At 47.7% G+C, this 70,589-nt stretch overlaps 4 protein-coding genes and 3 non-coding genes across 7 annotated transcripts; all 7 read right to left on the reverse strand.

The window, feature by feature from the left end:
• Window positions 1-1,669: 1,669 nt before the first annotated feature.
• On the reverse strand, window positions 1,670-2,641 carry LOC128075444 (olfactory receptor 6B1-like). Its single transcript, XM_052672219.1, has one exon. It carries the CDS (start codon window positions 2,639-2,641, stop codon window positions 1,670-1,672), a length of 972 nt encoding a protein of 323 aa, XP_052528179.1.
• An 11,481-nt stretch (window positions 2,642-14,122) lies between these two features.
• On the reverse strand, window positions 14,123-15,094 carry LOC128075535 (olfactory receptor 6B1-like). The gene has a single exon (XM_052672372.1). It carries the CDS (start codon window positions 15,092-15,094, stop codon window positions 14,123-14,125), a length of 972 nt encoding a protein of 323 aa, XP_052528332.1.
• Window positions 15,095-22,268: 7,174 nt separating this feature from the next.
• On the reverse strand, window positions 22,269-23,240 carry LOC128075536 (olfactory receptor 6B1-like). Its single transcript, XM_052672373.1, has one exon. The coding sequence runs from the start codon at window positions 23,238-23,240 to the stop codon at window positions 22,269-22,271; it is 972 nt and encodes a 323-aa protein (XP_052528333.1).
• A 7,174-nt stretch (window positions 23,241-30,414) lies between these two features.
• LOC128075537 (olfactory receptor 6B1-like) lies at window positions 30,415-31,386 on the reverse strand. Its single transcript, XM_052672374.1, has one exon. The coding sequence runs from the start codon at window positions 31,384-31,386 to the stop codon at window positions 30,415-30,417; it is 972 nt and encodes a 323-aa protein (XP_052528334.1).
• Window positions 31,387-49,056: 17,670 nt separating this feature from the next.
• TRNAG-UCC (transfer RNA glycine (anticodon UCC)) lies at window positions 49,057-49,128 on the reverse strand. Its single transcript has one exon. It is a non-coding gene; the product is annotated as a tRNA-Gly (tRNA).
• A 6,457-nt stretch (window positions 49,129-55,585) lies between these two features.
• TRNAQ-CUG (transfer RNA glutamine (anticodon CUG)) lies at window positions 55,586-55,657 on the reverse strand. The gene has a single exon. It is a non-coding gene; the product is annotated as a tRNA-Gln (tRNA).
• A 9,089-nt stretch (window positions 55,658-64,746) lies between these two features.
• On the reverse strand, window positions 64,747-64,818 carry TRNAG-UCC (transfer RNA glycine (anticodon UCC)). The gene has a single exon. It is a non-coding gene; the product is annotated as a tRNA-Gly (tRNA).
• Window positions 64,819-70,589: the final 5,771 nt, after the last annotated feature.

Below are 70,589 nucleotides of genomic sequence, written 5' to 3' on the forward strand. Positions count from 1 at the left end.
TGTCATCCAGCATCTGTGTCCTGTGTCCCTGAGTGTAACATGAAGAAATGAAGAGCATTTGAGAATTCATTAGAAAAAAAAAAAATAAAAATAAAAATAGTAAGATTCTTATTGAGTATCTAAGAATTTGGTGGGCTGTGGTAGGAATGGAGTGGATAAGAGTAGAGATAGAAAAAGTAAGTTTGAAATGACCTAGTTTTTTGTGGAACACTTTCCACTTTTCTGAAATTCACATTCAGTTTTCTTTTTGCTGATGCTATGTCATGTGTACACTAAAATGTTTGGAAAAAGTGTCTTTCAAGTCCTACTTAGAGCCAAATTATCTAAGCTTATGTCACCAAACAGAGATTGTGATTATTGCAATGCAGATGGGAGTAGAAATAGTGTTTCCAAACAATTACAATGTGGAACGGAGGAACAATGAATTACAAAAGAAATGTTGAAATTAAAAACAACCCACATAGAACACATGTGGAATCATGTGCTACAGTCATGGAAAAATAGATTAGTACTTGAACTAAAGACAACCTTGTAGCACTGTAAAGAGTATATTTATCTGTTGTATTTGACATAGCCAATTTCAACCTTGTTGAATTTCAAGAGATTCTGAGAGCTGTGGTCCAGTGTGTGTTCTAAGTACTCATTCCAGTGCACTAAAAGAGCAAGGCAATTCCTGCAGTCCTGGGCAGGTGAGTGGAATGATTGCTGTTTATCCCCATCTCATTTCCTTGCTAGTGGTGAACATGATCATGAATTCCCAATGGGTGCCTGCATACACACGCACGCACACACACACACACACACACAGAGAGCCACAAACGGATCAGCATGGACAGAAGGACACTCTATTTACAAGTCTCCACACAACACAGACAGCGTGAATGCCTATCTTTACTAAGAGAAAATACCCTTTGTGAGCTTATCAGTCTAGACCCTGGGTCTCTACAGTTATGGCCTCCCAGGCTGCTGATCTTTTCAACATCTGTCTTCTACACAGAGTCCCTTCTGTGTATTTAGTAGCTGGACATTGGACTCACGGTGTCTCCAGTGACTTGTTTTTCCACTCTGGTTGCTCCAGTTTTTGTCCAATACAGGTCTCTCACTCCAGAATCTGGTGTTTCAGGTCTCTTGTCATAATCAACGGCCTTATGTTCACTACCATACCACTTACACATATGCATACGCACAGATCAGAGGGAAAAACTTATGCCCGGAAATAGACAACCTATCTCAAGGCAGCACATTGTGCAAAGTAGTTGGAACCAGACTTTTTCTAGCAATGCCCAGAGACAGGAAAGTAGACAACAAGCATCAACTGAAACAAAGAGTCTGTCAGGAAACAATTACTGTGTGTGTGACAGAGCAACGGTGGATTGCTGAAGAGCTACCCTGAGAGTCACCCTCTGCAGTGTAATTCAAAAGCCCTCTGGTCATGATCCTGGAAAATCGATACTAGATGATCCTTCATGAGAAAGTGGATGTTGGACCAGTCAAACTCCAGAGACCCCTTATGACCTCAAGGATTCTGTGATTCTCTGGAGGGAAAATAATTAAACAGAAAGGTAGGACAGGAAGTAATAATCAGGTGCAGTGGTTGACCAGACTCGCCAGGGGTCAGGCATCTGTACAGTGTGCTGCTTATATGATCTTGTCCTTGTAGAGTTTGTCCTTACATTTGGAGAGAAGAAACGGTTCTGGAAAATTTGGATATAGTGATTTTTACAGAGAGAGTTTTTTTAAATGCTTTCTTCAGTTCCTGATTCCTCAGGCAGTAAATGAAGGGGTTTAACATGGGTGTGACAATAGCATACACAACTGACACAAGTTTATTCATGTCATAAGAAGAGATTTTCTTGGGCCGGGCATACATGAAGAGAGTGGCTGAGAAGAAAATAATGACCACAGTGAGGTGGGAAGCACATGTGGAGAAGGCTTTCTTCTTACTTTGTGTGGTGGGGATGTGCAGGATTGTTGTGATAATTAATAGGTAGGAGACAACAGTGATGGAGAGGGGAACAAGCAGGATGAACAAAGCCAACACAAAGTCCACCATCTCTGCCACTGACACATCAGTGCAGGCAAGGTTTAGCACTGGGCTGATATCACAGAAGAAATGGTTAATAACATGGGAACCACAAAACTCCAACTGAGAGATGAAGGAGATCTTGATCAAGGACACAGTGAACCCAGTGAACCAGGAGAGAGCTATCAGGCATACACACATCTGGTATGTCATGATGAGGAGATAGCGCAGTGGTTGACAGATGGCCACATAGCGATCGTACGCCATGGCAGAGAGGAGGACACATTCAGTGCACATGAAAGAACTGAAGAAAAAGAGTTGGGTCATGCATCCCGCAAAGGAAATGCTCCTGTCTTCTGCAATGAAGTTTGCCAAGAGTTTGGGGACAGTGACGGAGATGTACCAGACCTCAATGAAACACAGCTGACCAAGAAAGAAATACATGGGTTTGCAGAGTTCATGGTTTGCTTTGATCAGGGAAATGATGAGCACGTTCTCCACCACCGTTACAACGTACGTCAGCAGCAATACTGTGAAGAGTAGAACCTTGAAGTCCACCAGGCCTGGGAATCCTAACAAGAGAAACATGTTGATTTGGGTGGAATTCTTCTTCTCCATTCTGAGAAGTTTGTATCTAAACACTAGAGATTGAACAGAGACCCGGTAAGTCAAGGAAAACAGAAAAAAGGGGAATATAGGATAGAGGTATGAACATTAAAGGCTTTTTTTCCCCGTGGGAACTGAATAACAATTCACAAGGCAGACCAGAAGTTTTGTGATTAAGCTTTAGATGCCTGCCGTGTCGTTTTTCTCTCTTAGTGGAAACAACAACACCTACCAACTTTCAGATGAGATGTAAAGCATCCAAAGTGAAGGTTCAAAAATAATAAGAATGCAGGTGACTAGCATAACTGTAGGCATCCACATAGAACACCTTGAAGTACATTCTGATTAATCCCACCCCTGATTCCCTAGCTCATCTTCATTCCAGTTGTTTGCTACATTGTTTTCAGCAAAAAAGGAAGCAACCACATGAATATGACTGTAAGAACAGAAATTAATATCTCTCTCCAGATTACAGTCGCTGGTCACAAAGATCTGCTGGACACCATCCTGCAAACCCAATGCTGGCATCTGTATACATCCAGGGGCCGGGTAACATTTCAGCCAGGGATAAACTTCTACCAAATTGTTGGTGCATTAAATTAACATTTACATATGATTTTTCTCCCCATTAACCAAATAGTACAATTCCTAGACTTTCAGTTAAAATAAAGACAATTTCCCTTTTCAGATGAAGTGAATTGCTTTTAAAAGGACCCAATAACAAGTAGGGCATTAGCATCTCCAGGGATTGCATTGCCATCATTTTATTTGCAGAAAGGTAGGAGCAGCCTCAGCACAGTGCAGAGCCCAACATTTCTAGAGGAAAATTTCTGACACTAAAATTTGCTTTACAGTAATTTGTTTTAACCTATAAAGTCCGTTTGAAAGCACTGCCTCATTAATATTGACATCAAAACGTGGATAATATTCCTGTTTTCACGTCACAGTTTTGCTTGAATATCAATGCAGTGTAAGCTTCTACATCAAACTCTAACTCAGACGTGTACCTGTGAAGCATGGCAATTACAAATTACAGGATTTAGCATCCTTCTGTAATGGCATTCAGCAAACCAACCCGTCTCCTCATTTATGCCAGGGAGGAGTGTGCGTAGACAATTTCTCCAAAATGAAGCCTTGGTAACTGCGTGCAATAACTTACGAGACTTAGTCTTTGTGAAGTTCACAACCGGGGTGGAAGCAAAGCCAAGCTTGAGACTTTTCATCAGAGGATCAATCAGCTGCTCATTGGAGCCATCTTTTGATTCATCTCCAAGCCTCTGTGTTCTTCAGTTATTCTTGAAATCATACATGGAAGAGAAATTGGAAATGTCTTATTGTAGTCATGGTTCTAGAACCTCTGTTGAATCTCTGGCAGTCCAGACCAGGCTGTGAATGCTTTTTGAATACAGGAGCGTAGTTCTACACGGAGGCTTTTGAGAGCCTGTCAGCAAGATTTCAGACCGTTTCCTGGGGGGTTTGGTCTCTGGAGAGATGGCAGCAAGAGTGACTCTTTTTTTCCTCCCCTGCCGTGTTAATCACCGCATTTGTGTTTGTCGGCAGGTCTCAGCTAGCAGTGGCCCAGTAGGTGTTTCATGAGCTGGAAAGCAAAATCCTTGAATCACTGACAGCTCCTTGCTGAATATACGCTGGCATTGTCTGAGCTGCACACACTGCCTGCCCAAAGCTGTCCGTTCTGTGTATCTCTCCCACTCTCAAATGCCTTTCCAGATCTGCACCAAGGATCTGCTTGGCAAATGTAGGCTTCTATCAAAGGTTAACCCCACCGTACATTCCTAAGAGTCTGGAGGTGATAGCTGGATGTCACCGTCTCCCTGTCAAGACAGTCCCCACCCCACCGCTCACAGCAGATTATGAATCTCTTCATATATACTTAGGGGAAAGCATTTGGAGACTCACAATGTCTCTGTTGAGCATTACCAACACAAAACTGCCTTTGATTCTTCCCCGGAAGCAACAGAGAGGGGTGGTGATTGAAATCCTCACCTGTGGCCAAATATGCCAGGTGGCATATGATATACAAATTGCATGGTGTTTAACCTCAACAGTGCTTCTCTGCATGAGGATGTTCCTTTGTTACAGCTACTTCTGTCATTCTATGATTTTAAGTGGATCAAAGCTTTTCTAGTCATCTTAATCACGCCTTTTTGATCTTGCTTCTCCCCCACTTCTGGGATGGGTTCCATGTCCTTGCTTCTGATAACCTGTAGGTAACCGATGGAAAATGCTTGAATAAGTTCTTGTCTATCATTTCTGCATATTTGTCTTATTTATCATACTGCTCTTCTACTGCTGATACTCGTCGCAGCCCTCCTGCTCACCTTCTCAACTGTGATTGCCTCTTAGCTCTGCTCTTCATATGCACAGCCAGTACCAGGATTTACCACCTCCTCCACACTGACAGCTCAACACCGCCATCCGAATATTGTTGCACCGCAGCCAGTAGAAAACAGGACCCGTTCTCATGCAGTGATGGATATGAGTGCTTTTGCACATCACCTGGCTTTTTGGACCCTCCTCAGGCCTTGGGCATCCCTCACAGTGGTGGTAAAAACCCCTGGACAAACCCATTCCACCAACACAAACGCTTTCTGGTCTCGTCCTGGTCCCTGTATGCGGCTTTTGTGGCAAGGTTTTGATAGTAGGGGTGGATTCTGTGAGAGGCGTTCACAAAGGCTATCAATAATTGATAAGAGCCAGTTCTGAAAAATAGACCTGTCCCTCTCTAAAGCTCAGCCAGTGAGGCGTGTCAGTTGTGTCTCCATTTTGCGCTTTCATAGACTTCTCTCACTTCTGCAACAGTCACAGCAAGAGCTGGCATGGTAGTAGTGGGGAAGAAGCAAAGTGGGGACTAAAATTCCAGCTGCCAAATACCACCCTCAGCTTTTGTCTCCACAGAGCCGCCCTTGCCCTTGTTTCCTTGGAAGCAGCAGAGAGGCAATCTTTGGAGTTGTCACAGAGTTCTCTCTAGATCTGTCTTTGTCTGTGGCAGGGGAACAGCAGGCCCACAGGCTCTCTGTCCTGAAAAAGGGGTGTGGGGTGGTTGTTGATGGTTTACGGGTTGGTTTGGCCTGGCTCTGTGACCAATGGTGCAGGGGACCCCCAGAGCCACGCCCCGGGTAAGGGGAAGGGGGAAAGTGGGGAAGGATAGGGAGATGGGCCTGAAAACAAAAGAGCAGCAACGATACGAGGAGTAAAGTTAATTTACTAAATATGATATCGGAATGCAAGACAACACAGTGTAATACACTACAGTTGTAATTGAGGCTTATTAAATAACATAACATGTGAGCGAGTGTGTCCAAAACTGAGCTCCTTAATCTAAAGCTAAAGGCGAGATGGCTGGGGAGCATGCACGGATGAGACGAGAATCAGAAGTGAGGGCTGTCTCATGACTTGCAAGCAGTTTTATCTTTTCCTCTGAACGGAAAATGGAAACACAAAGTCCTCTGGGGTATGTAGTTCTTCTTCTCTTCCGAGAACCAGGTACCCATAAAATTGGCAGTCCGTGGAACTGGAGCGTTAGCTCTTTACCTCCCAGTGCTCTACATGATGTTATGATGTGGAATACCGATAACAAAAATCGTAAAAGCATAAAGGCAGTGAAACCAAGGTGAGGCCAAGATGCTGAGAGGTGCAGGTGCAGCCTTGCTGTTCCATCTCTCAGTGCCTATGTGAGCCTGCAGTTTGGTGTCTGATGTGGTCAGTGCATGCAGTGTCTGAAGGCACGGACTCAGATGCATGAATGACTAATATTGTTTATTGCAGGCTCTAACATCCCTTATATACATTTCCAAGTTCCCTCCCGTAAATTTCTATCCCCACCAACATGTCAACAGAGCACTTAACAAGTCTCCTACATAACTAGACGCTAACTGACTGAGCAAGTGCTCATCCTATCAGAGCGACAAGTTGCCTTCACACACTTCTTCTCCAGTCCGGGTCATCACCACAGGGAGATTTCACACCCCTTGTCTTCTGCTTTTGTCTCCTGGAGACAGCCTCTGTTCTCAGCGTCCTCCGCCTCACCCTGTCAGATTTGTTTTTCAGTCTCTATTCTGAATGTCCTCTTGAACCCCCTTAAATGCCATCTTGAATGTTCTCTTGAACGCCCTTATGAGTCCCATCCACTGGGCTTTAAGTGCCACCTGTTCCTGGGAGTCCCAGGGAGCCATTGCCCAGGGCATGTGATGATCCCAGCATAACTGGCTGAAGCATGTATTGGAGGCTGAGTGGTGAAGGCCATGAAAAAAAAATCCTTTGGGATTTCCCTATAGGGGTCCAAATATTATCACAAATCATCGAGGAGTTTGTGTCGGAAGGTACCATAAAGACCACCCAGTTCTAACAGTGCTGCTATGGGCAGGTTTGCCTCCCACCAGATCAGACTGCCCAGGGCCCCATCCTGCCTGGCCTGGATAAGCTGCAGGGATGGGGCACTCACTAATTTTCTGTGTGGTAACAAAGCATTACTTGGTTTATTGATGTGTCAGCTCCCAAAGGTAGGGTAAGAAATCTCAGGAATGGGACAGAATGTGTTTTCCTGCTGTGTTTCCGTTGTGTAGAGATAGGTCACTTGAATGCCGTCGTAGGCACCACTGCATGTTGTGGGATCATGAGAAGGTATGTTCTGCCTTCCTGCCAACTCTTCCTGCTGTTGATCCCTCTTGTCTGTTTGTTCTGGTGCTCATTGAGCGTAGAGCTGGTGTGCTGCTGGTCCTGTGGGGTAAAGCTGAGCACTCTGGACTCTGAATCCAGCACTTGGTGTTGAAATCTCACTGAGACCTCTACTTCTGGGCTCCCATTCAATTTTCCACAGTAGATGTTTGCTTTTGCCCTCTTGTGGTCTGCATTTCCTTATGCACTGCAATCTTCTTCATTGCCATTCTTCCTTCTCTGTGCTTTTAGCCATGCCATGGCCTTCCCCTGGCATGGTCCCTCCACACCTGCCTAGCTTAGTGAGCACAGGTCCTTGACACTTTCTTGTTCCCTTCTGATTGATGACTGCTGCCTTGTGAGGGAAACCAGCAGAAGGTCACTGTATCCCACAGCAGCCGAGGCTCAGACCCTGAAGTCCAAGGCCTGCTCACGGCAGGATGGAGAAGAGGAGGCTGTTCAGAGCCATGTCTGCGGGTATGTTGCTTACTCCAATGAGACAGACCCTACCACCTCCCTGGGAAGCCGACTGGCATCTTGTCTGCCTTCATTGAATACAGTGAATTCTTTGTGTGGCGTTCTGCACATTCCCACTGATGTGCATGGCTTTTTGTCCTCTCACAGGGGTACCACTGAGAAGAGGCTGACTCTCTCGTGCTTCTTCTGCTTGCCCACCCTCCCTCTGCAGGTATTAAACACATGGATGGGATGCCTCCTGAGCCTTTTGTCCTCCACAGAATCCACCATTCCGTGCACTTCCAGACTCTGCTGTTGCAACACATCACAGAAACACAGAGTGGTTAAGCTTGGGAGGGACCGCTGTCTTTCTCTTGCCTGGGGACAGGCCTGCTGCTATGGGAGAGGGCAGGTTCTCCCTCCTCTGTTTCCAAGGATATGCGGTAAGCTTAGGGCAGAGGGCACTGCTTTTCTTATCAGAGCAGGTGACCAATGGCAGCAGGAGTAAAACAAATCACCGATTCCTAGCTATGTTGAACAAAGTCTTAAATTGACGGAGACCAGCTCAAGACGCCTGGGACAGACGGGCTTAGGCTCTGGTGGCGCAAGAAGCAAAGTTTATTGTTGTTACAGGGTTTTTATATCTTTTAGCTACAGGAGTATACAATACTTAAATCAGATAACATTCATGCAGCTGACAGCAATACATCATTACTTAATTAGCTCTTTGTGGATTATGGTCAGTACAGTGATCAAAAGGTGTTCTCTCCACAGAACACGTTCTGCTCTTGGTCATGGAACGAAGAAGCTGTAGCTTATGCTTGCCAGTTTCACATGGCAGTCCTTCCCTTTCAGGAGGGGCCATGTGTTCCCTGTTTGACCCTTTCAGGCCAGCCAGGTCTGTTTTGCCTAACAGTCTTCCTCATTCCACCCTTTTTTATTTTATTAGACCAGAGGTGGTGGTGGTTTATTTTTTGTGTTTTCCATCTCCAATTTTTCAAGATTTATACGCAAATTTTGGAATCTATTTGTTATCATTTTCATCAAGCACGGACAAGCAAGAATTCCTATGATTATTATTATTGCAATGACTGTCAGCCCATAAATTCCTTTTCTAAATGATTTGAAGGACGGAAATGCAGATTTTAGAGCGCTTATAAATGTAGTAGTTTGAGTTGCTACTGAAAGATCTATATGGTGTGATTGTATCATATCGTGAATGTGCTGTCTCAATTCCCTAAGATCTAATGACGTGTTGGCATTATTCCATATGCCTTGAAGATGATCTTGTATTTTGTTCCAAGAGAATTTGGTATTATTGTATTCAACAGGAGTCACACAGATAGCTCGGTATTCTGCATGACATAAGAGAGATTCATGAGTAGCTATAATTTGTAACTGTCTTCCCAGGATGTCTACTGTATCCTTTAAGGAATTGAGACGCAGTTCAATCTTTTCATCCCATGTAGCTTGATTTTGTAATGCTTTAGATACATAATTGATAATTCATTAACATAAGCTGCTGTCTGAATACTAGTTGTTAAAGAAATAGAAGCTACTGTAGTTACTGCTATGGCAGCAATGAGCGCAGCTATTCCGGCTATTATTAATCCGACCATTCGCTTAGATCTCTCTATTAATTGCAAAGAAGTTTCTTGGAGAATTTCCATTCCCTTATCAGCATACCAATAATGTGTCAAATTTACAGGAAGATAGACGTAATCGGGTTGCTTTACTAACAAGAAGGAACTACTGCTACTATTAAGACAATTAGAGATTATACAATCGGTACAACTCACTATGTTATTCACAATATTTAGTGGTCCGCTTAAAAAGGCATAAGGTTCTGGAACACAAGCTCGCATATAAAATTCAGTTGTATAACTCTCTGCAGTCATTGCTCATTTATTATTTATTTGAATCCAAGTCAAGTTTAATCGTTTTGCTTTGATTTTTTCCATAGCTGCGACTGCTTTCCATAAATTAGAATAGAACGTATGATTGTTTTTTGTCCAAATTCCTGAGACCAAATTAATTGGTCGCCCTTGATTTCCTATCATATTCCAATCACAGATAGTGGAATTAATGCACACCGTTTCGTTAGCTCGACATGCTCTCCATAAAGGTGCAAATTCTGTTTTTGGAGTGATTGTGCTTTGACATAAAGGAGAATTTAAGGGAGGCATTCCAGAACCTCTTGTCCCATTAGCTAAATCTATATAGAGAAAATTCAGAGCCCAATGAATTCCTGTTGAAACATTGGTATCCCAATCATTTTGCACTACCACTTTCTCACACAGGGATTGTGTTTGATTCATCTGAAAGCATATAGGCATACCATCAACTTTTCCAGAATAATTAAAACGCGCAGAGAACTCTATTATGTGTCCATCTGAATATTGCCCCATAAACATTGTTTGATTGTTGTAAACCGGAATGTCCACGGGTTCATCCCATGTTACTGGATGAATGATAGGAGGATTGGGTACAAATGCCCAATATGTTTCTGCTTTACAGCCATGATGTAGGATCCAAAAGGTACTAAGGATTAGGGCCACGAGTCGTATTCTCACTTGCATCTTTCTTTCCCACGTCTGGGTTAGTATCGGTCTCTGCATCTTCCTCCGCAGTTTTCCCATCTTTGTTTTCGGCATGTCGGACATATCTCTCCTGTATCCACCATGGTGAGGTTTCATCTGTAGGGAAAACACAAACATATCCTCTGCCCCAAATTAGTACAGGATCAGGACTACAAATTTTACCGTCCATTGGATTTCTCCAATATTGTATTGGTTTATCTCTTGTTTTATTACTCCAATATCTATTCGCAGCCAATTTTCCGTTATCATCCAGTGTCAAAAAATTTAAAACAAATAATGCATGTGATAACATAGAGGATGGAGTATCTTTATTTCCTCATGTCCCCCCTTTTATTTTCTTTAGTTGAGTTTTCAATAAATGATTAAATTTTTCTACTATGCCTTGGCCTTCTGGATTATATGGAATTCCAGTTTTATGGTAAATTTTAAAATGTCGACAAAAGGTTGCAAAACCGTTACTTACATAAGCTGGCAGGTTATTGGTTTTTAATGACTTCAGTGTTCCCATAACGCTAAAACAATGCAAAAGATGGTTGCATACATGAGAGAGTTTTTCACCAGACAAGGCTGAGGGCTACTGCAAAGTGAGAGAAAGTGTCAATTGTTATATGGACATAAGATTTTCCGAAAGAAGGTACATGTGTGATATCCATCTGCCATAAATCATTAGGCATTAATCCTCAGGGGTTCACTCCAAAATGAGGAACTGGTAATAAAGGGGCACAAGAAGAACCGTTCCGCATATTCGGAAGTCCAAAGCAAATATTCACCTTCACTTAACACAGCCTTTGCCAAGCTTTTCCAGTCAGAAGGGGGAAGAATATTAGCAGCTTTAAGCTCTTTCAGTTGTTTAAAAGGAATAGGCTCATAATCATTCAGAATGCCACCGTTTGCAAGTTGATGCTGTATGACAGGGAAAACTTGAGACGGAAAAAGTTGCCCAGAAAATTCATCAATTGTTTCCTCAGCTTTCCTAGCTTCTTTCAAAGCCAACTGCATAGGAGATTGTTGCATAAGCAAAGCATCTACTCCAGGCGGGGGAGGCATTCGCCCTGCTCGAAAGGCAGGCACAGCAAGGGGATGTGATCGAGCCTGATCGACTATCTGTTGTGTCTGCACAGCGGCATTAGCAACCTGTAATGCTGGGAATACAGCTGCTAAGTCCTTATGGTGATATTCAGCAGCCTCTTTTTCTAATTCTCCCCAATCATCAGGGGGTAAAATATCCTTTGTCATGTTAGTGCCAGGAGGTTTACAAGGTGGCAAGTCGTTTGCTAATTTACAAATCAAAGGTTGCTCATATTGGGGAGGGGAGGGTGGGGGTGCCGATGGCATAGGCGAAGGGATGTGATGGAGAGATTTTGATGGCGGCAAGGCAGGATATAACTTTTCTGTTGAGCGAGTGGTCCGCTGCCACTTCTCATCCCCAGTGTCTCCTCTGAGACATTCTTTTATTAGAGTCCAAAGTGTAAAGGTATCAATAGGTATCTTCTCAGGACCATGCACAGCATAACAGCCCTGGAGTCTTTCACCTACTTTGTTCCAAGTTTCAATATTCATAGTTCCATCCCTGGGAAACCAGGGGCATACTTCCTCTATAAAATCTAAAAAACGACTAATCTGACCCCGAGTCACTTTTACTCCTCGGGCAACTAATAATGATTTCAGCATTGCAGAAAAAATGCCTCGTTCAGTACTTGCAGCTTGTCCCATTTTATTTAACAATCTGTCCAATTCCCCAGTCCTTACCTTCCTATTTCAACTTACCAACCACGGCTCGTGGGAGGAAGCGACGCCTTTGTCATTGGAGTCCGAGTATCCCGGGTTTCGGCACCAGATGACGGAGAGCAGCTCAAGACGCCTGGGACAGACGGGCTTAAGGCTCTGGTGGCGCAAAAGCAATCTTTATTGTTGTTGCAGGCTTTTTATATCTTTTAGCTACAGGAGTATGCAATACTTAAATCAGATAACATTCATGCAGCTGACAGCAATACATCATTACTTAATTAGCTCTTTGTGGATTATGGTCAGTACAGTGATCAAAAGGTGTTCTCTCCACAGAACACGTTCTGCTCTTGGTCATGGAACGAAGAAGCTGTAGCTTATGCTTGCCAGTTTCACATGGCAGTCCTTCCCTTTCAGGAGGGGCAGCATGTTTCACGTGGCAGTCCTTCCCTTTCAGGAGGGGCCGCGTGTTCCCTGTTTGACCCTTTCAGGCCAGCCAGGTCTGTTTTGCTTAACAGTCTTCCTCATTAAATGAGAAGGAAAATGTAGGGGTTTGGTACAGACAGGAAGTAAAACATTTGCTTGACCTAGTGATACAGAGAGAATGATCCATCCGTATGTGGGATGTGTTCCCCAAAGGTGATGATTCTTTATTTCTATGATTTTTACCCAGCAAAGAGTATACCTGCCTAAATCATGAGCTGTCGTCTTCTCTAGGAGAATGAGGTGGGAGACAGAGTGAAAGGTCTTTCTGAAGGCTAGGCAGATTACTACCACAATTTTTCCTTGCACAGCTGTTCCCTCATGAATGAAGGTGACAAAGAAGTCACAAGTCCCCAGCTATGCTGCACAAAGTCTTTAATGAGAAGAAAAAAATGCAGTGACACATACAGAGAGGAAGTAAAACATTGGCAGGACTTAGTGAGGCTGAGAGAATGATCCATCCCTTTGGGTTATCAGAGACATTTGAGACACGATGGCTTAAGTTTGAGCGTAGTATCAACACTCAGCAATCCCTAAAAATAGAGAGCACCCACGTCCCCATGGATGGTTCCAAGCTCAACAGTAATGACAGATTGACATGAGCTAGGGGAAAGTCCTTTGCAGACAGGGCTTAGAGCCATGAAGCCATTTCCTGTGTGCATCACGATTGTGTGTGCTTTTGCTCAGTGTTAAGGCAACAGAAAGAGATTAATTACAAGGAGAAGCAAAGTGGATAGTCAGGCATTTGTCTCTCAGGTTGAACCTAAAAGGCACGTCCATAGCCATGTTCCTTGGTGACTTGTCCATGCAGTCGGTTGTCTTCCAACCAGGGAAGAGGGAAGAGAGTTCAGGCACGGCAGCACCTCAGAATGTAGGGTTGTGATCAAGTAGACGCCAGTATGCTTTCCTGTAGGTGATCCACACTGAAACACATCTGTTTTGTTGGTTCTCTTTCTAATGCCATGCCACCAGTATCTGACTCTGATGTCGTGGGCCAATGTAATAAAACAGCAAGCACTACTTTCATAGCAGCCCTCACAGCTAGAATCTTGGGGAATGAAGTGTTGGTAGCCACGTGACATGCTGCAGTTCTGGTTTCAGCTGGGACAGAGTTTATTTTCTTCCCAGTAGCCAGCAAGATGCTATATTTTGAATATAGGATGAGAAAAATGTTGATAACATATCAGTGCTTTAGTTGTTGCAGAGCAGTGCTTAAATCAAGACAAGGGCTTTCCAACTTCTCATACTGCCTTGCCTGGAGGAGGCTGGGAGTGCAGAGGAAGCTGTGAAGGGAAAGAACCAGGACTGCTAACTGAAAGCGTCCGTGGCACATTCCATACCGTGCGGTCTTGCTGAACAGTAAAACTGAGGGGAGAATGCTGGGGAGGATGGGGGCACTCAGCAGGTAGTGAGCAAATGCATTGCATCACTTGTTTTTTATACACTTGCTTGTTACCCTTACATTTCCTACAGAATAGCAACCGGGGGGTGCCTACACATACACATGAGAGCCATTAATAGATCAGAATGTACAGGACACCCTATCAACAAGCTTTCATGTTTGCAGACAAGGAATGGTTCTGGTGACCTCTGAGATAGTGATTTTTACAGAGAGAGTTTTTTTAAATGCTTTCTTCAGTTCCTGATTCCTCAGGCAGTAAATGAAGGGGTTTAACATGGGTGTGACAATAGTATACACAGCTGACACAAATTTATTCATGTCATAAGAAGAGATTTTCTTGGGCCGGGCATACATGAAGAGAGTGGCTGAGAAGAAAATAATGACCACAGTGAGGTGGGAAGCACATGTGGAGAAGGCTTTCTTCTTACTTTGTGTGGTGGGGATGTGCAGGATTGTTGTGATAATTAATAGGTAGGAGACAACAGTGATGGAGAGGGGAACAAGCAGGATGAACAAAGCCAACACAAAGTCCACCATCTCTGCCACTGACACATCAGTGCAGGCAAGGTTTAGCACTGGGCTGATATCACAGAAGAAATGGTTAATAACATGGGAACCACAAAACTCCAACTGAGAGATGAAGGAGATCTTGATCAAGGACACAGTGAACCCAGTGAACCAGGAGAGAGCTATCAGGCATACACACATCTGGTACGTCATGATGAGGAGATAGCGCAGTGGTTGACAAATGGCCACATAGCGATCGTACGCCATGGCACAGAGGAGGACACATTCAGTGCATATGAAAGAACTGAAGAAAAAGAGTTGGGTCATGCATCCCGCAAAGGAAATGCTCCTGTCTTCTGCAATGAAGTTTGCCAAGAGTTTGGGGACAGTGACGGAGATGTACCAGACCTCAATGAAACACAGCTGACCAAGAAAGAAATACATGGGTTTGCAGAGTTCACGGTTTGCTTTGATCAGGGAAATGATGAGCACGTTCTCCACCACCGTTACAACGTACGTCAGCAGCAATACTGTGAAGAGTAGAACCTTGAAGTCCACCAGGCCTGGGAATCCTAACAAGAGAAACATGTTGATTTGGGTGGAATTCTTCTTCTCCATTCTGAGAAGTTTGTATCTAAACACTGGAGATTGAACAGAGACCCGGTAAGTCAAGGAAAACAGAAAAAAGGGGAATATAGGATAGAGGTATGAACATTAAAGGCTTTTTTTCCCCGTGGGAACTGAATAACAATTCACAAGGCAGACCAGAAGTTTTGTGATTAAGCTTTAGATGCCTGCCGTGTCGTTTTTCTCTCTTAGTGGAAACAACAACACCTACCAACTTTCAGATGAGATGTAAAGCATCCAAAGTGAAGGTTCAAAAATAATAAGAATGCAGGTGACTAGCATAACTGTAGGCATCCACATAGAACACCTTGAAGTACATTCTGATTAATCCCACCCCTGATTCCCTAGCTCATCTTCATTCTAGTTGTTTGCTACATTGTTTTCAGCAAAAAAGGAAGCAACCACATGAATATGACTGTAAGAACAGAAATTAATATCTCTCTCCAGATTACAGTCGCTGGTCACAAAGATCTGCTGGACACCATCCTGCAAACCCAATGCTGGCATCTGTATACATCCAGGGGCCGGCTAACATTTCAGCCGGGGATAAACTTCTACCAAATTGTTGGTGCATTAAATTAACATTTACATATGATTTTTCTCCCCATTAACCAAATAGTACAATTCCTAGACTTTCAGTTAAAATATAGACAATTTCCCTTTTCAGATGAAGTGAATTGCTTTTAAAAGGACCCAATAACAAGTAGGGCATTAGCATCTCCAGGGATTGCATTGCCATCATTTTATTTGCAGAAAGGTAGGAGCAGCCTCAGCACAGTGCAGAGCCCAACATTTCTAGAGGAAAATTTCTGACACTAAAATTTGCTTTACAGTAATTTGTTTTAACCTATAAAGTCCGTTTGAAAGCACTGCCTCATTAATATTGACATCAAAACGTGGATAATATTCCTGTTTTCACGTCACAGTTTTGCTTGAATATCAATGCAGTGTAAGCTTCTACATCAAACTCTAACTCAGACGTGTACCTGTGAAGCATGGCAATTACAAATGACAGGATTTAGCATCCTTCTGTAATGGCATTCAGCAAACCAACCCGTCTCCTCATTTATGCCAGGGAGGAGTGTGCGTAGACAATTTCTCCAAAATGAAGCCTTGGTAACTGCGTGCAATAACTTACGAGACTTAGTCTTTGTGAAGTTCACAACCGGGGTGGAAGCAAAGCCAAGCTTGAGACTTTTCATCAGAGGATCAATCAGCTGCTCATTGGAGCCATCTTTTGATTCATCTCCAAGCCTCTGTGTTCTTCAGTTATTCTTGAAATCATACATGGAAGAGAAATTGGAAATGTCTTATTGTAGTCATGGTTCTAGAACCTCTGTTGAATCTCTGGCAGTCCAGACCAGGCTGTGAATGCTTTTTGAATACAGGAGCGTAGTTCTACACGGAGGCTTTTGAGAGCCTGTCAGCAAGATTTCAGACCGTTTCCTGGGGGGTTTGGTCTCTGGAGAGATGGCAGCAAGAGTGACTCTTTTTTTCCTCCCCTGCCGTGTTAATCACCGCATTTGTGTTTGTCGGCAGGTCTCAGCTAGCAGTGGCCCAGTAGCTGTTTCATGAGCTGGAAAGCAAAATCCTTGAATCACTGACAGCTCCTTGCTGAATATACGCTGGCATTGTCTGAGCTGCACACACTGCCTGCCCAAAGCTGTCTGTTCTGTGTATCTCTCCCACTCTCAAATGCCTTTCCAGATCTGCACCAAGGATCTGCTTGGCAAATGTAGGCTTCTATCAAAGGTTAACCCCACCGTACATTCCTAAGAGTCTGGAGGTGATAGCTGGATGTCACCGTCTCCCTGTCAAGACAGTCCCCACCCCACCGCTCACAGCAGATTATGAATCTCTTCATATATATATAGGGGAAAGCATTTGGAGACTCACAATGTCTCTGTTGAGCATTACCAACACAAAACTGCCTTTGATTCTTCCCCGGAAGCAACAGAGAGGGGTGGTGATTGAAATCCTCACCTGTGGCCAAATATGCCAGGTGGCATATGATATACAAATTGCATGGTGTTTAACCTCAACAGTGCTTCTCTGCATGAGGATGTTCCTTTGTTACAGCTACTTCTGTCATTCTATGATTTTAAGTGGATCAAAGCTTTTCTAGTCATCTTAATCACGCCTTTTTGATCTTGCTTCTCCCCCACTTCTGGGATGGGTTCCATGTCCTTGCTTCTGATAACCTGTAGGTAACCGATGGAAAATGCTTGAATAAGTTCTTGTCTATCATTTCTGCATATTTGTCTTATTTATCATACTGCTCTTCTACTGCTGATACTCGTCGCAGCCCTCCTGCTCACCTTCTCAACTGTGATTGCCTCTTAGCTCTGCTCTTCATATGCACAGCCAGTACCAGGATTTACCACCTCCTCCACACTGACAGCTCAACACCGCCATCCGAATATTGTTGCACCGCAGCCAGTAGAAAACAGGACCCGTTCTCATGCAGTGATGGATATGAGTGCTTTTGCACATCACCTGGCTTTTTGGACCCTCCTCAGGCCTTGGGCATCCCTCACAGTGGTGGTAAAAACCCCTGGACAAACCCATTCCACCAACACAAACACTTTCTGGTCTCGTCCTGGTCCCTGTATGCGGCTTTTGTGGCAAGGTTTTGATAGTAGGGGTGGATTCTGTGAGAGGCGTTCACAAAGGCTATCAATAATTGATAAGAGCCAGTTCTGAAAAATAGACCTGTCCCTCTCTAAAGCTCAGCCAGTGAGGCGTGTCAGTTGTGTCTCCATTTTGCGCTTTCATAGACTTCTCTCACTTCTGCAACAGTCACAGCAAGAGCTGGCATGGTAGTAGTAGGGAAGAAGCAAAGTGGGGACTAAAATTCCAGCTGCCAAATACCACCCTCAGCTTTTGTCTCCACAGAGCCGCCCTTGCCCTTGTTTCCTTGGAAGCAGCAGAGAGGCAATCTTTGGAGTTGTCACAGAGTTCTCTCTAGATCTGTCTTTGTCTGTGGCAGGGGAACAGCAGGCCCACAGGCTCTCTGTCCTGAAAAAGGGGTGTGGGGTGGTTGTTGATGGTTTACGGGTTGGTTTGGCCTGGCTCTGTGACCAATGGTGCAGGGGACCCCCAGAGCCACGCCCCGGGTAAGGGGAAGGGGGAAAGTGGGGAAGGATAGGGAGATGGGCCTAAAAACAAAAGAGCAGCAACGATACGAGGAGTAAAGTTAATTTACTAAATATGATATCGGAATGCAAGACAACACAGTGTAATACACTACAGTTGTAATTGAGGCTTATTAAATAACATAACATGTGAGCGAGTGTGTCCAAAACTGAGCTCCTTAATCTAAAGCTAAAGGCGAGATGGCTGGGGAGCATGCACGGATGAGACGAGAATCAGAAGTGAGGGCTGTCTCATGACTTGCAAGCAGTTTTATCTTTTCCTCTGAACGGAAAATGGAAACACAAAGTCCTCTGGGGTATGTAGTTCTTCTTCTCTTCCGAGAACCAGGTACCCATAAAATTGGCAGTCCGTGGAACTGGAGCGTTAGCTCTTTACCTCCCAGTGCTCTACATGATGTTATGATGTGGAATACCGATAACAAAAATCGTAAAAGCATAAAGGCAGTGAAACCAAGGTGAGGCCAAGATGCTGAGAGGTGCAGGTGCAGCCTTGCTGTTCCATCTCTCAGTGCCTATGTGAGCCTGCAGTTTGGTGTCTGATGTGGTCAGTGCATGCAGTGTCTGAAGGCACGGACTCAGATGCATGAATGACTAATATTGTTTATTGCAGGCTCTAACATCCCTTATATACATTTCCAAGTTCCCTCCCGTAAATTTCTATCCCCACCAACATGTCAACAGAGCACTTAACAAGTCTCCTACATAACTAGATGCTAACTGACTGAGCAAGTGCTCATCCTATCAGAGCGACAAGTTGCCTTCACACACTTCTTCTCCAGTCTGGGTCATCACCACAGGGAGATTTCACACCCCTTGTCTTCTGCTTTTGTCTCCTGGAGACAGCCTCTGTTCTCAGCGTCCTCCGCCTCACCCTGTCAGATTTGTTTTTCAGTCTCTATTCTGAATGTCCTCTTGAACCCCCTTAAATGCCATCTTGAATGTTCTCTTGAACGCCCTTATGAGTCCCATCCACTGGGCTTTAAGTGCCACCTGTTCCTGGGAGTCCCAGGGAGCCATTGCCCAGGGCATGTGATGATCCCAGCATAACTGGCTGAAGCATGTATTGGAGGCTGAGTGGTGAAGGCCATGAAAAAAAAATCCTTTGGGATTTCCCTATAGGGGTCCAAATATTATCACAAATCATCGAGGAGTTTGTGTCGGAAGGTACCATAAAGACCACCCAGTTCTAACAGTGCTGCTATGGGCAGGTTTGCCTCCCACCAGATCAGACTGCCCAGGGCCCCATCCTGCCTGGCCTGGATAAGCTGCAGGGATGGGGCACTCACTAATTTTCTGTGTGGTAACAAAGCATTACTTGGTTTATTGATGTGTCAGCTCCCAAAGGTAGGGTAAGAAATCTCAGGAATGGGACAGAATGTGTTTTCCTGCTGTGTTTCCGTTGTGTAGAGATAGGTCACTTGAATGCCGTCGTAGGCACCACTGCATGTTGTGGGATCATGAGAAGGTATGTTCTGCCTTCCTGCCAACTCTTCCTGCTGTTGATCCCTCTTGTCTGTTTGTTCTGGTGCTCATTGAGCGTAGAGCAGGTGTGCTGCTGGTCCTGTGGGGTAAAGCTGAGCACTCTGGACTCTGAATCCAGCACTTGGTGTTGAAATCTCACTGAGACCTCTACTTCTGGGCTCCCATTCAATTTTCCACAGTAGATGTTTGCTTTTGCCCTCCTGTGGTCTGCATTTCCTTATGCACTGCAATCTTCTTCATTGCCATTCTTCCTTCTCTGTGCTTTTAGCCATGCAATGGCCTTCCCCTGGCATGGTCCCTCCACACCTGCCTAGCTTAGTGAGCACAGGTCCTTGACACTTTCTTGTTCCCTTCTGATTGATGGCTGCTGCCTTGTGAGGGAAACCAGCAGAAGGTCACTGTATCCCACAGCAGCCGAGGCTCAGACCCTGAAGTCCAAGGCCTGCTCACGGCAGGATGGAGAAGAGGAGGCTGTTCAGAGCCATGTCTGCGGGTATGTTGCTTACTCCAATGAGACAGACCCTACCACCTCCCTGGGAAGCCGACTGGCATCTTGTCTGCCTTCATTGAATACAGTGAATTCTTTGTGTGGCGTTCTGCACATTCCCACTGATGTGCATGGCTTTTTGTCCTCTCACAGGGGTACCACTGAGAAGAGGCTGACTCTCTCGTGCTTCTTCCGCTTGCCCACCCTCCCTCTGCAGGTATTAAACACATGGATGGGATGCCTCCTGAGCCTTTTGTCCTCCACAGAATCCACCATTCCGTGCACTTCCAGACTCTGCTGTTGCAACACATCACAGAAACACAGAGTGGTTAAGCTTGGGAGGGACCGCTGTCTTTCTCTTGCCTGGGGACAGGCCTGCTGCTATGGGAGAGGGCAGGTTCTCCCTCCTCTGTTTCCAAGGATATGCGGTAAGCTTAGGGCAGAGGGCACTGCTTTTCTTATCAGAGCAGGTGACCAATGGCAGCAGGAGTAAAACAAATCACCGATTCCTAGCTATGTTGAACAAAGTCTTAAATGAGAAGGAAAATGTAGGGGTTTGGTACAGACAGGAAGTAAAACATTTGCTTGACCTAGTGATACCGAGAGAATGATCCATCCGTATGTGGGAGGTGTTCCCCAAAGGTGATGATTCTTTATTTCTATGATTTTTACCCAGCAAAGAGTATACCTGCCTAAATCATGAGCTGTCGTCTTCTCTAGGAGAATGAGGTGGGAGACAGAGTGAAAGGTCTTTCTGAAGGCTAGGCAGATTACTACCACAATTTTTCCTTGCACAGCTGGTCCCTCATGAATGAAGGTGACAAAGAAGTCACAAGTCCCCAGCTATGCTGCACAAAGTCTTTAATGAGAAGAAAAAAATGCAGTGACACATACAGAGAGGAAGTAAAACATTGGCAGGACTTAGTGAGGCTGAGAGAATGATCCATCCCTTTGGGTTATCAGAGACATTTGAGACACGATGGCTTAAGTTTGAGCGTAGTATCAACACTCAGCAATCCCTAAAAATAGAGAGCACCCACGACCCCATGGATGGTTCCAAGCTCAACAGTAATGACAGATTGACATGAGCTAGGGGAAAGTCCTTTGCAGACAGGGCTTAGAGCCATGAAGCCATTTCCTGTGTGCATCACGATTGTGTGTGCTTTTGCTCAGTGTTAAGGCAACAGAAAGAGATTAATTACAAGGAGAAGCAAAGTGGATAGTCAGGCATTTGTCTCTCAGGTTGAACCTAAAAGGCACGTCCATAGCCATGTTCCTTGGTGACTTGTCCATGCAGTCGGTTGTCTTCCAACCAGGGAAGAGGGAAGAGAGTTCAGGCACGGCAGCGCCTCAGAATGTAGGGTTGTGATCAAGTAGACGCCAGTATGCTTTCCTGTAGGTGATCCACACTGAAACACATCTGTTTTGTTGGTTCTCTTTCTAATGCCATGCCACCAGTATCTGACTCTGATGTCGTGGGCCAATGTAATAAAACAGCAAGCACTACTTTCATAGCAGCCCTCACAGCTAGAATCTTGGGGAATGAAGTGTTGGTAGCCACGTGACATGCTGCAGTTCTGGTTTCAGCTGGGACAGAGTTTATTTTCTTCCCAGTAGCCAGCAAGATGCTATATTTTGAATATAGGATGAGAAAAATGTTGATAACATATCAGTGCTTTAGTTGTTGCAGAGCAGTGCTTAAATCAAGACAAGGGCTTTCCAACTTCTCATACTGCCTTGCCTGGAGGAGGCTGGGAGTGCAGAGGAAGCTGTGAAGGGAAAGAACCAGGACTGCTAACTGAAAGCGTCCGTGGCACATTCCATACCGTGCGGTCTTGCTGAACAGTAAAACTGAGGGGAGAATGCTGGGGAGGATGGGGGCACTCAGCAGGTAGTGAGCAAATGCATTGCATCACTTGTTTTTTATACACTTGCTTGTTACCCTTACATTTCCTACAGAATAGCAACCGGGGGGTGCCTACACATACACATGAGAGCCATTAATAGATCAGAATGTACAGGACACCCAATCAACAAGCTTTCATGTTTGCAGACAAGGAATGGTTCTGGTGACCTCTGAGATAGTGATTTTTACAGAGAGAGTTTTTTTAAATGCTTTCTTCAGTTCCTGATTCCTCAGGCAGTAAATGAAGGGGTTTAACATGGGTGTGACAATAGTATACACAGCTGACACAAATTTATTCATGTCATAAGAAGAGATTTTCTTGGGCCGGGCATACATGAAGAGAGTGGCTGAGAAGAAAATAATGACCACAGTGAGGTGGGAAGCACATGTGGAGAAGGCTTTCTTCTTACTTTGTGTGGTGGGGATGTGCAGGATTGTTGTGATAATTAATAGGTAGGAGACAACAGTGATGGAGAGGGGAACAAGCAGGATGAACAAAGCCAACACAAAGTCCACCATCTCTGCCACTGACATATCAGTGCAGGCAAGGTTTAGCACTGGGCTGATATCACAGAAGAAATGGTTAATAACATGGGAACCACAAAACTCCAACTGAGAGATGAAGGAGATCTTGATCAAGGACACAGTGAACCCAGTGAACCAGGAGAGAGCTATCAGGCATACACACATCTGGTACGTCATGATGAGGAGATAGCGCAGTGGTTGACAGATGGCCACATAGCGATCGTACGCCATGGCAGAGAGGAGGACACATTCAGTGCATATGAAAGAACTGAAGAAAAAGAGTTGGGTCATGCATCCCGCAAAGGAAATGCTCCTGTCTTCTGCAATGAAGTTTGCCAAGAGTTTGGGGACAGTGACGGAGATGTACCAGACCTCAATGAAACACAGCTGACCAAGAAAGAAATACATGGGTTTGCAGAGTTCACGGTTTGCTTTGATCAGGGAAATGATGAGCACGTTCTCCACCACCGTTACAACGTACGTCAGCAGCAATACTGTGAAGAGTAGAACCTTGAAGTCCACCAGGCCTGGGAATCCTAACAAGAGAAACATGTTGATTTGGGTGGAATTCTTCTTCTCCATTCTGAGAAGTTTGTATCTAAACACTGGAGATTGAACAGAGACCCGGTAAGTCAAGGAAAACAGAAAAAAGGGGAATATAGGATAGAGGTATGAACATTAAAGGCTTTTTTTCCCCGTGGGAACTGAATAACAATTCACAAGGCAGACCAGAAGTTTTGTGATTAAGCTTTAGATGCCTGCCGTGTCGTTTTTCTCTCTTAGTGGAAACAACAACACCTACCAACTTTCAGATGAGATGTAAAGCATCCAAAGTGAAGGTTCAAAAATAATAAGAATGCAGGTGACTAGCATAACTGTAGGCATCCACATAGAACACCTTGAAGTACATTCTGATTAATCCCACCCCTGATTCCCTAGCTCATCTTCATTCTAGTTGTTTGCTACATTGTTTTCAGCAAAAAAGGAAGCAACCACATGAATATGACTGTAAGAACAGAAATTAATATCTCTCTCCAGATTACAGTCGCTGGTCACAAAGATCTGCTGGACACCATCCTGCAAACCCAATGCTGGCATCTGTATACATCCAGGGGCCGGGTAACATTTCAGCCGGGGATAAACTTCTACCAAATTGTTGGTGCATTAAATTAATATTTACATATGATTTTTCTCCCCATTAACCAAATAGTACAATTCCTAGACTTTCAGTTAAAATATAGACAATTTCCCTTTTCGGATGAAGTGAATTGCTTTTAAAAGGACCCAATAACAAGTAGGGCATTAGCATCTCCAGGGATTGCATTGCCATCATTTTATTTGCAGAAAGGTAGGAGCAGCCTCAGCACAGTGCAGAGCCCAACATTTCTAGAGGAAAATTTCTGACACTAAAATTTGCTTTACAGTAATTTGTTTTAACCTATAAAGTCCGTTTGAAAGCACTGCCTCATTAATATTGACATCAAAACGTGGATAATATTCCTGTTTTCACGTCACAGTTTTGCTTGAATATCAATGCAGTGTAAGCTTCTACATCAAACTCTAACTCAGACGTGTACCTGTGAAGCATGGCAATTACAAATTACAGGATTTAGCATCCTTCTGTAATGGCATTCAGCAAACCAACCCGTCTCCTCATTTATGCCAGGGAGGAGTGTGCGTAGACAATTTCTCCAAAATGAAGCCTTGGTAACTGCGTGCAATAACTTACGAGACTTAGTCTTTGTGAAGTTCACAACCGGGGTGGAAGCAAAGCCAAGCTTGAGACTTTTCATCAGAGGATCAATCAGCTGCTCATTGGAGCCATCTTTTGATTCATCTCCAAGCCTCTGTGTTCTTCAGTTATTCTTGAAATCATACATGGAAGAGAAATTGGAAATGTCTTATTGTAGTCATGGTTCTAGAACCTCTGTTGAATCTCTGGCAGTCCAGACCAGGCTGTGAATGCTTTTTGAATACAGGAGCGTAGTTCTACACGGAGGCTTTTGAGACCCTGTCAGCAAGATTTCAGACCGTTTCCTGGGGGGTTTGGTCTCTGGAGAGATGGCAGCAAGAGTGACTCTTTTTTTCCTCCCCTGCCGTGTTAATCACCGCATTTGTGTTTGTCGGCAGGTCTCAGCTAGCAGTGGCCCAGTAGCTGTTTCATGAGCTGGAAAGCAAAATCCTTGAATCACTGACAGCTCCTTGTTGAATATACGCTGGCATTGTCTGAGCTGCACACACTGCCTGTCCAAAGATGTCCGTTCTGTGTATCTCTCCCACTCTCAAATGCCTTTCCAGATCTGCACCAAGGATCTGCTTGGCAAATGTAGGCTTCTATCAAAGGTTAACCCCACCGTACATTCCTAAGAGTCTGGAGGTGATAGCTGGATGTCTCTGTCTCCCTGTCAAGACAGTCCCCACCCCACCGCTCACAGCAGATTATGAATCTCTTCATATATATATAGGGGAAAGCATTTGGAGACTCACAATGTCTCTGTTGAGCATTACCAACACAAAACTGCCTTTGATTCTTCCCCGGAAGCAACAGAGAGGGGTGGTGATTGAAATCCTCACCTGTGGCCAAATATGCCAGGTGGCATATGATATACAAATTGCATGGTGTTTAACCTCAACAGTGCTTCTCTGCATGAGGATGTTCCTTTGTTACAGCTACTTCTGTCATTCTATGATTTTAAGTGGATCAAAGCTTTTCTAGTCATCTTAATCACGCCTTTTTGATCTTGCTTCTCCCCCACTTCTGGGATGGGTTCCATGTCCTTGCTTCTGATAACCTGTAGGTAACCGATGGAAAATGCTTGAATAAGTTCTTGTCTATCATTTCTGCATATTTGTCTTATTTATCATACTGCTCTTCTACTGCTGATACTCCTCGCAGCCCTCCTGCTCACCTTCTCAACTGTGATTGCCTCTTAGCTCTGCTCTTCATATGCACAGCCAGTACCAGGATTTACCACCTCCTCCACACTGACAGCTCAACACCGCCATCCGAATATTGTTGCACCGCAGCCAGTAGAAAACAGGACCCGTTCTCATGCAGTGATGGATATGAGTGCTTTTGCACATCACCTGGCTTTTTGGACCCTCCTCAGGCCTTGGGCATCCCTCACAGTGGTGGTAAAAACCCCTGGACAAACCCATTCCACCAACACAAACACTTTCTGGTCTCGTCCTGGTCCCTGTATGCGGCTTTTGTGGCAAGGTTTTGATAGTAGGGGTGGATTCTGTGAGAGGCGTTCACAAAGGCTATCAATAATTGATAAGAGCCAGTTCTGAAAAATAGACCTGTCCCTCTCTAAAGCTCAGCCAGTGAGGCGTGTCAGTTGTGTCTCCATTTTGCGCTTTCATAGACTTCTCTCACTTCTGCAACAGTCACAGCAAGAGCTGGCATGGTAGTAGTAGGGAAGAAGCAAAGTGGGGACTAAAATTCCAGCTGCCAAATACCACCCTCAGCTTTTGTCTCCACAGAGCCGCCCTTGCCCTTGTTTCCTTGGAAGCAGCAGAGAGGCAATCTTTGGAGTTGTCACAGAGTTCTCTCTAGATCTGTCTTTGTCTGTGGCAGGGGAACAGCAGGCCCACAGGCTCTCTGTCCTGAAAAAGGGGTGTGGGGTGGTTGTTGATGGTTTACGGGTTGGTTTGGCCTGGCTCTGTGACCAATGGTGCAGGGGACCCCCAGAGCCACGCCCCGGGTAAGGGGAAGGGGGAAAGTGGGGAAGGATAGGGAGATGGGCCTAAAAACAAAAGAGCAGCAACGATACGAGGAGTAAAGTTAATTTACTAAATATGATATCGGAATGCAAGACAACACAGTGTAATACACTACAGTTGTAATTGAGGCTTATTAAATAACATAACATGTGAGCGAGTGTGTCCAAAACTGAGCTCCTTAATCTAAAGCTAAAGGCGAGATGGCTGGGGATCATGCACGGATGAGACGAGAATCAGAAGTGAGGGCTGTCTCATGACTTGCAAGCAGTTTTATCTTTTCCTCTGAACGGAAAATGGAAACACAAAGTCCTCTGGGGTATGTAGTTCTTCTTCTCTTCTGAGAACCAGGTACCCATAAAATTGGCAGTCCGTGGAACTGGAGCGTTAGCTCTTTACCTCCCAGTGCTCTACATGATGTTATGATGTGGAATACCGATAACAAAAATCGTAAAAGCATAAAGGCAGTGAAACCAAGGTGAGGCCAAGATGCTGAGAGGTGCAGGTGCAGCCTTGCTGTTCCATCTCTCAGTGCCTATGTGAGCCTGCAGTTTGGTGTCTGATGTGGTCAGTGCATGCAGTGTCTGAAGGCACGGACTCAGATGCATGAATGACTAATATTGTTTATTGCAGGCTCTAACATCCCTTATATACATTTCCAAGTTCCCTCCCGTAAATTTCTATCCCCACCAACATGTCAACAGAGCACTTAACAAGTCTCCTACATAACTAGACGCTAACTGACTGAGCAAGTGCTCATCCTATCAGAGCGACAAGTTGCCTTCACACACTTCTTCTCCAGTCTGGGTCATCACCACAGGGAGATTTCACACCCCTTGTCTTCTGCTTTTGTCTCCTGGAGACAGCCTCTGTTCTCAGCGTCCTCCGCCTCAGCCTGTCAGATTTGTTTTTCAGTCTCTATTCTGAATGTCCTCTTGAACCCCCTTAAATGCCATCTTGAATGTTCTCTTGAACGCCCTTATGAGTCCCATCCACTGGGCTTTAAGTGCCACCTGTTCCTGGGAGTCCCAGGGAGCCATTGCCCAGGGCATGTGATGATCCCAGCATAACTGGCTGAAGCATGTATTGGAGGCTGAGTGGTGAAGGCCATGAAAAAAAAATCCTTTGGGATTTCCCTATAGGGGTCCAAATATTATCACAAATCATCGAGGAGTTTGTGTCGGAAGGTACCATAAAGACCACCCAGTTCTAACAGTGCTGCTATGGGCAGGTTTGCCTCCCACCAGATCAGACTGCCCAGGGCCCCATCCTGCCTGGCCTGGATAAGCTGCAGGGATGGGGCACTCACTAATTTTCTGTGTGGTAACAAAGCATTACTTGGTTTATTGATGTGTCAGCTCCCAAAGGTAGGGTAAGAAATCTCAGGAATGGGACAGAATGTGTTTTCCTGCTGTGTTTCCGTTGTGTAGAGATAGGTCACTTGAATGCCGTCGTAGGCACCACTGCATGTTGTGGGATCATGAGAAGGTATGTTCTGCCTTCCTGCCAACTCTTCCTGCTGTTGATCCCTCTTGTCTGTTTGTTCTGGTGCTCATTGAGCGTAGAGCAGGTGTGCTGCTGGTCCTGTGGGGTAAAGCTGAGCACTCTGGACTCTGAATCCAGCACTTGGTGTTGAAATCTCACTGAGACCTCTACTTCTGGGCTCCCATTCAATTTTCCACAGTAGATGTTTGCTTTTGCCCTCCTGTGGTCTGCATTTCCTTATGCACTGCAATCTTCTTCATTGCCATTCTTCCTTCTCTGTGCTTTTAGCCATGCAATGGCCTTCCCCTGGCATGGTCCCTCCACACCTGCCTAGCTTAGTGAGCACAGGTCCTTGACACTTTCTTGTTCCCTTCTGATTGATGACTGCTGCCTTGTGAGGGAAACCAGCAGAAGGTCACTGTATCCCACAGCAGCCGAGGCTCAGACCCTGAAGTCCAAGGCCTGCTCACGGCAGGATGGAGAAGAGGAGGCTGTTCAGAGCCATGTCTGCGGGTATGTTGCTTACTCCAATGAGACAGACCCTACCACCTCCCTGGGAAGCCGACTGGCATCTTGTCTGCCTTCATTGAATACAGTGAATTCTTTGTGTGGCGTTCTGCACATTCCCACTGATGTGCATGGCTTTTTGTCCTCTCACAGGGGTACCACTGAGAAGAGGCTGACTCTCTCGTGCTTCTTCCGCTTGCCCACCCTCCCTCTGCAGGTATTAAACACATGGATGGGATGCCTCCTGAGCCTTTTGTCCTCCACAGAATCCACCATTCCGTGCACTTCCAGACTCTGCTGTTGCAACACATCACAGAAACACAGAGTGGTTAAGCTTGGGAGGGACCGCTGTCTTTCTCTTGCCTGGGGACAGGCCTGCTGCTATGGGAGAGGGCAGGTTCTCCCTCCTCTGTTTCCAAGGATATGCGGTAAGCTTAGGGCAGAGGGCACTGCTTTTCTTATCAGAGCAGGTGACCAATGGCAGCAGGAGTAAAACAAATCACCGATTCCTAGCTATGTTGAACAAAGTCTTAAATGAGAAGGAAAATGTAGGGGTTTGGTACAGACAGGAAGTAAAACATTTGCTTGACCTAGTGATACCGAGAGAATGATCCATCCGTATGTGGGAGGTGTTCCCCAAAGGTGATGATTCTTTATTTCTATGATTTTTACCCAGCAAAGAGTATACCTGCCTAAATCATGAGCTGTCGTCTTCTCTAGGAGAATGAGGTGGGAGACAGAGTGAAAGGTCTTTCTGAAGGCTAGGCAGATTACTACCACAATTTTTCCTTGCACAGCTGGTCCCTCATGAATGAAGGTGACAAAGAAGTCACAAGTCCCCAGCTATGCTGCACAAAGTCTTTAATGAGAAGAAAAAAATGCAGTGACACATACAGAGAGGAAGTAAAACATTGGCAGGACTTAGTGAGGCTGAGAGAATGATCCATCCCTTTGGGTTATCAGAGACATTTGAGACACGATGGCTTAAGTTTGAGCGTAGTATCAACACTCAGCAATCCCTAAAAATAGAGAGCACCCACGACCCCATGGATGGTTCCAAGCTCAACAGTAATGACAGATTGACATGAGCTAGGGGAAAGTCCTTTGCAGACAGGGCTTAGAGCCATGAAGCCATTTCCTGTGTGCATCACGATTGTGTGTGCTTTTGCTCAGTGTTAAGGCAACAGAAAGAGATTAATTACAAGGAGAAGCAAAGTGGATAGTCAGGCATTTGTCTCTCAGGTTGAACCTAAAAGGCACGTCCATAGCCATGTTCCTTGGTGACTTGTCCATGCAGTCGGTTGTCTTCCAACCAGGGAAGAGGGAAGAGAGTTCAGGCACGGCAGCGCCTCAGAATGTAGGGTTGTGATCAAGTAGACGCCAGTATGCTTTCCTGTAGGTGATCCACACTGAAACACATCTGTTTTGTTGGTTCTCTTTCTAATGCCATGCCACCAGTATCTGACTCTGATGTCGTGGGCCAATGTAATAAAACAGCAAGCACTACTTTCATAGCAGCCCTCACAGCTAGAATCTTGGGGAATGAAGTGTTGGTAGCCACGTGACATGCTGCAGTTCTGGTTTCAGCTGGGACAGAGTTTATTTTCTTCCCAGTAGCCAGCAAGATGCTATATTTTGAATATAGGATGAGAAAAATGTTGATAACATATCAGTGCTTTAGTTGTTGCAGAGCAGTGCTTAAATCAAGACAAGGGCTTTCCAACTTCTCATACTGCCTTGCCTGGAGGAGGCTGGGAGTGCAGAGGAAGCTGTGAAGGGAAAGAACCAGGACTGCTAACTGAAAGCGTCCGTGGCACATTCCATACCGTGCGGTCTTGCTGAACAGTAAAACTGAGGGGAGAATGCTGGGGAGGATGGGGGCACTCAGCAGGTAGTGAGCAAATGCATTGCATCACTTGTTTTTTATACACTTGCTTGTTACCCTTACATTTCCTACAGAATAGCAACCGGGGGGTGCCTACACATACACATGAGAGCCATTAATAGATCAGAATGTACAGGACACCCAATCAACAAGCTTTCATGTTTGCAGACAAGGAATGGTTCTGGTGACCTCTGAGATAGTGATTTTTACAGAGAGAGTTTTTTTAAATGCTTTCTTCAGTTCCTGATTCCTCAGGCAGTAAATGAAGGGGTTTAACATGGGTGTGACAATAGTATACACAGCTGACACAAATTTATTCATGTCATAAGAAGAGATTTTCTTGGGCCGGGCATACATGAAGAGAGTGGCTGAGAAGAAAATAATGACCACAGTGAGGTGGGAAGCACATGTGGAGAAGGCTTTCTTCTTACTTTGTGTGGTGGGGATGTGCAGGATTGTTGTGATAATTAATAGGTAGGAGACAACAGTGATGGAGAGGGGAACAAGCAGGATGAACAAAGCCAACACAAAGTCCACCATCTCTGCCACTGACATATCAGTGCAGGCAAGGTTTAGCACTGGGCTGATATCACAGAAGAAATGGTTAATAACATGGGAACCACAAAACTCCAACTGAGAGATGAAGGAGATCTTGATCAAGGACACAGTGAACCCAGTGAACCAGGAGAGAGCTATCAGGCATACACACATCTGGTACGTCATGATGAGGAGATAGCGCAGTGGTTGACAGATGGCCACATAGCGATCGTACGCCATGGCAGAGAGGAGGACACATTCAGTGCATATGAAAGAACTGAAGAAAAAGAGTTGGGTCATGCATCCCGCAAAGGAAATGCTCCTGTCTTCTGCAATGAAGTTTGCCAAGAGTTTGGGGACAGTGACGGAGATGTACCAGACCTCAATGAAACACAGCTGACCAAGAAAGAAATACATGGGTTTGCAGAGTTCACGGTTTGCTTTGATCAGGGAAATGATGAGCACGTTCTCCACCACCGTTACAACGTACGTCAGCAGCAATACTGTGAAGAGTAGAACCTTGAAGTCCACCAGGCCTGGGAATCCTAACAAGAGAAACATGTTGATTTGGGTGGAATTCTTCTTCTCCATTCTGAGAAGTTTGTATCTAAACACTGGAGATTGAACAGAGACCCGGTAAGTCAAGGAAAACAGAAAAAAGGGGAATATAGGATAGAGGTATGAACATTAAAGGTTTTTTTTTCCCCGTGGGAACTGAATAACAATTCACAAGGCAGACCAGAAGTTTTGTGATTAAGCTTTAGATGCCTGCCGTGTCGTTTTTCTCTCTTAGTGGAAACAACAACACCTACCAACTTTCAGATGAGATGTAAAGCATCCAAAGTGAAGGTTCAAAAATAATAAGAATGCAGGTGACTAGCATAACTGTAAGCATCCACATAGAACACCTTGAAGTACATTCTGATTAATCCCACCCCTGATTCCCTAGCTCATCTTCATTCTAGTTGTTTGCTACATTGTTTTCAGCAAAAAAGGAAGCAACCACATGAATATGACTGTAAGAACAGAAATTAATATCTCTCTCCAGATTACAGTCGCTGGTCACAAAGATCTGCTGGACACCATCCTGCAAACCCAATGCTGGCATCTGTATACATCCAGGGGCCGGCTAACATTTCAGCCGGGGATAAACTTCTACCAAATTGTTGGTGCATTAAATTAATATTTACATATGATTTTTCTCCCCATTAACCAAATAGTACAATTCCTAGACTTTCAGTTAAAATATAGACAATTTCCCTTTTCAGATGAAGTGAATTGCTTTTAAAAGGACCCAATAACAAGTAGGGCATTAGCATCTCCAGGGATTGCATTGCCATCATTTTATTTGCAGAAAGGTAGGAGCAGCCTCAGCACAGTGCAGAGCCCAACATTTCTAGAGGAAAATTTCTGACACTAAAATTTGCTTTACAGTAATTTGTTTTAACCTATAAAGTCCGTTTGAAAGCACTGCCTCATTAATATTGACATCAAAACGTGGATAATATTCCTGTTTTCACGTCACAGTTTTGCTTGAATATCAATGCAGTGTAAGCTTCTACATCAAACTCTAACTCAGACGTGTACCTGTGAAGCATGGCAATTACAAATGACAGGATTTAGCATCCTTCTGTAATGGCATTCAGCAAACCAACCCGTCTCCTCATTTATGCCAGGGAGGAGTGTGCGTAGACAATTTCTCCAAAATGAAGCCTTGGTAACTGCGTGCAATAACTTACGAGACTTAGTCTTTGTGAAGTTCACAACCGGGGTGGAAGCAAAGCCAAGCTTGAGACTTTTCATCAGAGGATCAATCAGCTGCTCATTGGAGCCATCTTTTGATTCATCTCCAAGCCTCTGTGTTCTTCAGTTATTCTTGAAATCATACATGGAAGAGAAATTGGAAATGTCTTATTGTAGTCATGGTTCTAGAACCTCTGTTGAATCTCTGGCAGTCCAGACCAGGCTGTGAATGCTTTTTGAATACAGGAGCGTAGTTCTACACGGAGGCTTTTGAGACCCTGTCAGCAAGATTTCAGACCGTTTCCTGGGGGGTTTGGTCTCTGGAGAGATGGCAGCAAGAGTGACTCTTTTTTTCCTCCCCTGCCGTGTTAATCACCGCATTTGTGTTTGTCGGCAGGTCTCAGCTAGCAGTGGCCCAGTAGCTGTTTCATGAGCTGGAAAGCAAAATCCTTGAATCACTGACAGCTCCTTGCTGAATATACGCTGGCATTGTCTGAGCTGCACACACTGCCTGTCCAAAGCTGTCCGTTCTGTGTATCTCTCCCACTCTCAAATGCCTTTCCAGATCTGCACCAAGGATCTGCTTGGCAAATGTAGGCTTCTATCAAAGGTTAACCCCACCGTACATTCCTAAGAGTCTGGAGGTGATAGCTGGATGTCACCGTCTCCCTGTCAAGACAGTCCCCACCCCACCGCTCACAGCAGATTATGAATCTCTTCATATATATATAGGGGAAAGCATTTGGAGACTCACAATGTCTCTGTTGAGCATTACCAACACAAAACTGCCTTTGATTCTTCCCCGGAAGCAACAGAGAGGGGTGGTGATTGAAATCCTCACCTGTGGCCAAATATGCCAGGTGGCATATGATATACAAATCACGTGGTTCTAGCTGCCAATTAGCACCATCAGTGTGTTTTCACAGAACTGTCCTTGCCTTTGGTTACTTGGAAGCAGTAGAGAGGCCACCTTTGCAATGGAACCAGCCTCTCCAGTAGGATAAGCCAGATGGCAGTGTGCAGCCAAGATGCTGAGAGTGGTGCACTGAATGTGCAGCCTTTGGTGTTCCATCTCTCAGGGCCTCTGTAAGGGTGCCATCGGCTGTCCGAATTGGACAGTGGCAGTCCCATGCATTGGCTTTTAAGTGCCATCTGTCCCTGGGAGTTCCAGGGAGCTCATCAGCAATTGCCCATTGCATGTGGTGATCCCAGCATAGCTGTCTGAAGCATGTAGTTGTGACTGAGTGGGGAAGGCAATGAAAAAAAAAATCCTTTGGGATTTCCATACAAGGGTTCAAATATTATCATAAATGATAGAGAAGTTTGTGTTGGAAGGTACCATAAAGACCACCCAGTTCTAACAGTGCTGCTATGGGCAGGATTGCCTCCCACCAGATCAGGCTGCCCTGCAGCGGTATTTAGCTGTTCCAAGGGTTGTGGGGTAAGCAGTTAGGAAAGATGTTGTTCTAAACTCCCCTCCCCTTTGTTTTCCTTGTCTCAAAGCTTGCTTAGTGAGGCCTTTTTGGTGATAAGGCTCTAACTGACAACCGCAAATTATCTAGGGGAGTGGTGGGTGTCACTGTGCCACAGTGCTTCTGCTTATGATTGTAAAGATAAGCAAAAGGAAGGGACAAGCAGTCTTTAGTTGGGGGGTGGAGGGAGGCTTGAAGGAGCTGACCACTGCAAAAGGTGATGCTTGTGCGTGACAATGAATGCACCACTCCTTGCTGGCTTATCTGTTGGGCCAGGTTTGTTATGCAAAGAGAGAGAAAAGAATTAAAAAACAGAAACTGAAAAGTGGGGGTCATAAGGTCCCCACTAAACTAAGTACTTTGGGGAGGAACCCCCTGAGAAAAGAAACCACTTGGTGGAGGAACTCCCTAAGAGAAAATATTTCTTAGGAAAAAAAATCCCCTGGGGCCTGCTTGCTGCAAAGCTTCCTGGCTTTCTCCCATCCCCTCTGGTGACTGGACGATTTCCTGGGATCAGCAGAAAACTATGAGCCACGTTGGAAACTTCAGTGGTGACTTATTTTCTACAAAGACTCCTTGCTTTTATTTTCTATCTCTTTTCTATCACCTGCCTTCCCTTCCCCATCTCCCTAAGTGACCAGGATTTGTAATAAACTGATTGGGCAAACATTTGACCCATTGTGTCTTAATCTTACAGCTGGGTATACATATAACAAAGAGTCTCTTCACCTTCCCTCTTCCTCCCTCTTCCTGTTACGTCTTTGTTTACTAGGGCTGGCCTTGCTGCAGCCAGGCCTCTGTCTGCAGCTCTGGAAGCTGCCCCATGGGGTCTGGTGGTGCAGCAATGTGGAGCAGAGGTGAGGACAGTGTCTCAAATCCCCAGGTCAGCTGATCTTTCTGGGGCAAGCTGGGCTGGTTTGGAGCAGGACACTCAGCCTGCAGCAGGTGCAAGGCAACCGCACAGGCTGCCAGAAGAACATTTGTCTTGGTTAGGAATCATACCCGTACCATCTGTTTTGCTGTCTTATCTTCAACAGCAGGACATCTATTCTACTTTCTTATCTTCGCTTGACAAGAAGTTTTGCAGCCTCTGCATTTTCTTATTGAGCTTACATTAACACAAGCCTCCTGTCCTTCAGCTTGTATCTGCTCAAGTTATGCAACAGGCTGTTCTCACAATATGTAACAGCTGTTGTCATGATTCAATATTCATTAAGTTTTTTGATGATACAAAGCTGAGAGGAGCGGCTGGCACACCAGAAGGCTGCACTTCCTTTAAGCAAGACTTGGGCAGGCTGGAGAATTGTGCAGAGAGGGACCTTGTGAAGTTCAACAATGGCCAGTGTAGAGTCCTGCACCTGAGAAGGAATAAATGCATGCATCAGTAGAGGTGAGTGAAAGGAGCTCTGCAGAGAAGGACCTAGGTGTCCTGGAGGAAAATAGCATGGTTGTGAGCCAGAAGTGTGCCCATGTGGCCAAGAAGGCCAGTGGTATCCTGGGGTGTATTAAAAAGAGTGGTCAGCAGGTTGAGGAAGGTTATCCTCCCCATCTGCTCTGCCCTGGTGAGGCCATATCTGGTGTCCTGTTCAGGTGCCCCAGTTCAAGAAAGACAGGGAACTACTAGAGAGAGTCCAGCAGAGGATTGGGGGTGGCGGAAGATAGGAAGTTCCATTTGAACATGAGAATGAACTTTTCATTACTCTGAAAATGACAGAGCGCTGGAACACGCTGCCGGGAGAGGCTGTGCCGTCTGCTTCTCTGGAGATTTTTTAAAACCGTCTGGATGCTTTCCTGCACAGCCTACTCTAGGGAAGTTGCTGCAGCTGGGTGGTTAGACGAGGAGATCTCCAGAGATGCCTTGCAAGCGCACTGATTCTGTGATTCTGTGAGAAAGGGCCATTGAGGAGTAGAGGTCCTAGAGGCCTCCTGTGAACAGATTGCCCCCACTGTTCAGAGGAAAGGGAAAGTACTTCCCTATTTGCTCCATGTCATACTGGTGTTGTGCTTCTCTGACATTCTGAATATTTCTGGCCATGGATGTAGCAATGTTCATGCAAAGAAGAATGTGAGGCACCCTCATTTGCTGCAAATGGCAGCATTTAGTCAGAGTGGTTGAGAAGAAGGGGACAGGGAGGGAATGACTCTACAGTTGTAAGAGAAGATCAGGTTTGTGACCACCTGAGGAATGTGAGCATGCACAAGTCTGTGGGTCCTGATGGGATGCCCTCAGAGTCCCAAGGGAATTAGGTGTAGTCACCAAGCCTCTCTCAATGGTATTCAAAAAATCATGGCAGTCATGTGGAGTCCCCGGTGATTGGAAGAAAGGAAACATCACACTCATTTTTAAGAAGCGTAAAAAGCATGACCTGGGGAACTACCAATGTGTCAGTCTCACCTCTGTTCTGAGAAAGATGATGGGACAGGGAGTTTATATGGGAAAACCAGCATGGCTTCACCAAACGCAAGTCCATCTTGATCAACATGGTGATCTTCTGTAAGGCATAACAGTTTCAGTGGACAAGGAAAGAGTCACCGATGTAATCTGTCTGGACTTCATTTCAGCCACTGATATGGTCCCCACTAACATCCTTCTCTCCAAATTGGAAAGATACGGATTTGATGAATGAACTCTTCTTTGGACCAGGAACTGGATGCGAGATCATAATCAGAGATTGGTGGTCAATTAGTATCTTATTAGCATATATTTTGATTATTTTAGAGCCTGTATGGAATCATACTGCTAGACAGAATGACAACTGAGTGAAAGATTTCTAGGATGATCACCATTGTCTGAAGTCAGTGTTCCCACTGCACTGTACAGGTGTTAAAGTCTAGAACTCACTGTGACCTACATTCAGTGACCGACAGCCACCTGAATGCCAGCCATTTCAGTCTCTGAAGATGCTAGTCCTTTTTTCTTCCTCTTTTCTTTCTTTCTTTCTTTACTTTTCTTTCTTTTTTTTTTTTTTTTCCCTATAGCTTGACTGTTTTCCTAACTGATATCATAAAGAAGTGAGATTGTTCCAGGTCCTGGCTTTTAATGTCAACTTTCTACCTTGCATTTAATAGTCTATTTTGTTACTCAGGGCTACTGAATAAATGCCTCTTGGCATTGTACATATGCATAAATGTATTTTTTATGTTCATACATGTATTCTCTGGGAAACAAAAACAAGGACTAGTCTATGCTTTCCTTCCAGATGGAAAAAGGACAACAGTGATCAGGCTAGGAATCTTTAAAAGGCGATGTCTAGCTGCATATTCTATAACCTCTCTGACAGTTTTTCAAATATCTTTGTGGAAATGCCTGAAAGATGGTTGCAATAATGGGGAGACAAGCACAGCCATGAAGGTGTTAAACTGTGAAGGAAAAAAAAAAAAAAAAAAAGATATGAATATGTGGAAACACAGAAACTACAACAAAAAAAAATCCTCAAAACATAGAAATTGTACCACACAAACACCACTAGATGGAAGTGTAATCAAAGCAATCTAGAATATCAACATGAAACATGTTATACATATTATATTAGGCCAAGACAATTCCTCTTTAGTCAGTGCAGCTCAAGCAAACCAAAAGATTGAACAGCCATGACCAACGCCCCTAATTCAGAAGGTTCTCAAGAGAAATTTGCAGGTGGATTTTGAATATTGCCAGAGAGGAGACTGCATAGCCTATCTGGGCAGCATGTTCCAGTGCTCTGTGACCCTCCAAAGAAAGAAGTTTTTCCTAATGTTCAGATGGAACTTCCTGTGCTGCAGTTTGAGCCTGTTCCCCCTATCCTGTCACTGGGCACCACCTCCTGCTCTTGACACTCACCCTTTAGGTATCTATCTGTCTATCCCTCTCAGTCTCCTTTTCTCCAGTCCAAACATGGTCTCTCAGCCTTTCCTTGTAAGGGGGATGCTGCAAACCCCTAATAATGTTTGTAGCCCTCTGCTGAACGCTCTTGAGTAGTTCCCTGTCTCTCTTGAACTGAGGAGCCCAGAACCAGACATGTTACTCCATATGTGGTCTCACCAGGTCGTGCAGAGGGGGAAGATCACCTCCCTCGGGCCTCTAACTAGGCTCTGCACCAGCGATCACAGCCCTCTGAGCTCTGCCAAGTCAGCCAATTCTCAATTCACCTCACTGTCCACTCCTTTGTCCTACGCTCTCTAAGCTCATCTATGAAGAAGTCATGGGAGACAGTGTCAAAAGTTTTGCTGATAACAAAGTAGACAACATCCACTGCTCAAAACTCATCTATCCAGCTGGTCATGAAAATCTTAGAATCATATAATTATTTGAGTTGGAAAAGTCCCTTAAAGATTATGCAATCCGACTCCCCTGCAATGAACAAGAACATCTACAGCCATATCAGGTTGCTCAGTCTTGTCTATCCTGATCTTTAATACCTCCAGGGATGAGGCTTCCAGCCCATCTCTGGGCAACTTGTTCCAGTCCTCCGCTACCCTTACTGTGAAGACCTTTTTCCTCATATCCAATCTAAATGTCCTTGTTCTAGTTTGAAACCATTTCTCCTTGTCCTGTCACAACAGACCCTGCTAAGAGTCTGTCCCCTTCTTTCTTATAGCTCCCCTTTAGACACTGAAGGGCTGCTATCAGGTTTCCTTGGAGCCTCCTCCAGGCTGAAGAGCCCTGAAGAGGTGTCTCAGCCTGTCCTTGTAGGGGAGATGTTCTGTCCCTTGGGATGTTTTTGTAGCCCTCCTCTGGATGTACTGCAACAAATAGAAGACCACCAGACTGGTCAAGCATTATGTCCTCTCGGTGAATCCATGTTGACTATTCCTGATAACCTTCTTTTCTTCCAGGATCATGGAGATAAGCATCCAGAATCAACCATTTCTTTACCTTCCCAGAGACAAAGGTGAGTCCGACTGGCCTGTAGTTACCTGGGCTCACATTCTTACTATTTTTGAAGACTGGAGTAAGATTGGCTTTCTTCAAGTCTTCAGGTAACTCTCTTGTTAACCTGAAGACTTGTTACCTGAAGACTCTCCACGACCTTTCAAAAAAATGATAGAAAGTAGTTTGGCAATCACTTCTCCCAGAGAAGCCCTGGTGGAAGCAACCCAGACTTATGCAGGTTAATATTGACGACATATCAAGAGTTTTAGTTTCTGTGACTTTTTGAGGCCGGGTCATACAGATACGAACTATGGGAGGTCATTTCTACAGCAAGCATGAGGTATTGATGTGGAGATTTAGCCAGTCAGAAGGAGAGATGATTAGTTATTTGGAAAAAAAACACACCTAGATGTTTTTGATTAAGTTCAAATTGGCCTATTAAAAACACGCACACACACACACATACACACACATACCCACACACACAGACACAAAACCTAAAATAATAACACTAAAAACACTAAAATAATGGTGTCTGGTGGGATCTAGTTGAGGGCAGGAGAGACCACATGGAAAAGTTGGGTACTGCCTCTGTGAGGCTGGGCTGCTGGGGGTCTATGGGTTAGGGCAGAGGTTTTATCAGGAAATCTGAGGTTAAGGGCTGTGTTTCAGGACTGAGCAGCAGTGTATGAGGCTTATGAGCACAAGGGAGGAGAGTAGTCCAAAGGCTGGGACAGCAGTGATGTGTAGGCCAGGCTGATACCAACGGTGTGCCTGTGGACCTGGCAGTTATGGAACAGTAGTCACAGAGGTTGTTCTCAAAGAGAAGATATGGTTGGGTTGTACTGTGACAGGGAGGTCTGTCCCTTTAACAGAGCTTGTTTTGGCTTGTTTTGGCTGCAGCAGCAAGGAGAGCAGGAGGGACCTTTACTCAGGCATCTTTGCTGTCCTCCTCTGCTCCCAGAGATGTACGTGTGCAGACAGTCTGTTCTGTATGCCCTACATTGACATAAAGAAACTTCATTCAGGCAAGGGCTGCAAAGGTAATGCTGGGCATCAGCACCTTACCCCTTTTTTTGTTCCTTCTCTTTTTTGCCTCTAACCATGCTCTGGTTTTCTACTTCTAATCAGCTCCTCTCCAGAGGGTCACTTAGATCTCCTGCAACAGCTCCATCTCTAATAGTCTCAGAAGGCCCCATTAAAACACCAGGAAACTTCAATTCTGAGTTTGTGCTTTGCACTGTAATTTCAACCTCGTTAGGCTTGTTAGACCAAGCAATGCATAACAAGATTTTTTAAATCATTTTTTTAATCTTTATTTATTGTTGCTAATTTTCTGTACAGTCATGAGGGAGTTGACAGGTGAAATCATCTCTCAGGAAAAGTGTTGCTAGACTTAAGGCTTTTAATAAGCATGTGTTGCAACACAGTTCTTGTTTTGTATTTAAATTGAATGAGTTCCAAGTGACCTTAGTAGGTGTCCGTTTCTGGTAGAGGCTGATGCTAGCAACACAAACCGAATATTACCTTTGAGGTGAAGTATCCTGTGGACTGCATGTTGTCAGCGGTTTCTCTGGAGCATGAAGCTCTCAGTAACGCCCCTGCTTACAGCTCCTTCTGTAGGAGAGCCAATGCTACCAAAACTCATGCTAAGTATAAGATTACTCAGGAACGGAATAGTGTTTTGGAACACTGACTGCAAGATACACCACCACAATGAACCCAGGCGGCATTGCTAGAGACAGGCGTGTGATCAGAAGACACATGAACCAATAGTTAGATATGAGTGCTATCTATGACAGAGAGATCAGAGATGGGAATTACGACTGATCCTTGTCCCAGAATTAAACAGACAAATATGAGATATTTATACAAACATCAAGCTGATAGAAAAAATGTTTGGTAGGTAGTCCGACAGGAAGTAGGCGTTTGTATGAATGGAGAAATGGTAGAAGAAATTTTAGTGGATATTTATCTGGAGAAATTAAGAATACAAGTGCGTATGGGGCAATGTACTCGGCGCCTGGCATGATGGCAGCAAATGGAAGTAGCCTGTCTCTGAGGGGGAGGAGGATCTTAGCTGAGGAACTAGCAGGATTCATAGGCAGGCCTTTAAACTAGGTATGAAGGGGTAAAGGGGGCAAAATCAGGGCCGTTGGAGTTGAGCGGGTCATTCGAGGGCTCGTACCGAACTTGACAGATGATGACAGTGAAGTACAAAGGGAAGGACTGGGGCAGGAGGGTGTTGGGGATGCGGCTGTTCTAGGGGAACCCAGATCCTCTATAAAGGCGGTGAGATGGAAAGCCCAGCTGAAGTGCCTTTATACCAATGCACGCAGCCTGGGAAATAAGCAGGACGAGTTGTAAACTGTGATGCGCTTAGAAAGTGATGACCTTGTTGCTATCATGGAAACATGGTGGGATGACTCCCATAACTGGAATACCACCACTGAGGGCTATGGGCTTTTTAGAAGAGAGAGGCGAGGTAGGAAGGGTGGGGGAGTTGCCTCTCTGTCCAAGAGTGGATAGACTGTGAGGAGTTCCCTCTGAGAAACAGTCAGGAACAGGTTGAGAGCCTGTGGGTTGGAATTAGGGATGAGTCTAATAAAGGCCAGCTGGTGATAGGAGTATACTACAGGCCACCCGATCAAGGGCAGACTGCTGACGAGGCTTTCTTGCTTCAGATGTGGAAGGCTTTGTGCTCATGGGCTCTTGTCCTGATAGGAAATTTCAACCACATGGGTATCTGTTGGAAAGACCACACGGCGAGCTGCAAGAGCTCTAGAAGGCTCCTGGAATGTGTTGATGATAACTTTCTGGTCCAGGTATTGGACAGACTGACCAGAGGCGAAGCATTGCTGGTCCTGCTGCCCACCAATGTGGAGGAAATCACTAATGGTGTTAAGGTTGGAGGCAGCCTGGGTTGCAGTGAGCACGCCCTGGTCGAGTTTGTGATCTCGAGGGATGTGGGTCTGGTGAAGAGTGGCATCAGGACCCTGAACTTTGGAAGAGCAAACTTTAAGCTGTTCAATGGACTGTTGGCTGAGATGCCCTGGGATGCTGTCTTTAAAAACAAAGATGCTGAGAAGAGCTGGCTGTTCTTCAAGAATGCCTTCCTGAGAGCATTCCTGTGGAGAATGGGGCACCTGGCTGTATTGGGTGAAGCGTGTAAAGGAGAAGGGATACCTGGAGTGACCCTGAGGGGATAGTGAGGAGAGAGAGGATGAGTGGTAGCCCCTTGCTGGTACACGGTTTGTTCCCTGCAGTTGTGCCACTGAAGAGAGCAGAGCAGTAAAAGGTGATTGATGCACAAACACTTTCCCTCTCCTGCAAATCCTACCCAGCTTGTCCTGTTTTTTGTTTGTCTCGTGTGCCTGGCTCATGTCTGGAGCCAGGGTGTGTGGATGGCACAGGGAAGCTGCCTGCAGATGCATGCAGGTCTCAGCAGAGCCAGCTCTTGTCTTGTCCTCCCATCAGATTCTAGCAGTGCAGCCTACCCCACACCTTCCTGGGCCTGCTGCCAGCACCTGAGGCTGGTCTCCACCCACGGCAGGTAAACCAGTGCTGTCCTGGGAGCCTTGGAAGCCCCACCTCCTACACAGCTGGGCTGGGCAGGCAGCGCTGCAGGATCAGGTCAGAGAGTTTTGTCTGGCTCCCTGCTTCTGCCTGCCCTTGCTGCTGCCTGAGAGCTGGAGGGTAGTGGCAATCATTCATTGTGCCTGGGGCTGTCCACTGCCATCTGCTCTGTCCTGATCACATTTGTCCCTTCCTTGCCCAGCAGCACTCCAAAAATGCTGTGGAGCAGCACTTGCAGCGCAGCACTCAGCTCTGCCTGGGAAGACCAGTAGTTCTGGGGAAAAGGGGCTTGTGCTAGCTAGGCTGACACACAGCGGGTGCACACAAATGCCCACAGAAACTCCCACACAAGCATGGGTATGTGCAGGCAGCACAGGTTTGACCTGGATGGAGAGCAGCACCAGTTGGAGCATTCAGGGGAGCAGTAACAGCAGCACAGCACAAACGACAGTTATCATATATGTAATGACTTTGACATGGTCCCTCACCACATCTTTCTCTCTAAATTATAGAGGTATGGATTTGAAGAATGGACTGTTCGGTAGATTAAGAACTTGTTGCCTGGACACTGCCAAAGTGTTTTGATCAATGGTGCTGTGTCAGGGTGCAGGCCGGTCACAAGTGGTGTCCCTCAGGGATCGGTCTTGGGACCGGTGCTCTTCAACATCGTTATTAATGACAGACGATGGCATTGAGTGCACCCTCAGGAAATTTGCAGATGAAACCAAGCTGAGCTGTGCAGTCAATAAACTGGAGGGAAGGGAAATTATCCAGAGGGACCTGGACCGACTGGAGAAGCAGGCCCATGAGAACATATTGAGGTTCCTCAAAGTGCAAGGTGCACTTGGGCCAGGATAATCCCAGAGTTTTATACAAACCAGGTTAAGCTCTCCTTGAGAGCAGCCCTGCAGAGAAGGTCTTTGGAGTAGTGGTGGACAAGAAGCTGGACATGAGCCAGCACTGTGCGCTTGCAGCCTGGAAGGCCAACTGTGTTCTGTGCCACATTAAAAAAGGGGTGGCCATCAGGGAAGGAGGTGATTGTCCCCCCCTATTCAACTCTTGTGAGGCCCCATCCAGGCCTTGAGCCCTCAGCACAAGGAGGAGTTCGGGCTCTTGGAAGGAGTCCAGAGGAGGGCCGCTAAGATAAGGCTGGAGCACCTCTCCTATGAAGAAAGGTAGAGGGAACAGGACTTGTTTAGCTTGAAGAAGCAAAGGCTCTGGGAAGACCTCATTGTGGCCTTCCAGTATCTGAAAGGAGTGTATAAACAGGAGGGGGGAAGCTGTTCATAAGTATGGAGAGAGATAGGACAAGGAGGAATGGTCTTAAACTGAGACAGGGGAGGTTTAAGTTGGATATTAGGAGGAAGGTTTTTCACCCAGAGGGTGGTGACACACTGGAACAGTTTGCCCAAGGAAGTTATGGATGCCCCATCCATGGAGGCATTCAAGGGCAGGCTGTATGTGGCTCTGAGCAGCCTAGACTAGTGGCTGGGGACCCTGAACATAGCAGGGGGGTTGAAAATAGATGATCGTTATGGTCTTTTTCAACCCAGTCCATTCTATGATTCTACTGTGACACTTTCCTTCCCATCACTCTGCATTGGGCAAGCTGCCACTGGTGGGCAACCCTCGCAGCACCACTGACTTCCACATGGAAGGGGATGGTCTCTGGAGCAGTGTTTGTGATGTTGGGTGTATAGAAAGTCAGTGTGCTGCTGAGATTATCCTGAGTGCAGTTTGTGTACAGTTCGAGCTTTGGTATCCAATCTAGTTCAATTCCCAGCCAATGCACACCAAATTTTCTTCATCAGACTCCCAGGAGCTTTACGTGATGTTATGAAGTGGAATAACCAGTAACAAAAATCATAAAACCATGACAGTGGTCCACTGTCCAGGACACGTTGCATGGCAGCACAACTGCTCTCTTTGTATGCTATATCATCTCATATATATTTCTCCCAGCTTTGTTTCAACAGAAAATCTGATGAGATTTTTATACCTCACCCCATCATTCAGATCAAAGACGTTAAGGAGGATGGGACCCACAGTTGAATCCTGGGATAAATCACTAGTGACTGGCCTCCAACCAGATTTTGAGCTACTGATCACCATCACCTGAATGTGATGAAACATTCAGGCAGTTTTCAGTCCCCCTCACTGTCTGACAACTCAAGCCATACTTCATAGAATCATAGAATCACAGAATAGCTTGGGTTGGAAGAGACCCTAAGGATCATTGAGTTCCAATCCCCTGCCAGTGTCACGGCCACCCACCTCCAGATCTGGTGCCAGACCGGGTTGCCCAAGGCTCCATCCAACTTTGTTTTGAACACCTCCAAGGATGGGATTTCCACAGCCTCTCTGGGCAGCCTGTCCGAGCACCTCACCACACCCCCTGTGAAAAGCTTTCCCCTGATATTTAATCTAAACCTTCCCTCCTTGAGCTTAAAACAATTCCCCCTTGTCCTGTCACTATCTATCTGAGTAAAATGTTGATTCCCTTCCTGTTTATAATCTCCTTTTAAATACTGGAAGCTGCAATGAGGTCCCCTCAAAGCCTTCTCCAGACTGAACAAGCCCAGCTCCATCAGACTGTTTCAGCAGGGGAGGTGCTGCAGACCTCGGATTATCTTTGGCTCTCCCCTGCACTCTCCAACAGCTCCTGTATGGGGGGCCCCAGACCTGGAAGCGGTACTCCATATTGGACCTCACAAGGGCAGAGTAGAGAGGGTTTGGCTGTCTGCACTCTTTCTCTCCTCTCCAATCCTCCCTGTCCTGGCCAGCCACCTCATTTGATGGAGCCCAGGATACAATTGGCCTTCTTAGGTGCAAGAGCACAATTCAGGCTCATGTTCAGATTTTCATCCACCAGGTCCTTCTTCACTTGGCTTCTCTAAAGGAGGTCTTCTCCCAAACTGTATATGCATCCGGGATAACACCAACCCAATGCAAAACCTTGCACTTTGCTGTGTTGAACTTGATGAGGTTCACATGGGCCCAACTTTCCGATTTGCTGAGGTCCCTCAGGATAGCTTCACTTCCTTCTAACATGTCAACCACATCACTTAGCTTGGTGTCATCGGCAAACTTGTCGAGGGTGTACTCAAGCCCATCATCAATGTCATTTATGAAGACTGAAGAGCATCAGTCCCAAGACAGACCCCACTGGCCTCCTCCTGGACACAGTGCCATTCAACACAACAATCCATAGTCTTCCAAATGCTTCCCTACCATGCCATCGTAGTCTTCAATGCAGCCTGCATCACTGCAAAAACCCTGCTGATCCGGGCCCATTTTCCCATCTGCAGTCATGCCATCCGGATGTGTTGATGGAACTCACACCAGCATCTACAGCACATCTCTGATGACGCACAGGGAGAAATGTTTCACAGATTTAGCCTGAGAGCTCGCACTGAAAGGAAAGAGCTAACCACTGGTGTCCTTCATGCCTGACGTTCACTGTGACTGGTGGCCATGCTCACCAGGAACGGAGTAATGCTACAAATGAAATTCCTTTGATGGAAATCCAATTGAAACCCCTGGAAGGCTAAATGGAGAATTCCCACTCGAGTAATTGGCCTTGGGACACAGGAATACAGATGAACTATTCTGATGGTAGGCAGTATGAATCTGCAGCAAAACATTTCAGAGGAAAGAAGCAAGATAATTACTAGCAAGGTCTTGGCAGTCACCAACCGCTAGCTGTTTTGATGCTTCATGACCATGGAATGTTTCTGTCGTCACGTCCCTCAGGAACACGGCATAAAAGCCCTTGCTGCAGCAGGCTCAGCATCGCCTTCGCTTCCCTCACTTTCCTGCAGAAACGAGGTAAGCCTCCCTTCACTCGGACTCTGCCTGTGGGCTTGACTGCTGTCACGCTAGCTCCTCAGTTTGGGTCTGATGTAGGCTGCCTCAGTATGACATGGCAATCCAAATGTTTCAGGACGGTGAACTCTTTTCCTGAGGAAGAGCGGTGGATGTGTGGAGGTGGGAAGAAGTGGGATCTTTCAGGGCAAGTCCCATTTAGGGGGTCAGGTGCAAGGATGTACACCCTGCAGAGTCATTGCCTGCAGCAGGTGGCACTGACCAAATAGCCAAGTGCATCCTGTGCTATCTTCTTGGCCTAGATTTTCATTTTTTGAGACGGGTATGATCAGTCTTTCCTCTCTTGACTATCTTGACTACCCCAAAACTGGGTGAGACACCATGTGTGGCGTAACTTAGAGAACACAATGAGGATGGTAGGAGGAATGAAGGAGAGCGTGCATTTTTAAGTGGAGATTGCTGTGACATCTCTTCGTCTCAGCCCTCTTGTACTGTTCTAATCTCAGCAATATTTTCTATGCTACTGCACCATGAAACACAGCAGGCTGTCCTGGTGCAACAAGCATCCCAGGGAAATGAAAGATTTGCTGCCAGTCTTTCCAATAGGACCTACAGGTGCAATGGCACAGCTACTATCCATGTTATCAGAATCGTCTACACTCCCTTTCAGAGCACGGAACTGAAAACAGAACGAGAGTGGAGCAAGAAGTGAGGGTGAGAGAGCAGCAGAATAAGAAATGACTGACTGATTTTTGTGTCCGTGTTCCCTCCCTGCTCTGTGTTTCAGCTTTGCCTCCCTCAGCGAGAGATGTCGTGCTGCAGACCCTGCGTCCCGTCCCCCTGCGGTGCCTCTGGCCCAACCCCACTGGCAAGCAGCTGCAATGAGCCATGTGTCGCTCGCTGCGCTGACTCGACCGTGGTTATCGAGGCCTCCCCTGTGGTGGTGACCCTGCCGGGCCCCATCCTCACCTCCTTCCCGCAGAGCACAGCCGTGGGATCCTCTCTGTCAGCTGCTGTTGGCAGCTCCCTCAGCTCCGCGGGTGTTCCCATCTCTTCTGGGGGCTCCCTTGGTCTGGGGGGCTCCGGGCTGTGTCTGCGTCGCCCGCCCAGCAGCTTCATCTGCTGAAGCTGTTGGATCGTCCCATCTGGAGAACGCATCCCAGAAATGGATGGATCGTTCTCTCAACCTCCCTGAAAACTGGAAACATTTTTCCTCCTCTCTGTACGGAGCCACTTTGCTTTTTCCTTCCCATTAAAAACTTTGTGCTGCATACCTTTGGACTTGTGATTTCGTTTCCTCCTGAAACATTTCAGCATCTGCTCTGCAGCAGAAACCATCCTGATCTTTCCTCTCATCACTGGAAACAGAGGAGGGAGAACCTTCCTTGTCCCATGACCACAAGGCCATCCCCAGGCAAAATAAGTACAAGAGATCCCACAGAGAACACTGCCAAGATCAATTGTTCTGCAATTCGGAGACTGTTATAAAAGGAGACGCTGGGAGAGCAGGGATTCATTTGCATGGAGAAGAGAAGGCTCAAGGGGAATCTTATCCTTGTCTTCATTCCTTCATGTAGCTTCCCTTTAGATGCTCACAGACCACTGTCAGGTCTCCCCGGAGCCTTCTCCTCTCTGGGCTGCACAAGCCCAGCTCTCTCAGCCTGTCCTCGTACAGAGGTGCTCCATCCCTTGAATCACTTTTGTGGCCCTCCTCTGGATAAGCTCCAACAGCTCCACGTGTCTCCTGTGCTGAGGACTCCCCATCTGGACGCAGCACTCCAAGTGAGGTCTCACAGCACAGCACACAGCAGACGGGCAGGATCTCCTCCCTTTCCCTGCTGGCCTCACTGCTTGGACCAGGATGTTGGCTTTCTGGTCTGCAAGGGTACATTGCTAGCTCATGTCCAGCTGCTGCCACACACCAGTATGGCCAAGTCCTTTTTGTTAGGGCTGCTCTCCATCCTTTCATCCCTCAGCTTGTATTAGTAGCGGGGGTTTTCTCGGCCCAGGTGCAAGTCCTTGCACGTGGCTTTCTTGGACTTCATGAGGTTCTCCTGGGCCTCAGGACACAAACCTGATCTTCTCTCACAACTGGAGAAATGCTTCTGGTTTGCCTCCCAGTCCCCTTCCTCTCAACCACTCTGACTAAATGCTGCTGATTGCAGCAAATGAGGGTGCCTCACATCCTTCTTTGCATGAGCATTGCTACATCCATGGCCAGAAATGTTCAGAATGTCACCAGAATGCTGAAGCCTCAGCACAGAATGGCACTGGCTCTGCTCACACAGGGATGCTGAAACTTCCAATCCTGATAATGGTTGTGCAAAGGAGTATGTCAAACCCAGTTATGCCGGGTTGCAGGATCTGTTGCCAAGCACGAGTACTTCTGAGGAAAGTAACATGTGCTCTACAGATAGAGAGTGATACATATCAGCATCCCTTCCAAAGAAGAAGAAACTGTTCCTTTGGCCAGCCAGCATGGAGGGATGGAAAGTAAGGAGGAGAGAACGTTCTGTTCACTCGAGGCAGGGTAAATTCAGATCACACAGACAGGTCTCTGGCCTTTGACCAGGGAGGACCAGAGAGGACAGACCTCCGCCTACAGTTCTCAGCATCGCCCTCATGTGGCTGTCCTGGCAAAGAAACCAGGCAGCACGGGGATCTGAGGAGGGGAGGGAATGTTTTGATGTCCCAGGGCAGCTGGAAGTCAACTGCTGGGTGAGGAAGATGGCCACCCGGGGAGCACAGGTGCAGCAGGGCACAATTCAGACACCAGCAGAAGAAAAGCTGGTATGCGTTGGCCGGGAATCGAACCCGGGTCAACTGCTTGGAAGGCAGCTATGCTCACCACTATACCACCAACGCAGCTGCCTGCAACCTTCCTCATGCTCCTGCAGCTCACAGACTTCACATCCTCCTCCTTCCAGCCCTCTGCATGTGCACTACCACCATCTGCCGCAACTTCTCTCTCATTCTGCCTTTCCAACAGAAATTGTACAAATTCCACCCAACTGGGAAGCTACATCACCAAAGAAGCACAACACCAGTATGACATGGAGCAAACAGGGAAGTGTTTTCCCTTTCCTCTGAACAGTGGGGGCAATCTGTTCACAGGAGGCCTCTAGGACCTCTACTCCTCAATGGCCCTTTCTCACAGAATCACAGAATCAGTGCGCTTGCAAGGCATCTCTGGAGATCTCCTCGTCTAACCACCCAGCTGCAGCAACTTCCCTAGAGTAGGCTGTGCAGGAAAGCATCCAGACGGTTTTAAAAAATCTCCAGAGAAGCAGACGGCACAGCCTCTCCCGGCAGCGTGTTCCAGCGCTCTGTCATGTAATGAAGTAATGAAGTTCTTTCCCACGTTCAATTGGAAATTCCTGCCTTCTGCCGCCCCCACTCATTTTGTAGAACTCTGTGGATTCTCTCTGGTAGTCCCCTGTCTTTCTTAAGTGGGAAGCCCAGAACTGCATGCCGGATGTGGCCTCACCAGAGCAGAGCAGATGGGGAGGACGACCTCCTTTGACCTGCTGACCATGCCCCTTTAACGCGCCCTCTCCACACAACTCGTCAGCGTGCCCAAATCTTGCTAAAAGCCAGCACAGCCACTCCTCCCCGCTTTGTGTCATCGGCAAGCTTGATGAGGATGGAATCTCTCCCTTCCTCCAGGCCGTTGATGAATATGTGAAACAGGAACCGGACCAAGTAACAACCAGTGGGTAACAAGGCTAGCTACCAGCGTCCAACTAGCCTCTGTGTCCCTGATCCCAGCCCTCAGAGCTCTTCAGTGTGCCAGTGTGGTTGCCGTGTGGTCACTGCATGTAGAGAAAAGAGAACTGCATCCCACGTAGTTGGCAGGATTCAAACCTGCATGGAGAATCACAACAGATTTCTAGTCCAACACCTTTGCCACCTGGCCACAGCAACCTGCTCCAGCCATCTCTACCTGGATCACTCCATGCCCTGGGCAATAACAACCCGCTCCAAAAGATTCTACAAGAGAAGCAGCACTCAAAACCCTGACCCCAGGGAGTGCGGGATGATCCCACTGCTTCCAAGTAAGTATTAGGTGCTTTCAAATCCTATTCTGCCTGTGAGAAATTCAAAAGATCATGACATCTCTCCTTGTTTCAGAAAGGAAATTAATTATCGCAGGCAAATTTCTATTCCTTCTGCTTGAGCAGACAATTCCTGTTGCCAAATCCCATTTTGTTAGCATGCTTGCTCAGTTGTCAGACTGTCACTCTTCCAGACAGTAAGTTATTCCTCAAGTTCTTCAGTTACCTTGAAAAGTGGTATCTTCAGGATAGCTCTGGCTCTCAGGTGCGTTTTTCAAGGATGCCAGCTGCACTTCTCAAGGTTGCTCTGATTCCCAGCATAGGTTCCCAGGCCAAGTTCCAAAGGTTAGCAGTTCCCAGCCCTCAGCCCCTACTTCCGTTACTGTGCAACAGTCATTTGATGTCAGTACTTTCCCATCCTTGCCAGATATTCCATAACAAGCCCCACCAAAGGGCAGAGGGCAGGTGTGGTAGGCAGGTTGGTGGTGTGGTGGTGAGCATAGCTGCCTTCCAAGCAATTAACGATGGCTTGGTTCCTAATCAAGATAAACTTTTATTCTGCCAGGCTGTGGGCTGCCTTCACCTCCTGCAGGCTGAGTGTCCTGCTCCAAGCCAGCCCAGCTTCCTCCCGAAAGACCAGCTGACCGGGGCATTTGAGACACTACCCTCACCTCTGCTCAGCATTGCTGCCCCTCCTGGCCCCATGGGACATCTCCCGGACCTGCAGACAGAGGCCTGGCTGTAACAAGACAGAGGCCTGGAAAACAAAGACTTAACGGGCAGTTCTTGGCCATTAAGACATTAAGAATTTCCCAACAAGAGCTGAAGCACTCAGCCTCCACCCAAGGGAAATTTGGGACACTCCACGCTTGGCTATCAATTTCCTGTTTCAACAGGGTCAGGCACTGAGCAGTCTGCCCTCCCTCTGTGTGGAGCCCTCGTGGAGCAGATGCTTGGACTAGCACCTGACCCAAGGGGCTTGTGGAGCAGAGCCCTCCCCAGCCAGCCTGCTCAGCCCCAGGCAGAGCAAAAGGGAGAACACTTGTCCAACCAGGAAGCAGACATAGGGCAGCCCTGCAGGCCAAGCCTAAGAGGCTGCAACCCTGGGAGTCTTGGGCTCAATTCCCATTCCTGACATCCTCTTCTCTCTTGCTCTCTGCCAGAATACCGGGGCAAACCTTCAGGCCAAGCCTCTCCTCCTGTTCATAATTCACTGCGGGCTCTGCTCTCCATCCTGTACACTTCCCATGACCCACCCTGTGAGAGGGCGCACACCACAGGAAATGTTTCTCAGTTCAAGGGAAACAGCACAGTGCTGAGGACGTGCAACGACTCAGCCCCCAACAACACCACGGCTGCAAAAACCATGTGGCTGACCCTCTGTAACATTCTGCAGATGTTGCACAGCCCTCTGGATCCCAGATAAGGGGCTGCCAAAAATGAGCCTCAATTGTCATTAGTTGAAAGGCCTCCCACCAAACAGCAGAGCTTCTTCAGGCTGGGTGAAAGAAAGCAAGGGGTCTGGAGGATTTCCCCTGTGTATTCCACAGAAGGTAGTGGCTGCTGTTGTCCATCCTGTTTTGGTGAATTCAGGGCTTTATCAGAAATGCCTTTCCTACCTTACTTCTCCCCATCGTCCATATGATGACACTTCCAAGACAACCCATTCTATCTCTCGTTCTGAGCTCTGTTGCTCCATCTGGGTGTGAAAACACACACCTGTTTCTAGGTATGATCCCCACACGCCCAGGCGCCTGAGAGTGCTCCATTTAGCAGAGCGAGTACAAGGCAGTGCCACCTGCTCTGCGTATCACTTGCATGCGTGTGCCCAGAAAGCTCTTCTTGATGGACTTACTGGAAGGAGGAGGGGAAATCTGTCTCAGCACGTCTTTCCCTTCCAGTCCCAGATGTAGGAAGGAGGAAGGCTTCATTCCTTCAATTCTGCTGTCTCCTTCCCCTCCTTTTGCAGTGCTTAGTCCACAACTTCAGGAGCTTCTCAGCAGCACTGCTGGCAACCTTTCCTGCAGGTGTGGGAAGGTCATCACGGAGAGCCCCAGGTTACTTCTGGTGTCCGACACATCAGCCCCTTCTCAGGTGGAGGCGTTCCAATTTGGTGGCCAAAAATGCCTCTTACCTCACAGAAGCGGCCAGTAAGTAAACCAGTCAGCAGGGGAAACTGAAGGAGTGGAGTGCAGTTAGGGCCAGGACTTACAGGAAAACTCCATGTAGTGGGGGGAGATCTACAAAGGGTGATGTGTCCCACCTAGAAACCTCATCTAGGTGTGCCTGCAACCCACAGAGGATTGGAGTAGATCATCTCCAAAGGCCCTTTCCGGTACAACATGAGTAACTCAAGGTCCGCACCAGCCATGAAAAGGCAATGCTTTGAATGCAGCAGGACCAGAATGTGTAAAACGTTCGTTGTTTGAGGAACGGCACACAGAACCTTAGAAACAACCTTGATGAAGAAAGCAGTGCTGTGGCAGAAATGAGTCCAGAAGCTCCGCACTCCACAGCTACGTGACTTGTGTGTGCCTGCACTTCAGGGGTTTCCCCAACTCTTCTTTGTGGTCTTCTCATCACAATGACTGACAGGTGCTCTGGGAGGCTAATCCCATGTGCCTTTGTACTTTGAAATGCATGGAATGGGATGTTGCATCTGTGGCCCACAACAAAGAGACTTCACTATGTGGAACACTGTCCGAAGCCGCTCCGCAAAAGAAAACATCCTAGGCCTCAGGCCAGGGGTATGAACATGCAGAGAAAAGCAGGTCGATCTGAGTGTGGGTAATTCTCAGGGAAGGATGCGGGCATCTGTTTGGTCACACAATATATACATGTGTACATGCATAGAAATAGAATACATAACTTTCAGTATATGTGCATAGGAAATCTGATCAGGGCTCTAACTCCTGCCTGCCAGAGGAGACTGAGTCTTCCCGCTCGTTTGGTCTTACGACATCTGGGGACAGATGAATTAATCTGAGGTCAGACAGTGTGATTCTGGAGCTAAACATTTCAGATGAAAGAAGAGTGGTCTTAATTACCTGGCAGGTCCCTGCAATCAGCCAGCACCAGATGCTTCAATGCTTCATGAGCCAGGAATGTTTCTGCCCTGTGGGGCCTCTGCAACACAGCATAAAAGCCCGTGCTGCTGCAGGCTCTGCATCGCGCCCTCTTCCCTCACTTTCCTTGAGGAACGAGGTAAGCACAAAGTCACTGCAGCTGTCCAGCTGGGACCAAGTGCTGTCCCCTGGCTGTTGAGTCCCCTTGCTACTTGGTCTGTGTAGTCCACTGGGAAATTGGGTGGAGGGCTGGGAAGAGACGGGATCTCAGTGACACAGTGAGACTGATGGTTGTTGGCATGGAGGACGTATGTCCAGAGAATTAGGACCTGCAGCAGCTGGCCTCGAAGAGAACAGCCGGGTGCATCCTGCGCCATCTTCAATGTTGTGAAATTCATGTGAGAGATGAGTCTTTCCAGAGACTCTCCCGGGCCTTCTTCAAGAAGTGGGAAGCGTTCTTCTGCAGGGCCATTCAGATGGCGTGCTGAGGATGATGGGAACTGTAAAGACTCGGTGTGTTTTCCCAGCAAGTTTGGTCCAAGGTCTTTTCTGGCCTGCCTCTATGTCCTGGTCTAGTGTCAGCAATCTTCACCCATGTGACGGCACCAGGAACATAGGAGGCAGTCCTGGTGCAATCAGCACCCAGTTAGTCGCAGCTTTCCTGACAGTCTTTCCAACGCAGCCTGCAGGAGAGCTGTCACACTGCAGACTGTGGTAGCAACAGCATCTGCAGGTGCTTTGAAGACACGGAGCCAGAAAGAGAGCTGGATGGCAGCAGAGGGAGTTGGTGAGAGAGCCAATGCAAAGAAAGACAGGCTGACTGATTTTTGGGTCCGTGTTCCCTCCCTGCTCTGTGTTTCAGCTTTGCCTCCCTCAGCGAGAGATGTCGTGCTGCAGACCCTGCGTCCCGTCCCCCTGCGGTGCCTCTGGCCCAACCCCACTGGCAAGCAGCTGCAATGAGCCATGTGTCGCCCGCTGCGCTGACTCAACTGTGGCCATCCAGGCCTCCCCTGTGGTGGTGACCCTGCCGGGCCCCATCCTCACCTCCTTCCCGCAGAGCACAGCCGTGGGATCCTCTCTGTCAGCTGCTGTTGGCAGCTCCCTCAGCTCCGCGGGTGTTCCCATCTCTTCTGGGGGCTCCCTTGGTCTGGGGGGCTCCGGGCTGTGTCTGCCTCGCCCGCCCAGCAGCTTCATCTGCTGAAGCTGATGGATCGTCCCATCTGGAGAACGCATCCCAGAAATGGACGGATCGTTCTCTCAACCTCCCTGAAAACTGGAAACATTTTTCCTCCTCTCTGTACGGAGCCACTTTGCTTTTTCCTTCCCATTAAAAACTTTGTGCTGCAGATCTTGGAATTGTGATTTTGGTTCCTCCTAACGCCATTGGTCACCTGCTCTGATAAGAAAAGCAGTGCCCACTGCCCTCAGCTTACCTCTTCTCACTGGAAACAGAGGAGGGAGAACCTGCCCTGTCCCATGGCAGTGAGTCCATCCCCAGGTACAAAAAGACAACACGTCCAGCTGTGGCTCCTCCCAGCCTCAACCACTCTGTGCTTCTGTGATGTGTTCTAACAGGAGAAGCAGGAAGAGCAGGGAATGGTTTGTGCGGAGGGCAGAAGGCTCAGGGGGCATCCCGTCCTCGACTTTAATACCTGCAGAGGGAGGGTGGGCAGGAAGAAGAAGCACAAGAGAGGCAGCCTCTTCTCAGTGCCACCCCTGTGAGAGGACAAAAAGCCATGCCATCAGTGGGAATCCACAGAACGCCACACACAGTATTCCTCGTGTCCTGTGAAGATGGACAAAGATGGGATTGAGCTTTCCAGGGATGCTGAGGAGTCTGTCTCATTGGAATAAGCAACGTGCCCCCAGACACGGCTCTGAACAGCCTGCTCTTCTCAACCATGCCTTGAGCAGGATTGGACTGCAGGGTCTGCACCACAGCTGCTGTGGGATACAGTGACCTTCTGCTGGTTTCCCTCACAAGGCAGCAGCCATCAATCAGAAGGCAACAAAGAAGGGTCAGGGCCTGTGCTCACTAAGCTAGGCAGGTGTGGAGGAACCATGTCAGGGGAAGGCCATGGCATGGCTAAAAGCACAGAGAAGGGAGGATGGCAAGAAGGATGTCTGGTATGCATTAATTAGTTCAGTTTCAGGCTTAGGTGAAAGTCAGCTGTGGGCAATGGTTTGGGAGCCCAAAAGTAGAGGTCCCACTGAGATTTGAACTCAGATCGCTGGATTCAGAGTCCAGAGTGCTCACCTTTACACCATGGGACCAGCTGCACACCTGCTCTATGTCCTCTCAGCAACAGAATGGACAGACAGGAGGCTTCAGCAGAACGCTGAGCTGGCAGGAAGACACAACACACCATCTCATGGGTCCCACAACATGCAATGGCTGCCTCTGATGGCACTCAAGAGAATTCAGTCCTGGGGCTAACTCTTAATCCTGGATGGCAATCAGGAAAGCCTACTGCTCTCATGTCTCAGAGTTCTTTCCTATGCCTGCTTTCCTATGCCTACTTTCCTTGGCTACTGACACGACTGCATGCAGATCCACAGCCTCGTTCCACAGCGACATAGTATACCAGGAGACAGCAAAAAGAAAGAAAGGTCTCACACCAAAGGAGCATAAGCCTGTATCCAGGTGATCACAGTTCTCTGATGTCTTGTTATGGTCAGGATTCACCTTTAAAGCTTTTTGGGTAAGCTCACCTCCGTATGCCTCATGGGTTGGAGCTCTTGTTTGTGCTACGCGAAGCCTGTTACTGCTCCCCCGAATGCTCCAACTGGTGCTGCTCTCCGTTCAGCTCAGAACTATGCTGCCTGCACATGCCCATGCTTGTGTGGGCATTTGTGTGCACCCGCTGTGTGTCAGCCTAGCTAGCACAAGCCCCTCTCCCCCAAACAACTGGTCTTCCCAGGCAGAGCTGAGTGCTGCGCTGCAAGTGCTGCTCCACAGCATTTTTGGAGTGCTGCTGGGCAAGGAAGGGACAAATGTGATCAGGACAGAGTAGATGGAAGTGGACAGCCCCAGGCACAATGAATGATTGCCACTACCCTCCAGCTCTCAGGCAGCAGCAAGGGCAGGCAGAAGCAGGGAGCCAGACAAAACTCTCTGACCTGATCCTGCAGCGCTGCCTGCCCAGCCCAGCTGTGTAGGAGGTGGGGCTTCCAAGGCTCCCAGGACAGCACTGGTTTACCTGCCGTGGGTGGAGACCAGCCTCAGGTGCTGGCAGCAGGCCCAGGAAGGTGTGGGGTAGGCTGCACTGCTAGAATCTGATGGGAAGATAAGACAAGAGCTGGCTCTGCTGAGACCTGCATGATTTGCCATCTGCAGGCAGCTTCCCTGTGCCATCCACACACCCTGGCTCCAGACATGAGCCAGGCACACGAGACAAACAAAAAATAGGACAAGCTGGGTAGGATTTGCAGGAGAGGGAAAGTGTTTGTGCATCAATCACCTTGTACTGCTCTGCTCTCTTCAGTGGCACAACTGCAGGGAACAAACCGTGTACCAGCAAGGGGCTACCACTCATCCTCTCTCTCCTCACTATCCCCTCAGGGTCACTCCAGGTATCCCTTCTCCTTCACACGCTTCACCCAATACAGCCAGGTGCCCCATTCTCCACAGGAACTTTACTGCTCAGGCTGGTAGACACAGGACTGAAAGAAGGCACTGAGGAGCCCCCTCCTTCTTTACAGCACACCAGTAAGTACATTGGGCAGAATAAAATAGTTGCCAGATTCCATCATCTCCACCACATGTCATTTTGCACTTCTTCCCCAGAGGAGGAGAACAGAGGACGGCACAACCTCCACCTCTCTGTGTGCAAGGGTTGGGGACGGGTCTGCCAGCGAAGCCCCACAACTCAGGGAAGATCCGTGGGGACCCAGTGCTGTCAGGTGTCCTCCTTTAAGCGTTAGCAGTGAGGACCATCTGTTCACAAGTTGGTGCTTTCTGCAGCCCTCGGTCTAGCTACACTAAAAGCAGACTCCAGGGTTTAGGCAAGAACAAGGAGATCCATCGCTGATGACTGTTATGAGAACAACAGACTCAGATTAATGTAATCTGCTGCCTGTTATTAAAAGCAGGCTAACATATCCAGAGATGAAAGGAAACAAAAAACAACATCTGTCTTCTCCCACCCATCCTCTTCTTCATCATCCCACAGTGCGCTGCCGAGGAATGGGGAATGTGGAGGTAAGGTTAGTGTACAGTGCAATCCTCAGTCTGCAATTGTTCAAGAACTGCTCCAGGACGTGTCCATACAACAGGGTGCTCTCCTTTAGGAAATGAACACGGCAGAATGTGTGTCCCGTGGGTGGCAGCTCCTGCAGGGTCAAATGCTCATCCATGAGCTTCTCTCTCCAAGGGCTGCAGTTCTGGCCCTGAGCCTGCTCCTGTGAGGGCTCTGCACGACATGCAGCCTCCTTCAGTCCACATCCATCTGCTCCACCGTCATCTCCTCCCTGGGCATTACTGTGCTAAACAAAGTCTTGATGGGCTGCTTCAGGACCACAAGCATTTCACAAGGAAAGCACAAAGCAAGCATCCAAAGAAGCCTGCTGGGCCCAAAGCAGGACAGAAGGAAGCATTCTGTTTTCCCGTGAACAGGCCATGTGACAACCACGCAGGCCAAGTTTTGTCTTTTCGTTTCCCTTGGGCTCTGGATTGCCAGTAGAGAAACCTCACCCAGGTAATATTTCTATGCACACTGCGTTGTAATAGATCATATCCAAAGAGTTCTTCCATGCAAACACAAGCCACACAGACTCTGCACAAGACAAACAAACAAAGGGAATGCTTTCGAAGGAAGCAACACAGGACTTTCTAGAAGTTCCACTTGTTACAGGAAAAGTTCAATGGCCTTTAGTAATGTCGCTGATGGGGAAAGCAAGAATTTGGGAGGAATGACTAGAGAAGATCTCCTATTCCTGGTATGCCTGAGGCCGGGACACTTTTTCCACTCCTTTCCACACCTACATGACTCATGTGTGCCTGCGGTTCAGGGTTTTTCCCAATTCTTCCATATGGTGATGACAGACAGGTGCTCAGGGAGGCTGATGCTATGACACTTTGTACTTGAAATGCAAGGCGTGGGCTGTTTCAATCCTGACTTTCAAGAAACAATCTTCCATGTTTGGCACCCTGCCCTGAGCCTCTCCTAGAAAGGAGGCCATGCAGGACTCTGGTCAGTGAGAAGCATGTGAAGAGTAAAGCAGGAGAATTAGAGTAAATGTCTCATTCGGGAATGTCTCATCAAGGGAAGGATGTAGATTACTTAGATCATGCATACACACAAAGATTTGGTAATTTCTAACAGAAAATGTTTCCTTCACTTTGGACTAGCCATGCTTGTAACTCTTCCTTGGACTAGCAATGGACCTCCTGAGATGCCTTGCACTCAGGCTCCCTCCATGAAGCTGCAGTCCTCAGAAACAGTACCGTTTGTGACCCACCTCTGCAGCATGGGCTGCACACATGCCTCTTTCCCACTGCCACTGGAGCTCAGTCCCTCTCCACAGCACTCGGGTACATCTCTTGCCATTCCCCTTCACTCTCCAGACTCTTCAAGACAGGCACAGCCTTCCACCAGTCTTTCATGATGCAAACCTGTCACTTGCCAGCCTGCTGGGCCCAAAGCAGGACAGAAGGAAGCATTCTGTTTTCCCGTGAACAGGCCACGTGACAACCACGCAGGCCAAGTTTTGTCTTTTCATTTCCCCTGGGCTCTGGAGTCCATGGAAGGGATTCAGGAGTAGATTGTATGTGTACCTTGAGTCCCCCAGCAAGATGCTGGCATGTGCAGCGCCCTTACTTGCTGAGAGTTCCTTTGGTTGCTCCTATGAAGGATTGTCATGAACGTCCAAGATGCATGACAAGAGCTCTACGTTTGGGCTGTAAACACTTCCTCTGTCTGGTCTGATGTACCTGGAGTAGCTGCCGTGGCCTGGCAGCTGTTCAGGACACAAGCAAGGCAAGATGACTCCTCCTGCCAACTCTGTCATCTTTTCTAGGCACTGGAGGGCTGCTCTTTCATGCCCACAGGTAGAAGGTTTTGCCTTGCAGCTAAGAAAACCCTGGTCTCTCAGACTCTGCGTCACAATGTCACGCTGTCCCCACAGGGCTGGAGCACCAGGCCTCTGATCATCCCCACAGAGAGTGCACACTGAACACACTCCACATGATCATCACCTTCCTTGCTTCTCCAGTTTGGCTTTCTTCCCCATTTCCAACGTCGGCTCACATTTACTTCTCCACAGTCATCTAGTAGTGTTGTCAGGAAGAGGGGACACACACACACCCGGCTTGGACCGGGCAGTGCCAAGCAGTTGTTCCCAGGTGATCCAGCAGAGAAAGCTCACCTGGGTGAGCTTTCATCAGACACTGGGTTGGGTGGATCATATCCAAAAGTCCTCTCCAAGCCAAGCCAAGTGACATAGGATCTGCACTAGTCACAGAGAGGCAGCGCTTTCGAAGGACGCAGCGCTAGACATTCCACTTGCTTCAGGAATGGTTCAAGGCCCTTCAGTAATGTCTATGATGAGGAAAGTGGCACTTGGGAGGCCTGCTATTCCTGGCGTGCCTGAGGCCAGGACACCTTTTCCACTGCTTCCCACAGCCGCGTGACTCATGTGTGCCTGCGGTTCAGGGTTTTTCCCATGTCTTCCCCATTCGTGATGACAGGCGGGTGCTCTGGGAGGCTGATGCTATGTCACTTTGAACTTGGAAATGCGCGGAGTGGACTCCCAGCCCCGAGCCTCTCCTCAAAAGGAGGCCATGCAGGACTGTGGTCAAGGAGATTAATGCGTCGCTGAGCAAAGCAGGTTAATTTGAGTATGGGTCAATTTTAGGGAAGGACGCCGGCATTACTTTGGTCTCACTCCCACAGCCAGATTTGGTGAGTGCCAACAGCTTTTCCACTACCCAGGCTGATATCTGTTCCTGCTTGGAATAACATGGACAACACGTTCAAGTCACCAAGGAAGATGGCTGTGGACATTCCTCTCAAGAGCCCCATAAAAGAGAAGAGCATGACTCTCGCCTCTACTCGTCATCACACTGAATATGACTACATGGCCCACCGTTGTTAGGAAGAGATAAAACAATGATGGGTGTACAGACAGTCCGTTGGACCACCACGAAGCATGGCTACAGACATCCTAGTCACAATCCACTTGAGAGAGAAGAACCTCACTCACTCTTCAAGTTACCCTTCTCTGTTTTCACTACCTCCACACCCTCGTTTCGCTACCCGTCCCAGCGCCTCGCCACCCTCAGAGTAAAACACGTCTTTCTAACATCAAACTTCAATCTCCTCTCTTTTGGTTTAAAGTTGTTCCCCCCTCCTTCTTCACTATCAGTCTCAGCTTAGTGACATCAGCATGCTTACTCAGGGCACACTCAACTCTACTGTCTACCTTGCTGATCGAGTTGTCAAAGAGCATGAGCATTAGCGTGATGAGTGTAGGAAACGTACAGGTGGTCCTCAGTGCAGCTGACAGGGGGATTTCCTCTAGCTCCAATCATTTTTTCCATGCCATTGAGCTTGAAAACATCCATGGGCACGTGGGTCTTATCTCTCATTTGGGACTGTACGATCTCCATGTTCTGTCTGAACTTTTCCCACAACCTCCTGCATGTCTCTGATTGCCCACAAGGAGGAATAGCGTCTCATACTGTTACTTTCCCACGGCCTGCACACACAGAGCATTTCAGAGGTGAACTCTTGTATACTTAAACACTGAATTTCACAGAGGCTGGTGGCAGAGCACATCTGGTTGGTAAAAGTGTGAGGACATTATCAAGCTGCCAAGGAATGCTGCTAAAGAGTTGACAGGGAACATGTGGCAGTGGTTAGACATCCCAGCCAGCAACCTCTACAGACAAGAGTGTCTGGCTCCCAGTTCTACTCTCCCTTCCTGTGAATCTGCCCTCATTGCCATTACTTTGGCATATAGCAAAGTAACAGCCAGCATAGTTTCCGTAAGCGCATGTTGAGTTCAAGCAGTATCTCTGTGGTTTTCTCTGCCTCTGCCGCATCCCTGCTGATCTGGGCCCCTTTCCCCATCTGCAGTCATGCCATCCGGATGTGTTGATGGAACTTACACCAGCATCTACAGCACATCTCACAGATTTAGCCTGAGAGCTTGCACTGAAAGGAAAGAGCTAACCACTGGTGTCCTTCATGCCTGACGTTCACTGTGACTGCTGGCCATGCTCACCAGGAACGGAGTAATGCTACAAATGACATTTCTGTGACGGAAATCCAATTGGAACCCCTGGAAGGCTAAATGGAGAATTCCCACTCGAGTAATTGGCCTTGGGACACAAGAATACAGATGAACTATTCTGATGGTAGGCAGTATGAATCTGCAGCAAAACATTTCAGAGGAAAGAAGCAAGATAATTACTAGCAAGGTCTTGGCAGTCACCAACCGCTAGCTGTTTTGATGCTTCATGACCATGGAATGTTTCTGTCGTCACGTCCCTCAGGAACACGGCATAAAAGCCCTTGCTGCAGCAGGCTCAGCATCGCCTTCACTTCCCTCATTTTCCTGCAGAAACGAGGTAAGCCTCCCTTCACTCGGACTCTGCCTGTGGGCTTGACTGCTGTCACGCTAGCTCCTCAGTTTGGGTCTGATGTAGGCTGCCTCAGGATAGCAATGGCAATCCAAATGTTTCAGGACGGTGAACTCTTTTCCTGAGGAAGAGCGGTGGATGTGTGGAGGTGGGAAGAAGTGGGATCTTTCAGGGCAAGTCCCATTTAGGGGGTCAGGTGCAAGGATGTACGCCCTGCAGAGTCATTGCCTGCAGCAGGTGGCACTGACCAAATAGCCAAGTGCATCCTGTGCTATCTTCTTGGCCTAGATTTTCATTTTTTGAGACGGGTATGATCAGTCTTTCCTCTCTTGACTATCTTGACTACCCCAAAACTGGGTGAGACACCATGTGTGGCGTAACTTAGAGAACACAATGAGGATGGTAGGAGGAATGAAGGACAGCGTGCATTTTTAAGTGGAGATTGCTGTGACATCTCTTCGTCTCAGCCCTCTTGTACTGTTCTAATCTCAGCAATATTTTCTATGCTACTGCACCATGAAACACAGCAGGCTGTCCTGGTGCAACAAGCATCCCAGGGAAATGAAAGATTTGCTGCCAGTCTTTCCAATAGGACCTACAGGTGCAATGGCACAGCTACTATCCGTGTTATCAGAATCGTCTGCACTCCCTTTCAGAGCACGGAAGTGAAAACAGAACGAGAGTGGAGCAAGAAGTGAGGGTGAGAGAGCAGCAGAATAAGAAATGACTGACTGATTTTTGTGTCCGTGTTCCCTCCCTGCTCTGTGTTTCAGCTTTGCCTCCCTCAGCGAGAGATGTCGTGCTGCAGACCCTGCGTCCCGTCCCCCTGCGGTGCCTCTGGCCCAACCCCACTGGCAAGCAGCTGCAGTGAGCCATGTGTCGCTCGCTGCGCTGACTCGACCGTGGTTATCGAGGCCTCCCCTGTGGTGGTGACCCTGCCGGGCCCCATCCTCACCTCCTTCCCGCAGAGCACAGCCGTGGGATCCTCTCTGTCAGCTGCTGTTGGCAGCTCCCTCAGCTCCGCGGGTGTTCCCATCTCTTCTGGGGGCTCCCTTGGTCTGGGGGGCTCCGGGCTGTGTCTGCCTCGCCCGCCCAGCAGTTTCATCTGCTGAAGCTGATGGATCGTCCCATCTGGAGAACACATTGCAGATATGGATGGATCGTTCTCTCAACCTCCCTGAAAACCGAAAACATTTTTCCTCCTCTCTGTACGGAGCCACTTTGCTTTTTCCTTCCCATTAAAAACTTTGTGCTGCATACCTTTGGACTTGTGATTTCGTTTCCTCCTGAAACATTTCAGCATCTGCTCTGCAGCAGAAACCATCCTGATCTTTCCTCTCATCACTGGAAACAGAGGAGGGAGAACCTTCCTTGTCCCATGACCACAAGGCCATCCCCAGGCAAAATAAGTACAAGAGATCCCACAGAGAACACTGCCAAGATCAATCGTTCTGCAATTCGGAGACTGTTATAAAAGGAGACGCTGGGAGAGCAGGGATTCATTTGCATGGAGAAGAGAAGGCTCAAGGGGAATCTTATCCTTGTCTTCATTCCTTCATGTAGCTTCCCTTTAGATGCTCACAGACCACTGTCAGGTCTCCCCGGAGCCTTCTCCTCTCTGGGCTGCACAAGCCCAGCTCTCTCAGCCTGTCCTCGTACAGAGGTGCTCCATCCCTTGAATCACTTTTGTGGCCCTCCTCTGGATAAGCTCCAACAGCTCCACGTGTCTCCTGTGCTGAGGACTCCCCATCTGGACGCAGCACTCCAAGTGAGGTCTCACAGCACAGCACACAGCAGACGGGCAGGATCTCCTCCCTTTCCCTGCTGGCCTCACTGCTTGGACCAGGATGTTGGCTTTCTGGTCTGCAAGGGTACATTGCTAGCTCATGTCCAGCTGCTGCCACACACCAGTATGGCCAAGTCCTTTTTGTTAGGGCTGCTCTCCATCCTTTCATCCCTCAGCTCGTATTAGTAGCGGGGGTTTTCTCGGCCCAGGTGCAAGTCCTTGCACGTGGCTTTCTTGGACTTCATGAGGTTCTCCTGGGCCTCAGGACACAAACCTGATCTTCTCTCACAACTGGAGAAATGCTTCTGGTTTGCCTCCCAGTCCCCTTCTTCTCAACCACTCTGACTAAATGCTGCTGATTGCAGCAAATGAGGGTGCCTCACATCCTTCTTTGCATGAGCATTGCTACATCCATGGCCAGAAATGTTCAGAATGTCACCAGAATGCTGAAGCCTCAGCACAGAATGGCACTGGCTCTGCTCACACAGGGATGCTGAAACTTCCAATCCTGATAATGGTTGTGCAAAGGAGTATGTCAAACCCAGTTATGCCGGGTTGCAGGATCTGTTGCCAAGCACGAGTACTTCTGAGGAAAGTAACATGTGCTCTACAGATAGAGAGTGATACATATCAGCATCCCTTCCAAAGAAGAAGAAACTGTTCCTTTGGCCAGCCAGCATGGAGGGATGGAAAGTAAGGAGGAGAGAACGTTCTGTTCACTCGAGGCAGGGTAAATTCAGATCACACAGACAGGTCTCTGGCCTTTGACCAGGGAGGACCAGAGAGGACAGACCTCCGCCTACAGTTCTCAGCATCGCCCTCATGTGGCTGTCCTGGCAAAGAAACCAGGCAGCACGGGGATCTGAGGAGGGGAGGGAATGTTTTGATGTCCCAGGGCAGCTGGAAGTCAACTGCTGGGTGAGGAAGATGGCCACCCGGGGAGCACAGGTGCAGCAGGGCACAATTCAGACACCAGCAGAAGAAAAGCTGGTATGCGTTGGCCGGGAATCGAACCCGGGTCAACTGCTTGGAAGGCAGCTATGCTCACCACTATACCACCAACGCAGCTGCCTGCAACCTTCCTCATGCTCCTGCAGCTCACAGACTTCACATCCTCCTCCTTCCAGCCCTCTGCATGTGCACTACCACCATCTGCCGCAACTTCTCTCTCATTCTGCCTTTCCAACAGAAATTGTACAAATTCCACCCAACTGGGAAGCTACATCACCAAAGAAGCACAACACCAGTATGACATGGAGCAAACAGGGAAGTGCTTTCCCTTTCCTCTGAACAGTGGGGGCAATCTGTTCACAGGAGGCCTCTAGGACCTCTACTCCTCAATGGCCCTTTCTCACAGAATCACAGAATCAGTGCGCTTGCAAGGCATCTCTGGAGATCTCCTCGTCTAACCACCCAGCTGCAGCAACTTCCCTAGAGTAGGCTGTGCAGGAAAGCATCCAGACGGTTTTAAAAAATCTCCAGAGAAGCAGACGGCACAGCCTCTCCCGGCAGCGTGTTCCAGCGCTCTGTCATGTAATGAAGTAATGAAGTTCTTTCCCACGTTCAATTGGAAATTCCTGCCTTCTGCCGCCCCCACTCATTTTGTAGAACTCTGTGGATTCTCTCTGGTAGTCCCCTGTCTTTCTTAAGTGGGAAGCCCAGAACTGCATGCCGGATGTGGCCTCACCAGAGCAGAGCAGATGGGGAGGACGACCTCCTTTGACCTGCTGACCATGCCCCTTTAACGCGCCCTCTCCACACAACTCGTCAGCGTGCCCAAATCTTGCTAAAAGCCAGCACAGCCACTCCTCCCCGCTTTGTGTCATCGGCAAGCTTGATGAGGATGGAATCTCTCCCTTCCTCCAGGCCGTTGATGAATATGTGAAACAGGAACCGGACCAAGTAACAACCAGTGGGTAACAAGGCTAGCTACCAGCGTCCAACTAGCCTCTGTGTCCCTGATCCCAGCCCTCAGAGCTCTTCAGTGTGCCAGTGTGGTTGCCGTGTGGTCACTGCATGTAGAGAAAAGAGAACTGCATCCCACGTAGTTGGCAGGATTCAAACCTGCATGGAGAATCACAACAGATTTCTAGTCCAACACCTTTGCCACCTGGCCACAGCAACCTGCTCCAGCCATCTCTACCTGGATCACTCCATGCCCTGGGCAATAACAACCCGCTCCAAAAGATTCTACAAGAGAAGCAGCACTCAAAACCCTGACCCCAGGGAGTGCGGGATGATCCCACTGCTTCCAAGTAAGTATTAGGTGCTTTCAAATCCTATTCTGCCTGTGAGAAATTCAAAAGATCATGACATCTCTCCTTGTTTCAGAAAGGAAATTAATTATCGCAGGCAAATTTCTATTCCTTCTGCTTGAGCAGACAATTCCTGTTGCCAAATCCCATTTTGTTAGCATGCTTGCTCAGTTGTCAGACTGTCACTCTTCCAGACAGTAAGTTATTCCTCAAGTTCTTCAGTTACCTTGAAAAGTGGTATCTTCAGGATAGCTCTGGCTCTCAGGTGCGTTTTTCAAGGATGCCAGCTGCACTTCTCAAGGTTGCTCTGATTCCCAGCATAGGTTCCCAGGCCAAGTTCCAAAGGTTAGCAGTTCCCAGCCCTCAGCCCCTACTTCCGTTACTGTGCAACAGTCATTTGATGTCAGTACTTTCCCATCCTTGCCAGATATTCCATAACAAGCCCCACCAAAGGGCAGAGGGCAGGTGTGGTAGGCAGGTTGGTGGTGTGGTGGTGAGCATAGCTGCCTTCCAAGCAATTAACGATGGCTTGGTTCCTAATCAAGATAAACTTTTATTCTGCCAGGCTGTGGGCTGCCTTCACCTCCTGCAGGCTGAGTGTCCTGCTCCAAGCCAGCCCAGCTTCCTCCCGAAAGACCAGCTGACCGGGGCATTTGAGACACTACCCTCACCTCTGCTCAGCATTGCTGCCCCTCCTGGCCCCATGGGACATCTCCCGGACCTGCAGACAGAGGCCTGGCTGTAACAAGACAGAGGCCTGGAAAACAAAGACTTAACGGGCAGTTCTTGGCCATTAAGACATTAAGAATTTCCCAACAAGAGCTGAAGCACTCAGCCTCCACCCAAGGGAAATTTGGGACACTCCACGCTTGGCTATCAATTTCCTGTTTCAACAGGGTCAGGCACTGAGCAGTCTGCCCTCCCTCTGTGTGGAGCCCTCGTGGAGCAGATGCTTGGACTAGCACCTGACCCAAGGGGCTTGTGGAGCAGAGCCCTCCCCAGCCAGCCTGCTCAGCCCCAGGCAGAGCAAAAGGGAGAACACTTGTCCAACCAGGAAGCAGACATAGGGCAGCCCTGCAGGCCAAGCCTAAGAGGCTGCAACCCTGGGAGTCTTGGGCTCAATTCCCATTCCTGACATCCTCTTCTCTCTTGCTCTCTGCCAGAATACCGGGGCAAACCTTCAGGCCAAGCCTCTCCTCCTGTTCATAATTCACTGCGGGCTCTGCTCTCCATCCTGTACACTTCCCATGACCCACCCTGTGAGAGGGCGCACACCACAGGAAATGTTTCTCAGTTCAAGGGAAACAGCACAGTGCTGAGGACGTGCAACGACTCAGCCCCCAACAACACCACGGCTGCAAAAACCATGTGGCTGACCCTCTGTAACATTCTGCAGATGTTGCACAGCCCTCTGGATCCCAGATAAGGGGCTGCCAAAAATGAGCCTCAATTGTCATTAGTTGAAAGGCCTCCCACCAAACAGCAGAGCTTCTTCAGGCTGGGTGAAAGAAAGCAAGGGGTCTGGAGGATTTCCCCTGTGTATTCCACAGAAGGTAGTGGCTGCTGTTGTCCATCCTGTTTTGGTGAATTCAGGGCTTTATCAGAAATGCCTTTCCTACCTTACTTCTCCCCATCGTCCATATGATGACACTTCCAAGACAACCCATTCTATCTCTCGTTCTGAGCTCTGTTGCTCCATCTGGGTGTGAAAACACACACCTGTTTCTAGGTATGATCCCCACACGCCCAGGCGCCTGAGAGTGCTCCATTTAGCAGAGCGAGTACAAGGCAGTGCCACCTGCTCTGCGTATCACTTGCATGCGTGTGCCCAGAAAGCTCTTCTTGATGGACTTACTGGAAGGAGGAGGGGAAATCTGTCTCAGCACGTCTTTCCCTTCCAGTCCCAGATGTAGGAAGGAGGAAGGCTTCATTCCTTCAATTCTGCTGTCTCCTTCCCCTCCTTTTGCAGTGCTTAGTCCACAACTTCAGGAGCTTCTCAGCAGCACTGCTGGCAACCTTTCCTGCAGGTGTGGGAAGGTCATCACGGAGAGCCCCAGGTTACTTCTGGTGTCCGACACATCAGCCCCTTCTCAGGTGGAGGCGTTCCAATTTGGTGGCCAAAAATGCCTCTTACCTCACAGAAGCGGCCAGTAAGTAAACCAGTCAGCAGGGGAAACTGAAGGAGTGGAGTGCAGTTAGGGCCAGGACTTACAGGAAAACTCCATGTAGTGGGGGGAGATCTACAAAGGGTGATGTGTCCCACCTAGAAAACTCATCTAGGTGTGCCTGCAACCCACAGAGGATTGGAGTAGATCATCTCCAAAGGCCCTTTCCGGTACAACATGAGTAACTCAAGGTCCGCATCAGCCATGGAAAGGCAATGCTTTGAATGCAGCAGGACCAGAATGTGTAAAACGTTCGTTGTTTGAGGAACGGCACACAGAACCTTAGAAACAACCTTGATGAAGAAAGCAGTGCTGTGGCAGAAATGAGTCCAGAAGCTCCGCACTCCACAGCTACGTGACTTGTGTGTGCCTGCACTTCAGGGGTTTCCCCAACTCTTCTTTGTGGTCTTCTCATCACAATGACTGACAGGTGCTCTGGGAGGCTAATCCCATGTGCCTTTGTACTTTGAAATGCATGGAATGGGATGTTGCATCTGTGGCCCACAACAAAGAGACTTCACTATGTGGAACACTGTCCGAAGCCGCTCCGCAAAAGAAAACATCCTAGGCCTCAGGCCAGGGGTATGAACATGCAGAGAAAAGCAGGTCGATCTGAGTGTGGGTAATTCTCAGGGAAGGATGCGGGCATCTGTTTGGTCACACAATATATACATGTGTACATGCATAGAAATAGAATACATAACTTTCAGTATATGTGCATAGGAAATCTGATCAGGGCTCTAACTCCTGCCTGCCAGAGGAGACTGAGTCTTCCCGCTCGTTTGGTCTTACGACATCTGGGGACAGATGAATTAATCTGAGGTCAGACAGTGTGATTCTGGAGCTAAACATTTCAGATGAAAGAAGAGTGGTCTTAATTACCTGGCAGGTCCCTGCAATCAGCCAGCACCAGATGCTTCAATGCTTCATGAGCCAGGAATGTTTCTGCCCTGTGGGGCCTCTGCAACACAGCATAAAAGCCCGTGCTGCTGCAGGCTCTGCATCGCGCCCTCTTCCCTCACTTTCCTTGAGGAACGAGGTAAGCACAAAGTCACTGCAGCTGTCCAGCTGGGACCAAGTGCTGTCCCCTGGCTGTTGAGTCCCCTTGCTACTTGGTCTGTGTAGTCCACTGGGAAATTGGGTGGAGGGCTGGGAAGAGACGGGATCTCAGTGACACAGTGAGACTGATGGTTGTTGGCATGGAGGACGTATGTCCAGAGAATTAGGACCTGCAGCAGCTGGCCTCGAAGAGAACAGCCGGGTGCATCCTGCGCCATCTTCAATGTTGTGAAATTCATGTGAGAGATGAGTCTTTCCAGAGACTCTCCCGGGCCTTCTTCAAGAAGTGGGAAGCGTTCTTCTGCAGGGCCATTCAGATGGCGTGCTGAGGATGATGGGAACTGTAAAGACTCGGTGTGTTTTCCCAGCAAGTTTGGTCCAAGGTCTTTTCTGGCCTGCCTCTATGTCCTGGTCTAGTGTCAGCAATCTTCACCCATGTGACGGCACCAGGAACATAGGAGGCAGTCCTGGTGCAATCAGCACCCAGTTAGTCGCAGCTTTCCTGACAGTCTTTCCAACGCAGCCTGCAGGAGAGCTGTCACACTGCAGACTGTGGTAGCAACAGCATCTGCAGGTGCTTTGAAGACACGGAGCCAGAAAGAGAGCTGGATGGCAGCAGAGGGAGTTGGTGAGAGAGCCAATGCAAAGAAAGACAGGCTGACTGATTTTTGGGTCCGTGTTCCCTCCCTGCTCTGTGTTTCAGCTTTGCCTCCCTCAGCGAGAGATGTCGTGCTGCAGACCCTGCGTCCCGTCCCCCTGCGGTGCCTCTGGCCCAACCCCACTGGCAAGCAGCTGCAATGAGCCATGTGTCGCCCGCTGCGCTGACTCAACTGTGGCCATCCAGGCCTCCCCTGTGGTGGTGACCCTGCCGGGCCCCATCCTCACCTCCTTCCCGCAGAGCACAGCCGTGGGATCCTCTCTGTCAGCTGCTGTTGGCAGCTCCCTCAGCTCCGCGGGTGTTCCCATCTCTTCTGGGGGCTCCCTTGGTCTGGGGGGCTCCGGGCTGTGTCTGCCTCGCCCGCCCAGCAGCTTCATCTGCTGAAGCTGATGGATCGTCCCATCTGGAGAACGCATCCCAGGAATGGACGGATCGTTCTCTCAACCTCCCTGAAAACTGGAAACATTTTTCCTCCTCTCTGTACGGAGCCACTTTGCTTTTTCCTTCCCATTAAAAACTTTGTGCTGCAGATCTTGGAATTGTGATTTTGGTTCCTCCTAACGCCATTGGTCACCTGCTCTGATAAGAAAAGCAGTGCCCACTGCCCTCAGCTTACCTCTTCTCACTGGAAACAGAGGAGGGAGAACCTGCCCTGTCCCATGGCAGTGAGTCCATCCCCAGGTACAAAAAGACAACACG

The sequence above is a fragment of the Tympanuchus pallidicinctus genome, unplaced genomic scaffold (assembly GCF_026119805.1).
Source record: "Tympanuchus pallidicinctus isolate F22 unplaced genomic scaffold, pur_lepc_1.0 scaffold12, whole genome shotgun sequence".
Classification (NCBI taxonomy): domain Eukaryota; kingdom Metazoa; phylum Chordata; class Aves; order Galliformes; family Phasianidae; genus Tympanuchus; species Tympanuchus pallidicinctus.

What these genes read in the sequence shown, in the direction of transcription:
- LOC128075444 (XM_052672219.1), bottom strand. Translation starts at nt 2,641, where the DNA reads ATGGAGAAGAAGAATTCCACCCAAATCAACATGTTTCTCTTGTTAGGA.
- LOC128075535 (XM_052672372.1), bottom strand. Translation starts at nt 15,094, where the DNA reads ATGGAGAAGAAGAATTCCACCCAAATCAACATGTTTCTCTTGTTAGGA.
- LOC128075536 (XM_052672373.1), bottom strand. Translation starts at nt 23,240, where the DNA reads ATGGAGAAGAAGAATTCCACCCAAATCAACATGTTTCTCTTGTTAGGA.
- LOC128075537 (XM_052672374.1), bottom strand. Translation starts at nt 31,386, where the DNA reads ATGGAGAAGAAGAATTCCACCCAAATCAACATGTTTCTCTTGTTAGGA.